General features: G+C 29.4%; 2 protein-coding genes across 3 annotated transcripts; one reads left to right on the top strand and one right to left on the bottom strand.

Annotated features, from left to right (window-relative positions):
• Positions 1-5114: 5114 nt before the first annotated feature.
• LOC124837948 (imidazoleglycerol-phosphate dehydratase, chloroplastic-like) lies at positions 5115-9219 on the top strand. 2 transcript variants are annotated; one of them, XM_047313441.2, is made up of 8 exons: positions 5115-5401; positions 5488-5612; positions 6148-6252; positions 6505-6597; positions 7925-7999; positions 8130-8192; positions 8358-8499; positions 8947-9219. In XM_047313441.2, the coding sequence occupies exons 1-8, from the start codon at positions 5170-5172 to the stop codon at positions 9030-9032; spliced, it is 921 nt and encodes a 306-aa protein (XP_047169397.1). In that variant the 5' UTR covers positions 5115-5169; the 3' UTR covers positions 9033-9219. The 2 variants fall into 2 exon arrangements, with proteins under 2 accessions (XP_047169397.1, XP_047169398.1); XM_047313442.2 differs by having other exon boundaries at positions 5119-5401; positions 8390-8499.
• Positions 9220-11492: 2273 nt separating this feature from the next.
• On the bottom strand, positions 11493-24477 carry LOC124837944 (RNA-binding (RRM/RBD/RNP motifs) family protein). The gene is made up of 10 exons (XM_047313436.2): positions 24353-24477; positions 20353-22055; positions 20124-20261; positions 15511-15582; positions 14978-15019; positions 14742-14828; positions 13869-13979; positions 13670-13759; positions 12860-12939; positions 11493-12761 (listed from the first exon to the last, which is right to left on the bottom strand). The coding sequence occupies exons 2-10, from the start codon at positions 21919-21921 to the stop codon at positions 12026-12028; spliced, it is 2925 nt and encodes a 974-aa protein (XP_047169392.1). The 5' UTR covers positions 21922-22055; positions 24353-24477; the 3' UTR covers positions 11493-12025.
• Between the last annotated feature and the right edge of the window lie 31275 nt (positions 24478-55752).

The following is a 55752-nucleotide window of genomic DNA, read 5'->3' as shown; positions in this document are numbered from 1 at the left end:
TTCAGATTGAAGCTCACAACTCAGAGAATGCTCCTACGGTTTCTAAATGTGAATCGGAGAAGAGAGTGGTGAGTTACAGTAGAGAGAAGATGGAAATGTTCTAGAGAGAAGAAGGAGAAAATGGAAGATAAGTTTTCAGGAGGAAGAAGGGTTCGTGCAGAGAGTGGGAATAAGTGTTTCAGAAAAAATCAGTTTTCTTCCCAAGGTCAAACGGTCACACCCTCTCATACGGACACCTGTCTTCCACTACTGATTTTCGAACCTTTCATTCTTGACACCTGGCGTCAGCGTGCAGAGTTTGGAAGTGCGTTTTTAATGCACCTGAGCAGGGTTTAGGGTGTAATAAATGAGATTTAACAGGTGGGGTTTGGGTTAATTTTCCAAGGTCTGACAACACTAATTAAGATAAATTATAATTATTTATTTCAATATCAATTGATGTGGTTCATATCAATTATAATAATGTTTTCTATTTTTGATTTTTTGATGTTCAAAACAAGATAAAGACAATTATTGTAGGTATTACATTTTTCACTATAGGAAGAAAATTATCATATATTGTAAAGAAAAAAAAATTCTAATAAATGTAAATTATTTTGATTGCATATATAATTCTTTTTTATAGAATTTTAACTGATTTATTTTATTTTATTTTTCTTTGATATAGTATTTTTTTTAATTACATATGACAATAAATAATATTTTGACAATCATATGATTAGTGTTTTTATCTCATTAATAAATGTTATTATATATTAGTATCTTATGCTGTATATTGCCTTAAATTGTAATTTTTACAAATTTCAACAACTAAAAAAATTAACATATTAAAGACGACGTTCTATTAACTATATCTTCCTACTTATTTTGTTTTGTTACTTTTTTTTATAAGGAAATGTATTTATTATAATAGAAAAATAATAATGATAATAGGAGTTTGATTTGTTATATCAGTATCAACAAGTTAAAAACTAAATTTGTATATTAAAAATATTTTATTAATTAATATTAAATTTAGTTTTTAAATATTTTTAATTGCTATTTCCAATTTTATCGAATGATTATTCCCTATTAAATTATGTTTCAATTTTAATTTATATTCATCTTAGTAAATATTAATTGAAGATATTTTAGTCATTTATTTTATTGCATAACTAATTTAACTTGTAACATATCAATCAAATTAACTTTTTCAATTATTTCTCTATTATCTTTATTAAGTTTATTTTTTTTTCTTAATTCATATATAATCTTAATTTTCAATTTATTTCGCTCTCCCCTCCACCCCAATTTATTTAAACATATTATTAGGGAATAAGGGATGAAAGAAAACAAAATTAAGATTAACTGTATAGCCACAAAATTTTCATAGTTGGAAAGATGCCGTTATAAATGACAAATAAAAACAAACAATGTTATAAAAAATAATTAATTACACTTTGTAATGTTATTTAAAGGATGAAACTTCACTTCTATAACCATTAATTTCCTTTGATAGTAAATACACGAAAACTTCACGTTATAAATTTTTAATTATACATTCCTAACAAATTACCATTTAACATAAATCAACTTCGAAATTAAAAGAAAAACCAATTAAAGAGTAATTTTGAAAGCAATAAAATGATTTAAACATTAATCAACGGAAAACGTAAATTTAGATTTTTGAGAACGGGAGAAAGAAAAATATTAGTAAAAGAAAGAAAAAAGAAGATAAAGTTAGAATGAAAAATAAAAAAAAAAAGTTAAGCTAAAATTCTCTTTTCTAGTAATTTTTTTAAGGGTTAAATATGTTTTTGGTCCCTTAACTTTCAGCGAAAATTGAAATTAGTCCCTCTTCAAAACTTTGGACTAATTTAGTCCCCAAACTTTAAAAATGTGTGAATTTAGTCCTTTTAACCAAATTTTGTTAACTTTATTTGATGTTTCAAGTGCGTTTCATGATAGCATTTGAGTTGTTTACACTGTTTGACACATTTTTGCTTCAACGTTCACTGATAAATGCGTTTGAAACATCAAATAAAGTTAACAAAATTTGGTTAAAAGGACTAAATTCACACATTTTTAGAGTTTGGGAACTAAATTAGTCCAAAGTTTTGAAGAGGGACTAATTCCAATTTTCGCTGAAAGTTAAGGGACCAAAAACATATTTAACCCTTTTTTTAATAATAGTCCACGTCTTTATCATGTTTTGCCCTGTCTTCTATATTTTCTTCAACCATAGAACGTTTATAGAGAATCTTCAATTTAACTCAGCCAATTTTGTCTGATACCTTCTTTAAGATGTTCTTTATGGATTGCTTCAAAAAGTCGAAAAATCCTATTTTTCTTTATCACTTTGATCAATTTTCTTTTTTCAAGTAATTATCACTTTTCACCATTATACATGAACGAAGTAAATACTTTTAGATTTAATCATTCTCGTAGTTTCTATGTTGGATTTTTTTAATTAGTTTTTTTTTTCAATTAAATCCTTAAAATGAAAAATTGAAGCAACTGAGTTCCTGTTATTAAATTAGGTTACCATAGTTAAATTTAAGGTGAATTGTCAATGTGAGCTAGAATAATTAGATTACGTAGCATATGCAAAGTCTCTTAGATGAAAAATTTGTAATTAAAAAATAAAAAAAAGTTTTTGAAATGTGAAATTAAACGTCAATTAAAAGCAAATTGGAAACGAGATTGGAAACTCAATAAATTACGAAAGAGAGAGTGTAGAATTGCCTGATGCTAGTTGCATTTAGACATCCACTTGGTGCATCACCAAAACCGCTTGACGGAGTAGCTCCATTGCCGCTGCCACCTCTAGAATGCCCAAGTAGAGGATTACCTGCATTATTGAACTTCACTTTGGGTGGGAACTTTGGGACATCACCTGATAGATTGTTATTAGACACATCCATAACCTCAACTAAGCCAAATTAGTCAAGCCTCCCGATATTGATCCCACAAATGATTGTCGTTGAGATACATGTTTCTCAAATCAGTTAAATTGGCAAATGTAGGTGAAATTGTTTCTATCAAAGTCTGCTTCGCCAAATTCACATTAACAATCTTCCTCGTAGCACACACAACGAAACTTCAATCCCCACAAGGATCATTCACGGACTAGGAATGCGTCAACTGAAGGGGATAGTCGAAAACCTGCAGCAAACTCAAACAAGCCATGAACAACCTGCATCTTATTTTCCCAAATCGCAAACTCCATGTAACCTGCAACCAAAAAAATCATGAACTCTAAATCGCACAGAAATCCCTAATCCCAAATCGCAGAAAACTAAAACACAGATTGAGCTCCTTCATGGCCATCACTATTGCAGCAACCCGCCAGCCACCAAAACAGCAACCCGCCAGCCTCCAAAATGCGAAACCCTAATTTTTGTCATAGTAGAAATCGCGCCTTCTTCGTCGTAGCAATAATCGTGATTTTCAATTTCAATTTTTATCAAAAATCCTAAAACAACAATACGATGAACCCTAATTTCCTCATTCCTAATTTCAATTTTTATCAAAAACCCTATTATTTAATTGCTTAATGTATCAACCAAACTTTAATCTCATTAATCCAATTTAACAGGAAAGACCTAATTGCACTGGTTTTTCACTTTTAGGGATCCCATGGAGATAAAAAAAGAGAGGAATCTATTTGAGAAAACTCAATGGACTATCAAAATGATTAAACCATATTTTTATTAAATAAGGCATAAGGGTATTTTAGTCAATGGAAAAACCATATGGGGTGCAAGAAGAAACTCTGAACATGTGTTGGGTAAGCCCAACATTCACGCCTAACTTTCTTCAGGAATTTTTTTAAGGGTGTTACTCCCTCCACCCCCACACGTCTCTTCTTCCACCTCCCCAATTTTCTAAAATGCCAATTATATCCTTCTAAAATGACAATTATATCCTCAAAAGTTAAAATTTTTTATTTTTATTATTTTAATATTTTAATTTATTTAAAACTTCTGATTTACTTCCCTCTGCACCTCTTCCTCTCTTCCATTTTCGTTTACCTTTCTCTCTTCCGTTAAGCTTCTTCTCCACCTATAACAAATTCATATTTTAACAAATTCATATTTTAACAAAATTATTACGTTTAAAAACTAACCATATATAACATTTAAAATTATAAATTTAAATATAAATTACTGTAAATAAAATAAACAAATAAAATAAAAACAAAACGTAAAAGGAACACTGCCTCTGGAGCGGATGACATCCTTCAACGGATGTCAACATCCGTTGAAGGCAAAACGGATGTCGACATCCGTTTTGCCTTAAACGGATGTTGACATCCGTTGAAGGATGTTATCCGTCCATAGGCAGTGTTCCTTTTACGTTTCGTTTTTATTTTACTACGTTTTGCGGCTCATGCAAGGATTATAGGCTTGGATATTAAAAGGATTATTGGAAGTATGGGAAGGATTTAGGGTTTAGGATTATTGGAAGGATTATGACTACGTACCTGGAGAGGAACCACGACAAGGACACTACACCATAAACGCACTGCACCACGTACTGCACCGAGAACAAGAAGAAGATTGTTTGATAATTCTTTTCACGATCACCAAGCTTTGTAGAAAAATATTTTACTCATACAAGAAACTACGTAGGTTATCAGTGAAATATGTTATAAATGAATAAAATTAAAAAACAACAATTTTAAAAATAAAATTTTACTGAGGGGTAAAATAGTAAAGGAAAGGTGGAGGAAGGGGTAAAATAGTAAAGGGGAGGTGGAGGAAGAGATGTGTGGGGGTGGAGGGAGCAACACCCTTTTTTTAACAACTACACACCTTCTTCGGCAACTCCAAATATATGGGAAAAGTCTAATTTGTGTATAAATCCGAAACAATGTAATCCTGATTACATAATTAGATATTTCAAAAATACATTTTATATTATATAATTTTTCATATTTTTTTCAAATTAGACAGTGTCAAAATGTATTTACATAATAAATTAGAAATCTAAAATATATTTCGAATAAAAAAATATATTTAAGACTGTTTGATGCAAAATATACAATATTTAGACTTTATAACACCTCCAGGAAAATGTTGGGTGCAAAAAGCAATTGTCAGTTTCTTTTTGGCACAAGTATTTTTGTGGACCAAAATCGCCCTAGAAGAAGATCTTCGCTGTGCTGCCATTGTTGTTTTACTCTCAATGGAGCTATCTTCACCTCCCTCTCTTCCAACATCTCCTTCATCCCTTCTTCTCAAATCTAGGGTTAGGGTTTTCCACTCAATACCCAACCTCACGCGTTCTCCTTTCCAAGCTTCAATCTTTTTACCCAATCAACGCAATCTCACTCCAATCCACCTTCCCAGAAACGTCTCTTCTGCTGTCGTGGTGGGAGACAATGCTTCAGCTATGACGACTTTGCCAATTGATTCAGGTCAATGCGAAGCTCATCATCTGTTCTTCACTGCCTGAAATTTTGGATTTTCCAATGCGTTTGAATGATTTTTCGATCATTTTCAGATCCTAGAGTTGGAGAGGTTAAAAGAGTCACCAAGGAGACCAACGTATCAGTCAAAATAAACTTGGATGGTTCCGGGGTTGCTGATAGTAATACTGGAATTCCCTTCCTCGATCACATGCTTGATGTTAGTAATTTCAACTCATTTTTTGTGCCTTTGTGTTGCTGATGCCTTATGTTTTTGTTTTTCATATGTTCTTTTTGCTTCCTTTACTTTTTATATTCCTTTATTGCTGTCGCCTTAAAATATAATATTAGATTTCAATAATTGTTCATATAAGTGGATATATCCGTGTACACAAAATAAGTGTTGTGGGAGCTAAAGTAATTAGTTAAAGAATTATTTAGTGAATACTCTTCTATATACTTGATATTAGCTTAGTCAAAGACATCCCAAATGAGAATGCATATTGTTCTACCAAATTTGTAGCTATAATAGAATAATGAGCTTGGCAATGTGAAATGAAAGAGGTAAAAACTTTGGTGTATGTGAGATGAACTTTGAACTTGTTTATAAAAGAATGTATCTCCTTAGAAGGACTTGCATTGTTAGAATCTGGTCTTGTACCTTGAAGACTAAACATTAAAGGCGTACTAAGGATGTTGAAATTATTTAATTGAGATAATAGTTATGGAAACTAAACTTGATTGTGATTTTTCAGCAACTGGCTTCACACGGGCTGTTTGATGTACACGTAAAAGCCACAGGTGATATACACATTGATGATCATCACACAAATGAAGACGTTGCCCTTGCTATCGGAACAGTATGCAAACCATTTCATGAGCTGGTTCTTTCATTTGTTTTTTTGTTTTCTATAATACAAATTACAAATTTTCCTTGAAACTAAAACGTGTTTCAGTATCCTGCATTAAAGATTTGTGTGCAAGTTATATCTTTATATAATTTAATATTTCACATTTTCCTTTCTATGCAATATGGCATTGAAGTAATTACTGGTGATTTCAACGTAAGTCTTTATGTTAAAACTAAGAGTTTTCTGTTACTACGTCTTCAGGCTTTGCTGCAGGCTCTTGGTGATAGGAAGGGTATTAACCGGTTTGGCAACTTCTCTGCTCCACTTGATGAAGCACTGATTCATGTTTCACTGGTAATTTGGGTACTGTTTGTAGAAATAGTGATTAATTGTTAGATAATATTAACATGTGTGTTGGGGGAAAGTGTAATCTTTCCTTGCTTATAAGCATGGTAAATGGATAAACGCACTTAAGAAAATGTTAGGACTTGTTATGTGTTAGCCTTCATAATTTTAGGGATTCATATTTGTAATGTGCATAAAGAAATTCAATTTATCTCCAGGTTGTGTTTGGATGAGGATCCCTAAAATTTCAAAAAAATTGAAATGTTTTAAATTTGAATTACTTTGATTTAAATTTTCCTCATCTTTTAAATGGTTCTTTTGGAGATCTATTCAAATTCTTAATTTAGACAGAGTAATTTAATTTCTACTATATGTACAAAATAAAAAATATATTTAAAAATTGAAATTTTACTATTAAATATTATGAAAATAAGCATGAGCTAATTTAAATATTGTATGATTAAAAAATAATATAAAATAAAATAATATTAATAATTCAAAAATACAGATATTGACACCTTTTTTATCAATATTGTTATAGAGAAGGTAGATGGAAGAGAGAGAAAGGAGGTAATGAAGAGAGGGAGAGAAAAATAAAACTGAAAAGAGGGGAAGAGAGAACAAAGAGACATGGGAGAGCAGAGAGGAGACATAAAGGCAAGAGAAGAGGGAACATGAAAAATTTTAAATTCATATTTTTTTTATATTCTTACCATTTTAAGTAATCAAATTTTTCTGATAAGTTTCTATAATTTCATTTTTTTTTCTATATTCTCTATCGAAAAACATATTTTACCAAAAACAATTCAAATTCTCAAAAAAAAAAAAAAGTGAATTACCTTTTTAGAATTCATCATCCAAACACTGGGTTAAAGTTTGTTTACTTTTCAGATATCGAAGTATCACACTACTGACTGAGCTTTTGTTTAGACTCATTCATTATCAGCTCTATAAGACTTGTACTCAATGCTTCGGAGTTGAAATTAGGAAGTTCTAGTGTCCAATCTGATCACTTTTATAAGCTTACTTTTCCACTATAAATAAATATGTTGTTTACTTGATTACTTTAGGATATCTTTTACCTCAGATTCCCCTATGTCAAACAGTTAGTTATATTAGAGCATCACATCATAGTTAATTATAGTAGATAGAGGGACAGATTTTTAGCTAGGTAGGAGAAGAAGGAATTGTAATCTAATTTTTTTACAATTGGGTAAATAGAACAATAGATAAGTTTTAAGGAGAAACTCTTAGAGGATAAATCTCTCACTTTTTGTTCATTTTCTCTCATTTCTTCTCAATTCCCCCATCATGTGTTTCTTGCACACTTTTCCAGGATTTGTCTGGTCGACCATATCTAGGTTATAATTTGGACATACCCACTCATAGGGTTGGAACATACGATACTCAGGTAGTGTAACATGTTAAGTTACTTCATTGAAGTTTGGAATTTTATCTATTGAGCTTATGATGTTTCCATAGTTATTTTTATATGAATCTTATTATTTACTAATGAATCCACTGGGTATCCTTATTTATAGTTGGTGGAGCATTTCTTCCAATCATTGGTGAACACGTCTGGTATGACACTTCACATTCGACAGGTATTAATACATAGGTTATAATCAATTATAGTCATAAATTAGCAAATATATTTGTACATATATCACTATGAAAGAAATATACTGAATGTTATTGATGTTTTACCAGGGCTTTTTGATGTTTCTAGTTGATGTTTTTCTATTCCTATTATGAAAACCTTGTAACAGAATGAACATGTATATGCATTCCTCTTACCCAGCTTGCTGGAAAAAATTCCCATCATATTATCGAGGCAACCTTTAAAGCTTTTGCTAGGGCTCTTCGACAAGCAACAGAGTATGATCCACGTCGCCGTGGAACCGTACCAAGGTATGTATATTACCAATGGCAAAGCCTTTATTTATTTATTTTTTCGCTACTCCTTTTTGTTCTCAATTTTGTTCTTAGTCTCTTGATGTTTTACAGTTTCTAAGTCTCATATCCTTAGTTAAATGCACTATCTGCCATATTTTCTTGTGTTGTAGGATGGATTAATAACTAAAGTGACAGATATTAAGCGAGTGTATTTTAGGCCAAATATACCAAATGCTTTTTTTAGCATTTTTGCAATAAAATTTAGGATTAGAGCAAGTGTATTGGTGGCTGCTAGTTTGAAAACCGTTTATATTTTGACATTTTTTCTCATAAGAAATGATATACTAATCAATTTTGTTTGTTTATATACATGCTTTGCATTTACATTTACTATGTGTGTATGAAAACTATGGGAATTTCCTTGAATGTTATTGTTATCTATCCATCATTTTCTTTGTGCAGTTCGAAAGGAGTTCTGTCTCGTAACTGATATCGTCTTCTGTTGGTGGGACTTGATGTTTCTATTGGCACAAGACTGGCCACTGTAGACAATATTGTATGTATATTCATTTTAGAAATAAAAATAATTTTGAAGTGTATTTCGCTGTACATTTTTAAATAATATTTTTACATAATTTTTAATCTCCAATCAATATTGTGATAGAAAAAAGTAATATATATTTGATCATTTGTGACTGAATAACAATATAAATTTCATTTTTGTGTTTTTTCTCATACTTTCATCCTTTTCTTCTGACGTTTTGAAGTCACCATAATTTATCACACGTCTGTATTTCTTTATTCACAAGTGTCAACCAAAATTTAGTCACGATGTATCTTTTGACATAAACCCAATCATGATTATCGTTTTCTCAAACAAATTTAAATTGAATTTTACTATCTATTATTGTAATGAAAGACTTGTAATAACATATAGTTAGAGTACGACACTATATAGTTAAGAAATAACAATTAAGGGTTCAAAAAAAGATAATTGATACAATCTACATTAATTTTCTTCTCAGTTATTAGAATGAATAGGGTGAAGTAGTCTCCATAATATGTTGAAAAGGAAACAATTTCAAGGTATCACAATCAATGTTTATGTATTTTACCCTATACATTATTAGAATAAGCATGAAAGTACCTCTTAGAAACATTGTTTTAGTGTTGAAAATCCATTTGGGCCTTTTACTTTTTCTCTTATTTTTTAATTTCTCTTTTGTATTGTCTCATTAGATTGATGTATTCCAAAATTACAGAGAAAGAAAATAGACCAAAAAAATTAAGGAAAAAAATATTATATCATAAAGTTTAATATAAATTTATTTAAATTCTTCATAACTTTACCAACGCTAAAAGGTTTTTTCAATGCTAATTATTGTCGTCAAATATTGCGCATCACAATTTTAGACAAACCAATATATCTTTCATCTACAAGTCAAAACACTAGTGAGAAATCAAACTCTGATCACATGTTTAAAAGATAATGGATGTATCAACATTGAAGGTAAGCTATACTTGAATAGTTCAAAAAGAAAAAATGAAGTGATATATATATATATATATATATATATATATATATATATATATATATATATATATATATATATATATATATATATATTTGTGCCCTCTTCATTATTTAAGAAAAATATTATTTAAATGAAAAAAGTTTTAAAAAAAACTAATCGTTTTAAAAGAGATGTCACTATGTTATTTTAACGAGTATTCTACACCATAAATGCTATCATTTGTTTTTAATTGAACTTTTTCATAAATATTATTACTTATAGATAATATATTTATTTCTATATTGCTAACTCCATTGTGTATCAAGTTCTAGTCTTTCTATGTACCTCAGCAGATGCGCAATTTTTTCTGTTTTAAGAAATTCAAACTAAAAATGTAGTGCATAAGATGTCTTTTCTCTTTGGCTACAGAACCATAAATATATGTTATCACTAAAGACATCATTATTGAGAAGGTTCTCTGGATTCTAGGTGGAATCAATCAAGTTGCAGAAAGCATAATTTATTGAACAGAACTCATTTGAGTGGGGAACTTTGAAAAACATTTTAATGCTTTCAAGACTAATAAGCAAATGTCATGCCTTATTCAATCTTTTGAGTGGAATTTGTATGAAATAAAATAGAATAGTGACAGAGACATTACCATTTCGCCAAACCAAAATGGCCAAAAACACGCCATAGTAATTAATAAAATAAAAGGAGGGTTCTAAAAAATAGTAAGAAAGTGTACCATAAAGATCTTTGGCCAATTCTTATTTGCTGAATTATTAAAATATAACATTTTCTGAACCTAACTCCAACTTCTGCTCCATACATCATTTCTAAGCATTAACTAACAATCCATGAATTTGAAAGCTATTCAACAATGTCAAATTGGCTTATGTCATGAAAACTACCAGCAAATTTGAAATTAAAATACACATAGATGCAAAGCTTGTGATACACTAAGATCCCACTAAAGGATTAGTGTTGACACATTGAAGTAAAGCATTTGGTAATAGTTACTTAAAAGTAAGAATACTAAATATATTTCTCAACACATTCCGCCAAATTTTGAATTTTCTAATAAATATCAATCAATAAAAGAAAAGATATGCATATACTTTTTCCACTTCCTTTTGGTGGAGCAATCGTGACTCTTAACGAAGAAGTTTGTCAGAAACATGACTTTGCCCTATTAGGAACTATCTTTTCTTTTCTTGTCATGAATTTTCCATAACTTAGCGACTTTGTAGATGTGAATCTAACAGATGTTTCGCTATGTGGATCATCCTACAAGTTTATAGTGTCTAATCACTGTTTTAAACTATTCAGTTATGAAATTTTGATAAACTATCAACCCTGTACCATGTGTTGCATCATTTAAAATACTATCTTCCATGAATTAAAAATATAAGCGGTTATTTCTATCAATGGAATCTTCTAACTTACAACAGTGTGCATCAATCTATCTGTAAGCATGTCACTCGCAAGAGATATCTTCCAAGATTCTGTGTACCGTAATTGTCAAGTAAATAGTTAGTGAAAGTTTGTATTTTGTTACGGTGACAGAAGGTTAATATGTGAAAGAAACAACACAAAAAAAAAGTATGGCCCTGTGACCAACATCTAAAATAACTACGATACAACAATCAGTTTGTAACGCAACATTAACCATGTACACAAAATATTGCCAAAAACCATGACATCACCATCTCCAAGGCTAACAGCATCTAAAACATTTGGCACGAAATGATAATTTTCATCATGTCTCGTTTGAAAAACAAATCTTTATCAGATGGTCTGCAGCTACAGACTTGATGTATACTAAACTGCATTTTCCTCAAATCCACATTGCTCAGTTAAGCATCAGCAGGGTAAATCAGAAATTTAAAAACTGTTTGCACATTTAACAGCAGGAAGCAGGATGGCATAACCGATCAGTTCAATTAATCCGTTCTTCCACAATCATGCAAAGACAATATTATGTTTCATCATATAACCAAGAGTTACCGTTCGCTTAGAAGTGCTCATTTTGTGAATCTTGCTCTGTATAGTCTCTCAGCAACATACTCCACTGTCACCATTCTGCCATCAAACAGTCGTCCATGCAAAGAATGTGCTGCTGAACAACATGCTTCGGCTCTTCTATACTCAACAAGAACAGAACCCGGTTCAAATACATGATCATTATCATCTTCCGTATCAGTTACCTTTTGGGGACCAACTAATTCGAAACGAGTAACACGTTCAGAAAAGCCTTCCTGAACTGCAGAAACCGTGCCTTTTGAATCCGTGTTTTCCCCCACAATCTTATTTTCAACATCCACACCTGTATCGTTAGCAACCATTTCATCATCCAATTTGGGTACGTCATCGGATGTATCCTGTTGATCAGGATATTCTTGTATGATACTAGAAGGTATGCTCTTACCGCCGACATTTTCAACTGCTGTATCATTCACAAGTTGTTCTTGACATGATTCATCATCAAAAACTTCAGCATTTTTATCAGTATTAACACCGGTACCACCATCAACTTTATATTCTTCCAATTCTTTCGCATCATCAAATTTAACCCAATTTGTTGCTAAAGATTTGGGGTCAGTAGCCCTGTCTGAAAAACTAGATTTTGTACTAACAGAGTTGGTGTCTTGAAAAACTTTAGATTCCACTTCATTTATGACTTCACATTCTTCTAATTTGGTTGCTAAATCCTTTTCACTGCTATGCCTGACTACATTAATTGATTTAATAGTCCCAAATCTGCAAGATAAAAGGGATTTCGAACAATAAGTGTTTATACTTTATAAACTTTTAAAATAAGAATAATTCCAGATCAAAAGCAAATACAGGGTTATGACCTTGCACATTCAAATCGTACATCATCTAAAATTTCTTCAATTGTCATGTCAGATAGAGACGAAATAGACTCCGCTGCGAACTATACATATAACACAAACATAAACCAAAAGTAATCATAACGATGTGTAATGTAACTAGAAATATAACTAAAAGGAGAAACATGTATTTGACCCAAAGCGAGCGAGACCCTAACAAATATTTGTACTCAGTCCAGAGCTCCCTTTCATATGAAAAAAGATTGGTGGGAAACGGATCAGCCACGGACCACAAGCTATAGACAGAATTAGGAATCTTTTTTGGTGAATTGCTCTCTCAACTTGGCTTTGAATCAGGATGATTTAGATTCAAATATGAAAAGTAACAGCTTTATTACACACAGAGCCTTCCGTCTCCTACCCAATCTTGTAACACAATAACAGACCCTTAACCCCTCTTCTCTGTTACTTATTTCCTCCCATTCAATTATTATCTCTCAACTGACTAATCATCAATTCTGTAAGAACTTTGGTCAATAGTAACAACTGTTCCCTAGTATAAATCCCTTGCCGCCCGCCCCCTCTCCCTTCCTTCTAACATAGACCTTCTGGATAGATGACCAAACAAAAACATTACATAGTGCAGTTTAAATTTTAATACTACAAGCATTTTAAAAATTAAATTCACACCATTCAAAATAATCCTTTCTGACCAGAATTACTTTATCTTTTACAGCTAACAGATACACTTAAAAAAATAGGAATGGAAAAAACCCAACTGAAATTGAATGAAAACATAATAACCTCATAAAAGTTAAGTAAAGGAATTTGTACCACATTTTTAATCTCTAGTACTGGTGTAGGCTTTCTGAGCAGTGGTTTTGCATGTTCTGGAATCCCATAAGACGGTTCACCAGCATTTTCCTGGAGTATTTTTATTTTATGTAAAAATGTGGTTATACTTCAAACAAACCAAGGAATCGTATCCAAGAATTAGAGTGAGACTATAGGGATCACTAGATGATGAGGTTACCAAAGGTGATGATGCATCAGGCATTGCCTGAACAACTGTAAGTACTTCCCCTCCCAGCTTCATACCATTCATACCAGCACAAGCTTTGATGGAAACAGAGTGATCCGAATACTGAACACAGTTTGATCAAATCAACGTTCAATAGAACATATGCAAAAGGAAAGAGAACTAAAGTATATAACAGTACACATTAGCTTTCAGATTTTGCTTCATCTTAGAAATGAAAAAGATACTGAAAAGAAGAAAAAAGTGACAGCTTTTGGCATAATGGGTTTTTATCTGCCAAAAAAGAAGCTGCATTTATAAAATTGTGTGCACCTATAATAAATCAACCCAAAGCCAGCAGTTTAATTAGGTTAGTTTAATTTGTCTGAATTACTATGAAAGATAAAAAATATTGATTTGAGGTTTTCAAAACCGTTCAATAGGCTCAGAAAAGGGATGCCTCAATTATCTTCTTAAAATGACAGTGAAGCTTTAAAAAAGAAGCTTCAAAAGGAAGAGAGAAATGACTGTCTCAATGGTTGAAGTCCCTTTTCCATGGTGACATCCCACCCTGCAGGGGAAAAAGTATTTCTTCGTTTCTTCACACTTGGGTTGAGACTGAATTTGTAAATATGTTGATGAAAGTACACAACAGATAGAGGATTTTAGAAAATAAAATATAAATAGACAAAGTTGAGAAAAGAAAATTACAAATGAAAAAACCAAATACCTATCACAATTCGTCATTCTAATTTCTAACAGATAAGTATTTATAAATGGACCCTTGAACCACTTGGGCTTCGCTCAGTAAGTGTAAATTATAATACTTCCATTGTACAGAAGGTAAAAAACTATTAAAAGATCAATACGGAAGAAATGCAGCATTACCTCCAGAAAAGCACATGATGCATTGCTGGCGTTGGTTTCAAAGTGGTAAGCCTTCAAAGATCCAAACGCACTAGCAATCTCCATAAGCTGAAAAGAAATTAAAGAAATAAATAGGCCTTAGTCATCAAACGAAAGATAAAGAAAGGACATTTAGTAAATAGATGGAGTTCCAAAAAACTCAGGTCGCCAAGTTAAATTTTGAAAAAGGATTTTTCGTTTCATTTCTTAATTATTACCATCTCAGAAGAAAGAAGGTTTGAAATTCCACCAATGAAGATCTGCCACAACATAAAGGATACAATCATTATACAAACAATTAATTGTGCTATAAAGTAGAAAAAAGGAAAGCATGCATATAGTTCAATTAGAGTACCAGAGTCGAAAAATTAAAAACTTGGATGGGACACTGTGAGCCATTAAAAGAGTCAAAACCAGAATACACTTAAAGCTATTAAGTCAGGAAACGATAACTGAGCAGACAACATAACAGGCTAAGAAGATCCTTCAAATAAAAAAACCAATCCCCAACAAATAGTACCAAGTTATTTTGTCGACATGACAGTTACAAGTTTGATGAAAGCACTAGTTACACAAGTTAGACCAAAAGAAAACAAGATATAATAAATAAGCTCATTAACACTAAAATGTAAGAACAAATTAATTTATACTAAAACAGTTAGATTAAGAATTATATAGGGTGCTAAGCAAAAAATAACATCCAGATTGACACTTACACATGAAAGTAAAAATTATTGATTTACATGCATACCTTGTGAGGTGAATCAATTACAACATCACTTATTGTGACAGTAGCATCCATTGATCTCTCTGGTTCACCAGTCTGCATGAAAATAGCAATTGTCTGAAAACCTGCTACATGGATGATAACCACAATATACCTTAGAATTGTAAGGCTAACACAAAGGCATTAGTTTGTAATAATATCTTGAGTGATAGAGAAAAACGAAATTAAGATCTGTTGACATTAATCATACTTTTAAGATGACTGTAAGCAACATAATTAACGTAACCAAAAATATAAACATAAAAGATCATCCAACTACTCAAAATACTGCTCAGACCTTCTCAGATCAGAAATTAGCCAAATAAATTAGTACCTGACACCTAAGCAACCAAAATATTGTACATTTAATTTATATTATTCGTTAGAGAAGTTGTTCCACATACATTACAATAAATATCCAATGCAGCACATAAAATGATTCTTCTTTCAGAGGTTAGAATCATCATAAGAGGATCCCAGAGATCAAAAGATGTCAAATAACATGATATTTCTTTTGTTTTTCCAGGTGATTGAGGTAAAATTCAAGATGATTTTTCCTTACAAATACTGCCTTAAAAAGTACCAATTAATCAGCATTTCCACATTTCAGATCATTCATACCACCCATAGTAACTTCAAATAGCATACCAAGAAGAAAAAAACATGTTCCAAACACTTGAATATTTTATTCTTTTAATGCAGTTCAGAAGCAAAGACCACCTTCACAGTATCAAAGGGTCATCTATGAAAGAAATTAAGACAAAACTGAGGCCTCAATCTACCAGAACCAAAACATTATAATTTTTTGTCATGCATTTATGTGGCATGGGGAAATACCCTGCAAAACAGCATACTTGATTTGCCATAAAATCAAATGATCTTGGGATCATAACAAAATTAACAGAGTTACTATCAAAGCACCCTCCAGCAATGAAGTTACACAAGTATATTCAACCTCCAAAAGGATGCCATATAAGGATGGAATACCAGAGGACTGCTTAAAAGTTAGAACATTCTTCATTCCTTTAAGCTTAAGTAATAGATACATGGCATTGATGTATTAAAATTGACAACAGTGAGAAAAGAACCATTTAGATTAATATGTAGACACTCTGAATCAATAAAGGTTCTTCTTTAAGCTATGTATGTGCTGTGTCAAGTGATAAAAACTAATGCACATAAAATATTATGTGAAAGGGGAGAAAATACTGAGTAAAGAATAGATGATGTTTTTACAAAGCAACATAAACCAAATTTTCGAGCCTTGGGATATTCAGTATGATGATAAATCAGGATCCCACGGAAAAGAACAAAGCAGGCACTGGAACCGCGAGTGACATAAGAAAGTCAGAAATAACTTGCAACCCATAGCACTTACATGCTGAACACGATAGAACAAACAAAGCATGAGATCATAAATAGCATTGTCAGAGCAGCCTAGAACAATAACCCTGAAACATTGGCCAGCTAAATCCTGGTAACGCATCAAACTTGCCAATACACCTGGAAGTCTTCTTAATTAGGAGTCAGCTTCATCACCATCGAGAATGTGTATTACGAAATACCCCATATAAACATCCTATTTAAAAGATTCCAATACTAGGGTCAGAAGATTTCTCATAAAATGGAACAAGCAGATCACTCCATGTGAATTATAAAGCTCTTGAAGCTACAGAAGCAGTTTCTAGCATTTGGTTATGAACAATATGAATTTATTGTCCAAATGTCCAAGAAACCTATCACTAAAAATGTCATGAAACACAATACTAGATTAATAAAGTACACCCTCCCAGCAGTACCCAGAGGACTGGAATTGTGTCTCAGGCAAAGTTGAGATTTAAGCCTTCAAGGCTGAGGACAAGACAGCCTCTAAAGGTTAGCACCTACTGACACAAGATTCTTCAGTGACAACAAAATTAAACTAGGAGGTTCTTTTCTTATGATTATAATTTTTATCATTTTTTTATATATGGAAAAATTAGGATCTAGTACTCGTTATATTTCACACACAAGAAAATTAATTTGCAACCAATACAATATTGCCCACCTCTAATCAGAATAATATTCGTTGAATTCCTGGCAAGCACTGGATATGTCCTTCAACTCTAAGCACCATTTTATCATCTGCTATAAAAATTAGGAAAATTGGGTGTTCAAAATTTTGTGCCATGGTGCTGTTTATGCAGTCATTCGGAGCATTAGATTGGAGTAGAATTCTCAAATTACTGAGAATTTTTTTTTCTCAAAACTTGCCTTGGAATTGGATTAGGTATCATTGGTATTCAGCACACAGCTATTCCAAGGAAACTGATCTTTCTGGCATAGAGATCGATTGGGTAGATTTACTTGTTTATTTATAAGTTTTTTCTATCACAATTAATTCTCCCCTAAACTATTTATTCTGCTACAGAATAGACGTATTAAAAAAACCTTACGTCCAAAAATAATATAGCTTGAGATGGGATATATGGAACAATGGCTTAGCTAAGAGAAAGAATGTAACAAAATTTACCTTTAGAAAGGCAAGCCAATTTGACATAGTTTGCAGGATAGATAAACTAAAACGCAAAATTCTCATGTTTCAGTTTATCTTAAAAGATCTTCATATCCAAGACACAAGAAAAATCAAACAGCTGAAAGGAAAAACTATTTGGGTCCACATTTTAAGCTAAAGAAAATAGAAATAACTTGATAGCTCAAATTAGTTGCATTTCCATAACATAATCCTGAGAAAACATACATTATAATGATTGACTCGTTACTTTTAGATATATATACAAAACATTCAACATAAATTTAGAGCACAAAAACGATAAGATGCAATGAAAGTTTATACATGCCCAGCCCAGGTATCTGTTGCTTTGTGGAGAGAAACTAGAATATAAAAACAGGACTGTCTGACTAGTCTAACAGTGTTTCAATTAGAAAATATTAAAATGTTCAGTAACTATGTGCATATTAAACGAGTGGACAGCCTTAGCAGATGCACAATAACTTGAACCATCCCTACATTCAGTTATGATAGGAAGGTCATTAGAGGGAATAAAAATTATGTTACCTAGGAAGTAATTTGTAGTTGAAAGTGGAAAAGATCAATTACATATTACACGTAGCACATAATCTTCATCAAGGAGATATATCTAGACCTTTCTAAACAAGAAAAGTTTACATAATCTCAAATCATAAAAGTAAATCCTTCTCTAAGAAAACCAAACCATTAATCTGGGTCCATTAAACTACTTCTGGGAACCAATGATGAAAACTGTCTATCAAATTATAAAGCCTGCATAGGTCTCTGTCAGTATGACAACATACAATCCAATGATTCATTGATTAAGACAACCTATAACACAAAATATCTAATAGACCCTTCAGTACTAGGGCATATATGAAACAGTTCCTAAGGGATGGGAAGTAGAGAATCAGCTTATATGGAGAAAGGAGAACAGAGTAGTGAATATTCAATTGTAGCATAACAGGATGCCTATCTAGCAGTGACAGCGACAAATGAGTAGGGAAGAGGGATGAAATAAATGAGAGCAGACACAGGAAGCACTTAGGCAAGTAATTTTGTAATAGTTTAGGTAGAGATGTAGGCAAACCCTCAAAAAATCAGTATATGCTTCTATATTTTCTTTCTTTGGTGTTACCAGGTCAGTTTTCCCTATTATAAGGAGCTACACTCCATTGTTTCTCATAAAACATCAGGTCCTATCAATATCAATTTCTGGAGTGGATTCTTCACAGTTTGAAATAGAAAGGCAGAGCCTTTGCAAGAAATTCATGCTGCAAGTCTGGGTCCTCTGAAGATTAATTGAGTGGAAAATGCAGTTTGGTAACAATTGGAAATTTACAAAATTGATTACCATGAAATTACAGAAAACACAATCATATATTTATATTTTATTCAGAAATGCACATACACCTAGGTTTTAATTTTCCGTCATCATACAGACAAACTACCAGTATACCAGATGTCTATAAAAGCAAGTCCAATTAATGTAACATTAATTTGAAATATGGGAAAGAGATAGTGCTGCCTATATTTCATTTCCCTTCTATTGGCAATAGCTTCTAAATATTAAAAACAACCATATATTATTCAGAAAATTACACAAGTTCATTCATTAAAGGATAAATTGTCCAAATACACCCAAAATTGATCATGTCATAAAATTCAAGAAACCTATAGATATAAACAAAAAGTATGGAAGAATGCACAAGCATAATAAATTGAATCTTTTCAAATTGAAACAGCGCTATCATCACAGCATCAATAAGCAAACCAAAATCAAAGGAAAAAGATACAACTCGATTAAAAGCAGGTATAGGTAAGCAAAGAAAGTGGTGGTAAGACCAATTCCATGGTTTGATCCAATAGTTATCTATAAATGGTTGCATAATTTTTTTAAGTAAACTAAGAACATTTTGGTAGAGTAAACATTAAAATGTAATATCTACAATCTACAATGAAGCATATAATAAAAAAATCAATCCAAGAGAAAAATATCAAACACATCAACAGCTATTATATTAACAGTCTTAGTTCTATTATATAAATGAAAGAATAGATGAATGGATAAGGTTTTCAATCTTACTGCAACTTCAACATAGTCTTTGGGTCGTCTAATTTTCACAATGGAGCCAAATAGTGTATTGCCATCAAAAGAAAGAGCAGATGATGCATCCTCAGCGGTAAGGAATTCTACAAGAGCTTGGCCCCTATCTTTATGCAACTGCACAAAAGAAATACAAGAACAAATTCAGACGCATTTTTTCATAAGAAAATGGAAAACTAAATTTTCATATTTTACACTACAGACTCACAACGCAGCTGATGCAAGGTTGAGCTTGCTGGATAGGATTTACCCGACCAGAGAGTAAGAGGTTATTGAAGCAATCCATCACAGCTTTCTCAGAGGCAGAAGCAGGTAGATTCTCAAGATAAAGTCTTCTAATAGGCCGGGTAGCTTGTGTCAATTGAACAGAATCAATGTTGGAATTTTTCCCTATTATTACATCATTTGGAAAAGATATTGGTCGACGCTTCACAAGGGCTAGATCAAGAGAATTGGTTGAGACCACTCCATGCATGTTGGACAACACAGCACCATTTGATAATAGAAAACTTGAAGAAACAACAGTGGGAGAAGGATTATTTGCTCCTACAGGGGGTAGATCCCATCCAGCACGTTTCTTCTCAAGAGAGTGCTTAGATGGGGAAGGAGTCTTAACAGCAGCTTCACTTTTCCTCTTCCTCGGAGAATAGCCACCAAGTCCACTTGTAGAGCCACCATGACGATGATGGTGACTACTTGAACCATTAGTTGATACTTTACTTTTATCAGTATCAGGGTGCTTTTTTCTAGAACTATCTTTCAAAGAATGCATAGATGACTCTTTTCGCTCTCCATCTTGATAAGTACGTTTTTGCTGCCTTGGTGGAAAAGAAGGTGAACTATCCTCACGCTCTCGACTTCTTGAACGTCTCCTCTTTGCTATTAATTCTTCATAATGTGACTTGACCTTAGCCCGCCTCTCCTTCCTCTCATAACTGTGCATCTTATGATGTTTCACAGCATCATGTTTCCTCGGTGTACTCCTGTCTTGAGTTTCATCATCTCCATTTTGGTATTTTCTCTTGGTTTCCCTTGCATATTTTTCCCTACCACCTGCATGCTTATCCTTATCTGATTCTCTATAATGCTTCTTTTCAGGCACTTCTTCAGAGTTATTGCCTAACCACCTTTTCAATCTCCAGCTATTATCTCTATCATTATCATGCCTCTTTTCGATAACATACTCATTAGGATTCTCATCCTCTCCAACATGGTTTTTTTTCTTTACTTTCCTTTCAGATTTTGGTCTATTTTCTTCCACATAACTCTCCCTATCTCTTGAATGCTTATTTCCAGCTTTATACTCAGAACTTTCATGAATTTTCTCATTTTTTCTATGACCAAACATCTCTTTCTCAGTCTTTTCTTTGGTCATCTTGCCTTTATTATTTAATCCAGCACTTGATTTAGTTTCCAAATTATGGTTAGCCCTACCTTTCACTTCAATTAAATCATCTTCCTTTACATATGTATTTTGAACCTTCTTTCTAGAACTTACTTTCACATATTCCTCAGAAGCATGTTTCTCCCTGCCAAAGAATGAGCTTTTGTCATGTTTATGGATCCTGGCAGACTCAAAATGATCATCAATTTTCTCTAGAGAACATCCAAGTGCGGGGTCTTTAACATTTTCAAGCAGTTCTTTGTTTCTTCTTCTAAGCATAATCTCTTCAAAACTAAATGGCCTTGTACGGGCTGCACTCCCTTCATCACAATTATCCCCAGAAAGCTTATCACTTTTTCCATGCTTATCCTTTGCACGATTAGATTTGCTCATGTTGTATGATGCAAACCAAATATTACAAAAGACATTAATCACATCCCATCTAAGAGATTAGTAAGGAGAGCGCCAGTGAAGGAGAGTATTGAAAACTTGGAATTAAAACCATCAAATGATAGATTATACTATTCCTGAAGAAGCCAAAAAAGGAAAGACAATGACATCACAACCACAAACATGAAACTATATGTAATAATTCATTCAACTGAATGGAAAACAGAAAGTCCAGTTCAAGCATTAATATGTTCACCAATTCTGTCCAATAATGTTATGAAGGAATGATTGACTACAAAATGAATATATTATAAATCAGCCTCCTCTAAAGTGAGCAAGTCACATTTGAGAGCAAAATGGGTAATCGCAGTTGTCGATAAGAAAAATAAGAGTTGACGTTCCGTATACATGCATTACATATAAACCAAACATGTGTAACTGAAACTCCTCACTTTACCCTTACTCATTTTAGAGGACCAAGTTAGAATAGTCTATAGGCTTGTTCCTTAAATTGATCCAGTCACTAGAGGATATGTTTGTTTGTCAGTAATGCATGGTGCATAATAAATAACAAACTGAAGCTAACTGTAGCAGAATAAAACCATATAAAAGATATACATAATTCACCAGAGTGCAAACTTTTGTAGGTCCTAGGACACAAAAAGCTTAATTTAGTAAATAGCATAAAAGCTTGTTAGGTTTAAAGTTTAATAGAACTGTTTTTTATCAAATGAATTTTGAACCATGAATGGAATTGGGATGTGTGCCCAAATTAATCTCATAGCCAGTGTTGTCAATAGCATATAACAGAAAACTGCAAAAAACTTAAATCCACTATATCATATGGCAGATAGCGACATGGGCAAATAGCAGAAACCAAATAGCCGGCAAATTTTTAGTGTATAAGTGACAATGAGAAAAATAAAAAATAAGAAAAATAATTCAAATTTGGAAGAAGTTGAGGTTAAAGAAAAGATAAAGGGGAAAGAAGGAGGAGAGGATTAAAGGAGAAAGGGAAAGATTTAAGAAAAGAGCGAACAAAAATCACAAAACAAATAATGTTACCTGTAAAAACAGAGGAATAAAAACAGAGGCGTTTCTGGACTGGAGGAGAATTTGAAGTGTTTAGAGTTTTAGAGGAGATAATAGAAATTTTAGTGAGAGAATGACACTCAAAGGTTGTAAGGCCTGGAAATAAAAAAGGATAACGTGGGGGCTTATTTTAGAAGTAAGAAAACCCAAGACAATCAGTAAAAAGTTAACAAATGAATATAATAAAAGAAGAACGAAACCAATAAACAAAAGCACTAAGACTCTTATGTTTAAAAAAGCCAAGTGTGTCTTCGTATTGAGTGCTACCCAAATAAGCACAAAGAAGATGCAACAACATAGCCCAAAGCTTTTCCCCACACAAGATTTAAATCCTTTTAATGGTGTCACTGAGAATTTTCTTGATCTTGTGTAGCAAGTCTTGCAATACAAATTCTTTTACCTTAAGAGACATCTTTTCACAAATACACAGAAATCATTCCTTTATTTCATCCAAGATACCTAAATAGTGTGATGAGTAGATGGTCGCCAATTTTCATCTACAAAACAATGCTAGTACATTTCTTGTTGAACTTGCATTTCATATACTCTATTTTATTTCTTACCCTTAATTCACGGTACATAAGGAATGGTTGTGATTAGCATTAAAATAAACAACCGCAAAAGCCTTATCTTATCCCACTAAAAACATCCGATACATAAAATGTACGACACCATTGGACTCAACAAAATAGCTTGGCATTCTAACAAATAAAACTTACTACATTTCTTTGGAATTGTAACAATTAACAAAATCAAGACAAATGTGTGTGATTGACATAGCACTAGTACTACTTTCTTTTTTCATTTAACCTTTTAAAATCAACTTCTCACATTCTCAGGAACCTCAAGTTCCTGCTCTGGAACACCTTGAAATTACCTATTCATACATACTCATAAGAAGGGGAAGTCCTATCACAGCGGTAAACTTACGCCTTCCCAAATCCATAAACAGTCTCTTCGCATATGCAACGCTTACAATTACCCTCCCACCGTAATAGCCTCGCTTTTCTAATACATACTCAGCAATCACTAGAATTTATTTTCTCACTTGGAAATTGAAGTTAAACCCATACAAGCATTTTCGTTTTTCTCTTCAATAACCTAATCTATGACCTTAATATGCTGGATTACGATTGCATTCCTCCTCAATCCCATAAACTAGAGTTTGTGCTTCCCTCTAAAACACGCGGTACCTTGCGAATCCCGTAACCTAAATAAAAGGTGCTATTGCGAATCCTGTAACTTGCTAAACTTCACCAGCAACGTATAACGGTATAACCAAAACCTAATATTGAAAATTCGAAAAATGCTATGGCGCAAAGAGAGGGAGAAGAGAGAGAACCTGGATAGAGGAGAGTGAAGGCGCCGCTGTCTACGACGGAATAGCGGCGGCGTGGAGAGTGAAAACGAAATGTAAGAGCAGTGGGTTATCTGAAATCACGAAATAGTATTTCCTCGTCTCATCTTCTCCTCTTATTTCGAGAAGTAAAAAAATAAAATAAAATAAAAAATATTATATTATATTATATTTACATATAAATATAAAGAAAATTTACTTCGTATATAAACTTATTAAGAGAGTAATGTTATTATATATCATAATTTTTGTAAAGTTCATCTTTGATTAAAAGTTTTCATTACATATATTACATTTGCCAAATTTTATATCAATTTAGATTTATATTACATCCTTTATGTGATGTGTATTTTAAAAATATACTAAAATAAAAGTTATTTGATCAATTCACTATTATAATACGACTTTTAATAAAATTTAACATAAATAATTATGATGATGTAAAAATTATGTAAAAAACGAATAAATACGTGTAAATAGAGTAAATATATATGTAGTTCTTATAAACGAGTAAATATTTAATTTGGCTCCTTTTTTTTTGTTTTTTCTTAAATATTATTCATAATATCATATAACCCCATTCAGCAAAATATACTTTATGACTGTTGTCGAAAAAGTTATAAAAATTTATAAAACAAATATTATTATCTATTATTTATTATAATATTTACTTTATTATTTATTTTTATTTTATTGAAAAGTGTTTAAAATATTATTTTTTAGTTATTTGATTTTATTAATTTATCTTTTTATTTCTTTTTATGTCAAATGTAATATATTTTTTTATTTATAACTTACATTTAAAGTATTAATGTTTTTATATTATTTTTTATGATTTTTAATCACGTGATCATATAATAAAATTAAATATAAAAATATATATTTTTGTTTTATTTTAAAAATTAATATATAAAAAATTATATTTGATAATATAAATTATTTATAATGTTATTTAATAATTTTACCTTAAAAAAGTATCAATAAAATATTATAATTAATTTTTTATTAAATTATGATATTTTTTAATATATATGTAAAAATTAAATTAAAATCTATTATCTATTAAAATAATAGGGAATTTATTTTATTTTCCGTGTTTGTTTTGTTGAGAACATTAATGTTTTAGTCATTTGACATTATTAATTTTATGTTTTTATTTATTTTAACGTCACATGTTTATGAATATTTAATTTATTTATAACTTATATCTAAAGTATTAATTTTTTTTATATTTTTTATGATTTTTAATTATATAGTCATTTAATAAAATTAAATTTAAAAAAATATATTATAATTTTATTTTAAAAAATAATATATATGTATTTATAATACAAATTAGAATATAAATAATTTTATTATTGAGTAATATACATTTATAAGTAAAATATTGTATTTAATACATCATTTTAAAAATTTAAAATATATATTTATTGTAACAAAAAATTCACAATTTTTAATATTATAAATTTTATTTTATATTCTTAAAATTTATTGTTTAATGGTTTTAGCGGCACAATACAAAAACTTATGATTATAGTAAGACCAAAACAAAAAATAAAAAGGTTTAATTATTGAGATAGTCTTTATTTTCAGTTATTTTTCTTAAATAGGTTTCTTATTTTTTTTTCTTAATTGGTCATTATTTTTGAAAAATTGTAGTAATTAGGTCATTGTTGTTAATTTCGTACTAACATTATTAAAGAGGTGACACTGTGAGCTCGTGGTTTTTTTGAATTTTTTAAATATTTTGAAATTTTTTTGAAATTTTTTTGAGAAATAAAAAAAATTGTCATATGCCAAGCTGACATTGTGCCACGTGATAATGACATTGTGACGTGGCACTAACAGTGTCATGTGTCACTATCAGGCTACGTGTCATTGCATTTGTCTCAATTTGTCCCTTATTTTTATTTTGTTTCAATTTGGTCCCTGTATTTTTATTTTGTTTCAATTTTGTTTCCTGCATTTAATGATTAAAAGAATAAATTAAATATAATTTTTTGCTCGAGAGGGGTTTGAGAAAGTTGACGCACGAATAATTTTAGAATATTTAACTAAATGAAATAATGGTATGTATGTTTTCCAAATTCTTGTCTTTGAATTTGTTTCTCTTAAGTGAATTTTTAGCTATAATGTATTTCAAGTCTTAATGTTTAACTCCATAAACTTTTTATGAATTGTTGAGGAAGTACTGAGCACAAAAATATTTGTTATTGAGATAAAATAAAAATACAAGGACCAAATTGAGACAAAGTAAAAATATAGGGATCAAATTGAGATAAATATAATGACATGCGGCCTGACACTGTGGCACTGTTAGTGTCATGTCAACTGTCATTGCCACGTGACACAATATCAGTTTGACACGTGACGAATTTTTTATTTTAAAAGAAATTAAAAATAAAAATAAATCAAAATATATTTACAAAATTCAAAAAATAGGGACCCAATTTTGAGACAAAAAAAGTGAGGGACGTAATTAAGAAAAGTCACCGAAAATAACGACTATCTGAATGATTAAAACTTTATATATTCTAAATTGATTTTATCTTTATTCGATTTTAAGTTTTATAACAATATTTAAGTAAATACAAATATCATTGCAAGCTGATTATTTCAAGTTAAATTAAGCTTTAAACTACAACTTTCATGTTATATTAAGAAATATAACATCAACTAGAGATTAAAGAAATTTACATGAAAGATATATTAGAGATCCCATGTAAACTAGTACTAGTGCTAAAAATGGCTTTGACGTCGGTGATTTTTTGCCTTTAACGTCCAAAAAAAACATCGACATCATAGCGGGAGATGTTAGTTGACGTCGGAAAATGACAATTTTCAACATCAACCCACGTATTTTTTTGCCATTTTCTGATGTCAATCAACCCTTTTGTATTTTTTTTTTAAATTTAATCATTCACGAGATTCCTTTTTGGGGTGAGAATCATAAATAGATTGTTTTTTTTTTTCGTCTCAATTGGGTCCTTATTTTTCAATTAGACCATTGCCGTTAAATTGGACTAACAGAGTTAGACAAACGTTAACGTGACACATGCCGTTAGCCCAATTTAACGACAAGGGTATAATTGGATCAATTATAATAAAACAAATGGATTTATTTGAGATTCTCACTCTAAAGAGAGACTTCACGAATGATTAAACATATTTTTAATAAATAGTGATTCATTTTTACAACTTTACGAGACCTAAAAAACAGAAAACCAACAAATTTAGTCATGTTTTGACATTTTATATATGCAGAATTGAAGTATGAAGTATGAACTATAAACAAAATCTATCACAAGTGAATGGTGTTATAGTGAATAGTAGTGTATATTGACTATTAACTAGTGTTTTTTGGTTGAGATAGCTATAAGTATTATTTTTTTAAAAAAAAAATTTACCACTCGTTAAAACCTTAATTTAAGGGGAAAACCTCATAAACCCTTACTTTGAGACTTTGTGAAGTATAGAAATTATTTGGAAAGTCAATTGTGACAACTCTTAAAACGACCATAACATTTGTTATAGGTTGTCGATTTGGCAGTATTATATATCGATTTCGGCTAGAAAAAATTTCCAATCACGTGGCATCTAGCATAGATAGATATTCCTTCTAAATTTTCAAAAAAAAATGTCGTTTTCTAATTTTCATCATTTTCTTTTTTGTTTTTTTCATACTTTAATATTTCACATACTTAGACTTTGAATTTTGATCTAAATTTTTTTGTAGGAGTTTCGCATGATATTTTAGCGCTTTGAGCAAATTTTTAGATTATTTGGAGTTGTTTTGAATATTCTATCAGTTTTATCCTAAATTTTAATATATACAGTGCATGAACAGTAAACAAGTTCAACAATACCTATATCAACAATACCAACAGGTTCAACCAATTTATAGCCCATAAAAAACGAAAACAAAAATTAAACTAACCTTTTTTAAGGTGAGTTCGCCAAAATAAAGTGTTGCCGCTAGTGAGGGAGAAAGGACAATGCGTTTATGCTCGAAAGAGTACCTTTGCACGAAACCAATAGAACAAAACAAAAGAAAAACATACCTAAAGTAATTAAACATGTATTTGTATAAAATGAAAGAAAGATTACATGTGTTGGTTGTCGAAAGCTTCGTTCGAACCGTCAAAGCTTTTTTTTAGTAGTATATATATAAACAAATTTAATATATTGATTTATCCATTTTCATAACCACTTAAAGCAAAAACATACAATTAAACACTTTTATGAGTTAAATTAGTTAACAAAATTTTTGATCGAATTGAGAATATGTGGTAAAGGTAATCCATAAAGTCTGATGTGAAAAATGACGTGATGGTGGCGTCAAGATCCCGTTGATGGTGGCTTTATAACCTAATATATGATAATGAAACTCCCACATAACATGTCACTACAAATGAATGAATGAGGAAGAAGCCGACCATAGAACTTGTTTGTAGTTGGATATACAGAACAATAACTGTTTATATTCTTTCAAAGCTCTCCATTCCACTCTTCTCCAATTATATGCATAGTTGACCTTTCTCCTAAATTAATTCATAGTCAAATTCAATAATTGCAACTTCAACAAGAGTTTTACTTACTATCTTTTAATCACACTTTTGCAACTAATCTCAGACTTTTTTAACAGAGGTTTGGTTTGATAGATAGGGTTGTGTGTATAAAACATCGTTCTTATATATGTTCTTCTTAATATATATTTTCTTAAGTTGGGTATCTTGTTCGAAAATTGTAAGAATATCAATCTCTCAAAAGACTCACGCTCATTCAAAAGATTAACACCTTTTAGTGTATATAATTTTTTTGTAAATAATGATTAAATAATAAGATTATTACCTCTCTCAATAATTTCATTATTGATGTCATAATTTTGAATGCTCTCACTGTGAACCCTTTAGTGGGACTTAGTGTATCCCATGCTTTACATCAATTTGCCAACAAAAATATAATATATTAATAGTTTTCATGACTTAAGCCAATTTCACATCAAATTATTGGACAAACTTTCCAATTCATGAGGTGTTTGAGATAACACACACACACATATATATATATATATATATATATATATATATATATATATATATATATATATATATATATATATATATATATATATGGAATTGGAGTTAGGTTGGGGTTAGATTTTAATGATTGAACAAATAAGAATTGGGGAAAGATGTGTATGGTAGATTTTCTTACTATTTTTTAGCATCTCTTTTTATTTTATGTTATTACTTAGTATGGCATGTTTTGGCCATTTTGGTGTGGCCAAATGGCAATGTCTCTATCACAATTTTATTTTATTTCATACAAATTCCACTCAAAAGATAGAATAAGCATGACATTTGCTTATTGGTGTTGAAAACATTAAAATCAATTTCAAAGTTCTCCACTCAAATGATCCCTTCAATAAATTATGCATTCTGCAACTTGATTCATTCCACCCAGAAGAACTTTCTCAATGATGATGTCTTCAGTCACAACATATATTTATGGTTTTGTGGCCAAAGAAAAATAAGAACTAGAAAAAAAAAAAGACATCTTATGCACCATATTTTTAGTTTGAATTTTTTAAACCGAAAAGAAAATAATAATTGTGCATCTGCATGAAAACTTTTATAAACATGAGACTACTATATATATATATATATATATATATATATATATATATATATATATATATATATATATATATATATATATATATATATATAATTATTTTATTAAATTTAGTTATTATATTATTTAAACTAACTAAAATATCTATGTAATATATAAATTAAAAACAAAAGAGTTAAACAAACATATGAAAATAACCTAGTGATATATATATATATATATATATATATAAGGATTATAATTTTTTTTTCTTTTTGAATCAAACAATTGTTTTCTTAAGTGATGAGAGATGACGAAATAAAATATACGTATATAATGGATATGTTTTTCTATTTTGGGCAAGTCAAGGTTTTCTTATTGTGTACTTTTGTATAGCCTACCTTTCTAATATATTAATTACGATTTATCAAAGAATTATAAGCATGTGTACAATGCGATGCACGGATATTAATATAGTATTAACTAAACTTTTCAACTCTTTCATTTCAATAACAAAGAGTAAAAATTGGTTTTAAATTTGCTGCAGAAAAAGATACATCTTAATTTTGATAGCAAAAATAAAATTGTCAGAAAAAAGATAAATAAAATGTGGAAAGCTAAATAAGAAATTTTGATAGCTTAATTGGTAGAAAATTGTGGTAATTTCAAGAACATAGGTTCAAACTCTTTTCTACCTTTTTGTTAAAAAAGATAATAAAAAAATAATAATAAAAAAAAAATTAAAATATTGATAGTGGATAAAGCATTCCATGTTTTAAGGCATTATTGAGGAATCCAATAGGTAAGTGGTGATTAAAATATTAATATAATAAAATAATATTAAAAAAATAAATAATATTAAAAAATTGGTGAATAGTAAAAAATTTGCACTATAAATAGCCATGAGAGGGGAGGCTATTATGCACAAAGAGAGGAAGAATCAAGTAAGAGCTTGAGAGATAGAGAAGAAAGAGTTAGGAAGAAATTTTTAGTTGCAAGAAGAGCAGAGGCTCTGGAGGGTTTTCAGGGAAACAAATTCTGAGCAAGAGATTAAGTCTGGAATAGAGGTAGAGGAGCTAACCTTTCTAAGCTTTTATATTATGATTTAGTATTGTTTTATTACTATTTATGTCTTGAAATTCTGTGTGAATACTGTTAATGAAAAACATAGGTGCTTGTTATATATCTATCTATATTGAATTTCTGTGTTAATATTATATGTGGTTGTTTTGAATCTGTAAATAAGAAATTTGTTAAAACTAGTTGAGGAACACTTTGGCTAAGGAAAGACTTGGTACTTAAGTTGTCCATTGTGACGCACCTCTCTTTCCTAGAAGTCTACTCGACAAGTTTTTAACTTAAATCTTGTTGAATAGATTATGTACAGTTAAATTATTGTGCAATATATCTCGTTGGAATGACAATGTCTGATGAATTCATTTTATTGTGGTAGATATGGAATTATGAATTATAATTGTGATGGTAGGATAGAGGAATCTTAAAAATCGGAGTTGGTACATCCCTGATCATAGAACAGCCCTGGTCAAATCCAGTAAGTTGTGACTAGTCATATGTACTGGCGTTTATGGTGAGTTTGATTCGTCAAACATTTGATTCTTCTCCGGTGACCAATTATGGTGATATTTTAGTATTGTTAATTTATTGCGTGATATATTCGTTTTGTATGATTTCTGTGATGATTGTAATTTATTATATTGGATTTGAATTTATGCATCTGAACATGATATGAGTATTATGGGGAGATTTCGTAATGGTATAATATGAGTTGAGGAATGTGAGCATGGTATGAGTCTCGTGGAGAGATTTTGTAATGATATGATATTTGTGTATATGTTGATGTTGAGGGTCCTAATGTTGGAGGTTATCCTGATACTCTAATAATCATCCAGTCTCAAGAAGAGAAGGATGAATTATGTGGTGAGAGGGGCAGGAGGTCCTGGTCTATGTGCCGGTTTTGGACATAGTGTTGAGGACTAACCTTGTGGATGGTATGGAGGGCAGGAGGTCCTGGTCTATGTGTCGGTTTTGGACATAGTGTTGAGGACTAACCTTGTGGATGGTATGGAGTATTTTGGAAGTGTATTTGTAAGAAGAAGTAGGTCATCACAAGTGCATAACCTCCCGTGACCACTCATCAACATATCACTGGAATAAGTGTCTATTGGGTATTGTGGAAATGAGTGTCTATTGGGTATTGTGGGATGAGTGTCTATTAGTAATTGTGATATTGTGGTATGAGTATCTATGATGCGATTGTTGTATGATGGTATGAGTATCTATGATGCGATTGGTGTATGATGGTATGAGGGTGTCTGACATAATTATTATTTGAGGTTTGTTGAGTGTATCAAAGTAATGGATGAATATATATTATGTGATTGTTGTATGTGTGTACGAGGGTGTCTGACATAATTATTATATGAGGTTTGTTGAGTGTATCAAAGTAATTATGCATGTTTTATAAATGATTGGTTGCATGTTAGCTCACCCTACTTGTTTGTGTTTGTGTATGTGCGATGATCGTATAATTTGTTATATGGGAGCAGATGGAGGAATGTCGTCTGATTCGGTGCCAATGAAAAAAGAGATAGAAAAATAAATTAGAAGAATTCGAGTTATATTTATGAGTTTATAGTTGAAATCTGTGTTTAAAACATATATATATATATATATATATATATATATATATATATATATATATCAACTATGAATTATCAAGCATAAGATTAAGAGATGTTACCTTAAATGTAATGCTACAATATATCAATTATGAATTATCAAGTGTGAGATTTTGGAATGTTACACTACCAGGCAGTAACTATAAGAGCATTTGTTTAGACTCTGTTTATTCGAAAAAAATATATATTCTTTCAATTAGTTTAACTTTTAATTGAAGTCTTGTAATATTTTATCACATAGATTTCTAGGATTTTGAACTTTTTTTACTAATTACTTGGAGTGGAAGTAACTACTAAGTAAGGAAGGCTGTCTTATGTTGTATTTGATTTACTTGCCTAAATGTAACTAATTGTGGTTGGGAATGAGTTAATGAATTTATTTGTGCCATTAAATTTGATGAGTTTGGACAGTTATATCAGTTTTGAACTTAATCACGACTTTAAAAAACCAAATTGAATGTTTATTGCTAAACCAGACAACTTGTGTTTCAATCAAGTTAAAAGGTATTTTTTTTATCAACAAAAATAAATATAATTAAATGACATAATTGGATTTCCCAACCCATATATAAAAACTGTAAAAAATAAAATAAAATTCCCTTACTATATAATATGTAAAAGTTTAAACAACAGAGAATCTTAAAATTGAACAAAAACACATTTTTCCAAAAAAATCATTAATCGAGCATATAAATCCTCGAGACATTCATTATTTCTTTTAATAAATTTGTTATCGTGAGAGAGTGAATGTGAATGATATGTTTGTTTCCTCCATAAAAACTTATGGGTATATGAGAAAGAATATTTGAGAAAGGAGGAAATTCTCTCTCATAAGTTCAAGTAATTTGAAGCGATGAAAACTGCAATTATCAAATTATTTTTTTCTCAATTTTACAACCCTTTTTATTTATGATAACTAATATTTATAATAATAATAATAATAATAAGCTTAAATATATTGATAGCAAAAAATAATAATACAACGTTTAAATAAAATACTAATAAAAGTTATAATAACAAATAATTAATTAATAATAATATTAATATTTTATAACTCAATATTCAATTAAAATTACTTTTAATCAATTACATTATATTTTAAATTAATTACATATATTAACTTTTTTTTTGTAAAAAGGTCATCCAGAATTTATTTTAAATTAATTTTAACTAATTATATTTTATTTTCTATTAATGTTAATTATAAAATAAATATATAATTTTATCACTTAATATATTAATATTTCTTGTTACACTCGTCAAAATATTCTTACATTTTTACATATTTTCACTTTCAAATATTTCAACTTTCAGTCAAAATATTTTAAAATAAACAACACTAATTTGTCTTTTTGTTACCTTAAATTCATTCCTCAATCTTCTTATAAACTTTAATCTAAACCCTAAAGAAATACAATTTAATAGATGCTATTATATAACATACATAAATACAAGTTTAGTTTAAAATTATAAACTTGAGATTATGGGAATTATCCTTTGAAACGAAGTGTCTATCAAAGATTTATGACTTCATTTCACTGAGTATCTAAAGGATGTAAAAATTCAAATATAGGTAGTGAAAGTTAAGAAAAATTTCATTATGCACTTGGAACACCGTGTATTTGAATATTGAATGTTTTAAATATATCCTGATTTATGGAGCCATGATGACTAATGTTCTTGAGTTACATTTCAAAGAATATATTTAATATAAATTTTCCGAAAGACATCCATTAATTAAGGAGAAAAAGACTTAAAAAGTAGACGAGGAATTATAGATTATTTATGAAATTGATTTATTATAACGATCTTATATTCAGTGGTTATGCTTTATATTATATTTTTTTTATAGTTATCAAGAATGGTCATGTATTCTGATTGATTAAACTTAATTTACGATTAATCAAACATCATAAAGGTTTTATTCACACAAAGATATTATAAAATATCTTCAACATAATTTTTAGTAGTTTTATAGTAATTTAAAATTGTTTTTACATAAAAATTAAATTACTATGTATACATTTGTGCATTTTTCATGTTGCATAATTATTCCATACAAAATAATTGCACACAAGCTTCTATTTCAATATTTTATAAAATGACTAACTCAACAAAATATACTTATTAGAAAAATTTTGTGGGTTGGTGAGTCAACCGAACTCACTAAGGATTCAATCCAGATGAGTCAGATTCTTAGTAAGTTAGATGTAAAATGAGTCCGTATCAAAATTTTAATTTTTTTTTCAACTCAACTCAATCCAAACTCGTGATGGGTTTTGGTTCACGTATTAATAATAATTAAAACTTAGAAAAAAATATGTAATGCATAATCTATATATATATATATAATATAAATACTGGTAATTTTGTAAATCCTTCTTTGAATTATAATATTGCGGAAACTATAGTTTCATGAGCGTGACATTAAGCATTTGATAAAAAAAAAAACTTCTTTTTGTTTCTTTGACAATTTGAGGCTAAGAAAGTACGTTCCTTAGGTTAGGTTTACCTTACACACACACACATATATATATATATATATATATATATATATATATATATATATATATATATATATATATATATATATGGGGTTTGCTAACGCGCGTACGCCTGTTTTTCAGTTGGTACATTTTAGCAATGTGTACTGGATTTTAGTAGATAAAAATATCCTTATATATTATGGATTCTAAGTTTTAAGGTTAAGGGTATTTTAATAATTTTTATTCTCAAAACTTAAAAACAGAAACCCCCAAACCCTTACTCATCTCTCTCATTCCTCTCAATTCTTTCTCTTTCATCTCTCTCACTCCAACCTTTTCTCTGTCATCCCTACTGTAGTCCCAATTGAAAAAATCAGAAACACTTGCCTTTAAACAATTTGTCTTTCTAAAGAGTTAAGTTGAGTCATAGACATATTCACCTTGAGGCAAAGGTTCATTCAAGATCTCTTCAATTTCACCATCTTCACTAATTTCTCTAATTTCATCATCTGCATATGTTGAATCATCATCTCTAAAAAAACCCTCCAGGCCAATTACCAATTCTTTCGGATGTCATTATGCTTGTGAAAATTAGATAAAATTAGATAAGACAAAAATTATAAAATAAAAACTCATTATAAAATCATTTTTTGTAAGAAATTGTTTAACAAGAAGTATTTCTGATTTTTTTCCAAGTCAATTACCAATTCCTTTATGCTTGTGAAAATTGGATAAAATTAGATAAGACAAAAATTATAAGATCAAAACTTCATTATAAAATATTTTTTTGTAAGATTGTTTAACAGCAAGTGTTTCTGATTTTTTCAATTGGGGCTACAGTAGGGTGTTTCTGATTTTTTCAATTGGGGCTACAGTAGGGATGACAAAGAAAAGATTGGAGTGAGAAAGATGAAAGAGAAAGGGTTAACAGGAATGAGAGAGGTGAGTAAGGGTTTGGGGGTTTCTTTTTTTTTTTTTAGTTTTGAGAATGAAAATTATTAAAATACCCTTAACCTTAAAACTTAGAATCCATGGTATATAAGGATATTTTTGTCTACTAAAACCCGGTATACATTGCTAAAATGTACCAACTGAAAAACAAGCGTACGCGCGTTAGCAAACCCCTATATATATATATATATGGGTTTGCTAACGCGTGTACGCCTGTTTTTCAGTTGGTACATTTTAGCAATCGGTCAATTGGTATATTTTAGCAATGTGTACCAGGTTTTAGTAGACAAAAAGAACCTTATATATTATGGATTTTAAGTTTTAAGGTTAAGGGTATTTTAATAATTTTCATTCTCAAAACTAAAAAATAATAAAAAAACCCCAAACCCTTACTCACCTCTCTCATTCCTCTCAACCATTTCTCTTTCATCTCTCTCTCACTCCAACCTTTTCTCTGTCATCCTTACTGTAGCCCCAATTGAGAAACATTTGTCGTTAAACAATTTGCCTTTGTAAAGAGTTGAGTCATTCACATATTCACCTTCAGGCAAAGGTTCATTCAAGATCTCTTCAATTTCACTATCTTCAGTTACCTCTCTAATTTCATCATCTGCATATGTTGAATCATTATCTCTAAAAAAATCCTTCAGGCCAATTACCGACAAAAATTATAAAATGAATCATTTTTTGTAAGAAATTGTTTAACAACGAGTGTTTCTGGGCCAATTACCAATTCCTTTGATGTCATTATGCTTGTAAAAATTAGATAAAATTAGATAAGACAAATTATAAAATCATTTTTTGTAAGAAATTGTTTAACAGTGAATATTTCTGATTTTTTGAATTGTTGGGACTACAGTAGGGATGACAGAGAAAATGTTGGAGTGAGAGAGATGAAAAAGAAAGGGTTGAGAAGAATGAGAGAGATGAGTAAGGGTTTGGGTTTTTTTTTTTTAGTTTTGAGAATGAAAATTATTAAAATACCCTTAATCTTAAAACTTAGAATCCATGATATATAAGGGTATTTTTGTCTACTAAAACCCGATACACATTGCTAAAATGTACCAACTGAGAAAAACAGACGCGCAAACCCCATATATATATATATATATATATATATATATATATATATATATATAACATGTTTTCAAGAAACAATATTTGTCAATTATTCTAAAAAACATAAAGGTCAAAATCTTAAATTTCTCAAAGTCTTACTAATTGGTTATGTTATTTCTATAAAATAATTTAATATAACAATTAATTAAAATTTTAAGTAAAAATAGTACACCATTATTTTGTTTCAATAAAAATTATATAAATATTTCTAATAATATTTTATACCAATGAAGTATAATTTATTTATTTTTTATTATCATAGTTACAAATTTTAAGAATTAGTATTTAGAAACTAATTTTTTGGTAATTAAAACTTAATTAGCTATTGTTAGAGATGAATTTATTTAATTCACAAATTAATTATAATTTTTTAATTTATTTAATGTAATCATTCTTCTTTTGGGACTTGATTACGCTCATCTCTCTACTTTCTTGTATTATTTCATCACTTCTTCTTACTTTTGCCTGTTTGACATGTATATTCCATTATTTCATATCTATTAACACCATTTTGATGTAATTTTTTTTTTAAATTATTAAAATTGTCAGTCTAACAAAAAATTATAAAAATGAACAAAGTCGTATCAAGGTGACAATTTCATTATGAATAAATTGTGTCAAGATAAGATGATTTCAATGTTAAATATTATTAAAATTGAAGTCACGTACACAATTTTAATTCAAAACATTTTAAACTGAAATTTAGAGATTAACATGATTTTTATTAAAACTGAACTAAAATCGTGTTATTTAAACACGATTTCAATTTAAAATATAGAACTAAAGTCATATTACAATGATTTATTTTCAACTTAAAAATATTTTATATTAAGATTGTGCTATCCTAATATGATCCCTTTATAAAAAAATCGTACCAAACTAATACGAACACGGCTGGTCTATTTTTGTAACTTTTTTTTCAAAACATCCTTTTTTTAAAAAAAAAAGTTTCACCATTTTAATGCTGGTCTAATTTTCTCACAAGCTTCACTCAAAAGAACATCGCAAAACTAAATATTTTGAAAACTTTACAGACTTCATTTTTCTATAAATTTTTCTTCATATCATATTCACTATAGTTGACCAAAAAAATAGAGAAAAGAAAATGAGATGTTGTCTATGAGCTACAGTGCCCATCACTATTTTCCTTATAAAAAAATGTTGATTTGGATTTTTCATAGTGGTAAAACTCCTAAGAATATTTAATATAACTTCATATCTAAAACTTAAAATCACTTTTTTTTTGTTATAAAGAAACATATGTCATTTTATAATATAATATTGCAAAAGTTTTGGATGGTCACCGGCGGAAGCCATCGGGGAAGAATTTTTTTGAGCTTGGACTTCAAGCCTGCCTCCAACGTTTGATTTGGAGATATTTTTTCTAAAAGCACGCTCTCAATGTTTATATTTGATTGCACGTTACTTTTATTAATAAAAATAGAAGTTTTCTCTTGTAGATATTTTAGGTTATGGATCTGATCCACGAACTCTATAAACAAAAAAGCACTTCATTCACTCTAAAATCATTATCAGAAATCATATTTCTCTCATTCTCTCTTCTCTTGGTTTCATACTTTCTCTTTTCTTCTTTTCTTGAAAAATATTCTGGGTTTATTTTATTCTCTTTTTAGAGATCCTTGCTAGTTCTGAGATCCTCATAAATTCTTAGAAGTTCCTGTTGTATCCTGGAGACTTGCGCAATACACCGCAGATAAGTCCTTAAGGACAGTGATCTACACGCCTTAGGAAATCCTTTGTTCGTGATCTTTATTCTTTTATTGTCTGTCAACTTTTACAATAATCTTAAGGACTTATGGTTGACATCAACAACATGCCTTCGGAGAGCCAAACCATTGCTTCCGGAACTCAGACGGTCCTTCACAAAATCACTTTCGCACGTGTCAAAAGTTGAGGTCTTCTTTAGATAGAACTTTTGGAGGCTGGCAAGGTGCTCGCAGCAAGGTGGCTTTTGATCGCATTTGTAGGGATCGCGAATGAGGATGAAGAAGAGGGAGACAAGGAGACAACTTGGAGTTCGTTGGAGTTAGGATGATGCATCCTAATTTTCATATGTCGTGCCTTTGTAATGTTTGAGGAAAGGTGGAGAAGATTTCTCTCTAGAGAAAGAAAAAGAAATAAGATGAGGCTAGGTACTCGAGTAATTTTTCGTATACTTTACCTACAAATGAGAGAAGCACAATCAGGTATTTTCTCGTTTACCAATCTTAAATATTTTAAAATTGTGGAGGTATAGGTAATTTTACTTAATTACTTGAAAAAAAAATTGGCTTTCCACCTAATGATATTGATAATATTCTAAATTTGAAAGTAGATATTGTGTCATTATATGTTTGTATGTGAATGACGTGTTAATTTTTGGTACATGCAATGAAATTGTTGCTAGAACTAAAATCTTTCTAGGATCAAACTTTGAAATGAAAGATATGGGTGAAGCCAATGTAATTTTAGGTGTTAGAATCGTAAGGAAGGGAGATAGTGTATTACTATCCCAAGAACATACATTGAGAAACTTCTTAAGAAGTTTGGGTATTATGATTTCAAACCCGTGAGTACCCCTTATGATGCTAACTCTAAATTAATGAAAAATAGAGGAGAATCGTTATCTCAGCCTCAGTATGCCCAGCTAATTGGGAGCTTACTGCACTTGATGAGATTTTCTAGACTTGATATTGCGTATGCAGTAGATAGACTGAGTAGGTACACTCAATGTCCAAATCAAGAACATTGGGATGCACTTTCCAGGCTTATGAGATACTTAAGAGGTTCAATGGATTATGCCATTGAATATAGTGGATTTCCCTGTACTAGAAGGGTATAATGATGCCAACTGGATCTTTGATTCAGATGAGACAGAATCCACTAGTGGTTATGTATTCACACTGTGCGATTACATGGAGATCAGTCAGGCTAACAATTATTGCAAGATCAATAATGGAATCTGAGTTTGTCGCTCTTGAAATGACTGGTAGTGAGGCTGAGTGGTTGAAAAACTTCTTAGCAAACATTCCACTAAGAATGAAACCAACCTCATCGGTGTCGATACATTGTGATTGCCAATCGACAATAGCTATAACTAAAAACAAGAATTATAATGGAAAGAATAGACATATCCAATTGAGACACAATTTGGTGAAGCAGCTGCTAAAGAGTGGAACTATTTCCATTGACTATGTGAAGTTAGAATGGAATCTAGCAGATCCTCTGACAAAACTCTTGGGAAGAAATATGATCTTAGAAACATCGAGGAGAATGGGACTTAAGCCACTGACAAACAAGTGATGGTAACCCAACCTTTGTGATTAGAGATCCCATGAATAAGATTCATATGAGTAAAAACAAGTTACTTGTTAGTTTTGATAGCATTAATTTGATTTTAAATCAAATATGTCCATTCCTATATATGGTGTGTGTGAAAGTACTATAGACTGCATTATTGAGAGGTTAAACTTTGTAATAAAACAAAGTTTTTAATGGTCTTCATATCCCTTATGGATGATGTATGATTTGCAACATACACTTGATGAAATCACCTATATGAGTGTCAAGTGGGGCCGCTTGCATGGGATCTTGGCATGATCTCTAGAGCACTCATGAATACCGGGAACGCGCATGGCCTAGTAAGCGCATCACAACTATTACAGTAAGGATTGTGGGGGTGTACTGTGATTGATAAACCTCTAATACACTCAAGTATCTTTGATTCATATAGCTTGCTATATAAACTATACTGTGTGTTAAGTTTATTGATCTAGGATTTGTTCATATAGCTTGCTATACCAATTCTGATGCATTACATCTTATAAAACCCATGATTTTTTCTTCTTTTTTCTTTTCTTTCTTTCAATCTTTGTTTCTTATCTTTTGCAATATATGGGGATTGTTATTTTATAATATAATATTACAAAAGTTTTGGATGGTCAGTTACGGAAGCCATCAAATACGGAAGAATTTTTCTGAGCTTGGACCGCAAGCCTCTTGCCTCCAACGTTTGGTTTGGAGATATTTTCCCTAAAGGCACGCTCCCAACGTTCATATTTGATTGCACGTTACTTTTATTAATAAAAAAAGAGGTTTTCTCTTGTAGATATTTTAGGTCATGGGTCTGATCCATGAACTCTATAAATAGAGCACTTCATTCACTCCAAAATCATTATTAGAAATCATTCTTCTCTCATTCTCTCTTCTCTTGGTTTTCTTACTTTCTCTTTTCTTCTTTTACTGAAAAATATTCTGGGTTTATTTTATTCTCTTTTTAGAGATCCTTGCTAGTTCTGAGATCTCAGAAATTCTGAGAAGTTTTTGTTGTATCCTGGAAGACTTGCACAATACACCGCGGATAAGTCCTTAAGGATAATGATCTACACGCCTCAAGAAATCCTTTGTTCGTTATCTTTATTCTTTTATTGTCAGCTTTTACAACAACATCTTCGTACTAGTACGTCCACATTCATATATGCACAATGATATTACATTTTGCACATAACACATCGATGATTTTGATTTGAATATAATTATCCATCTAAATAAGAGGGATCATACTCATATTACACTAACAAGTACGTGATATTCTGTCATTTACGTATAACACACTCTAATGTAGAATAGAAGAATTTGAGAAGAATAAGCAGCCACACACTTTAACAACTAAGGCACTTTTATTTAAGGGAAAATAAAAGGGTTATTTAACACCATTTGACTATTATTTGGTAATTTTTATAAAGATAAAATGGTTTTAATAAAAGTTAACTTTTGTATTTTGAAAAGAAAAAAAAAGAGTGAAAGCTAATTAGCAATAACATCAAACGGGTGTAAAAGAGATTATCGTGTTAAAGTATCATTGTTCAAGAGAAATCATGGATGACTCTATTTTTTCCGCATGCAAATGCAATAAAACGGGTCAAACTTCACTCTGATTAAGCGTCATCTCATGATTATGCATAGCTGCTATATATGTTTCTACATGAGTGTCTAATTTCAAGAAACTTTGTTCAAACTTTAGCAGTAACGTTTCACACAAATATACGTTAACTGCATTATTATATTGCATGCGTGCAAGTTTACAGAAAACGTGATTTTAATATTTTGTGATGCCACCAGTTTTTCTTATTTCGCCAGGTCAAAGACTAATCTACGTGTAATATATTCTTCTGATTCCATGAGTTTTCGTAGTAGACAGAGATTGAATATGAATTTTCTATTCTGATTTTATCGTTTGAAAAAGGAGAGAGAAAAGGGCATGCGTATTTTATATATTATAAATGGATAAACATGCTATTTTATCTAACCCACTTTCTACTGTGCAATGGGGTATTATCCTATTGCTTGCTAACATTTAGATTTTCTACCCAATCAAATAATGTATACACAGTTTATAATACTAAATTGTGGGTTGAAAAGTGTTCATCATGGTAAAAGAGAATATATATAAAAAAAGAGGACTAGCAAATAGAATTTAAATAGGTTTTTAATTTGAAGAAGGGAATTTCATAGTGGATATTGCATCATGTTGCTTTGATTATTAATAAAGTACAATAATTTTTATATGTGGTGATCCTATAGAGAGGACCTGTTATTGGTATACAGATTGACAATGATCTGCTATATAGCACCACTCTTGAAAGTGAGCACTAAGAATTAGAGTAGTTATACTTTTATGTATGTATATGTGTATTTAAGGATTTAAAGTAAACACATGATCGACTTGTAAATTAGGCAAGACATCTTATAGTCGTTCCGTGACTCTTCTGAAAGGTTAGAGTCATCATGGCTGAGGCTATGTATGATAGAGGACTATTTATGGATGCTATATTGCAAAAACTTGAAAAATTATTGAAATTTAAATGATTTATGACAACAACAAATATTTGAAATAACAAATTTCTTTAGGATTTGTAATATTTTATAAAGCTTGAAACTTAGATGGAATAAAGATAATGGGTTTAGTGCATTTATATAAAAAAATATAAGCAATTAAAACTTTTATAATTTATTTAATAAGCAATTCGAATTTTATAAGTTTGTTGGGCAAGAAAGAAATTTTATTTGACAAGACGTTTCTTTGGGTAAATAATTTGTTTTTGTTTTTCAATTTTCTAATATTTTTTAGGAGTTTTTAAGTTGCTTAAACATTTGTATCTATATATATATAGATACTAAATATACATGGAAACACTTTTGATGATTATTATATGAAAATGAGGTTTTATTGAGAGATGATTTTCTTAATTTTTGAATTTTTTATAATACATTTTCTTTTACTTATAAATTTGTTAGATGGTGATGTTTTCAACGTTTGTTCTTATCAAATATTGATATTATGATGACAAATCTTTCTTGGAGATAATATTAATAAAATCAAATCACATCTTTGGAATTCAAAGCTTTATTTTTTTAAAAAAACGTTTTAGAAGGTTGAAGAAGAAAAATATATTTAAATTTTGTTTACATTTATATATATAAAGAAAAGGACCAAGTATTAAATAATAATATAAACAAAAATAAATTTATTACATAAATGCCTATTTTGGGGAACTTATCCTAGTGCCTCTTACCCTTTTCCCATACCGAAAACACTTATTTAAGATGGACCAAAACGAAAAATAAGATTTCCTAAAAATCTGTGTAAAAAGATTCTTAACTTTCTGAACTCCAAACCCCAGTGTTCATTACAACATTGACTTAGGAATATTCATTAATACTGATAAGGTGTATGGAGGGAAACTAAGTAACATTCCTTATCAAGATATTAGAAATATTAAGTAATATTCTTGCTGCTAGTTTAGTTATAAAGTGTGTGGATGAGATAATAAGATTCTGCATGTGTACCCTCCTCAAGATTATTGGCCAATCTAACCTTAAACTGTGTTAGTTTAAAACATAAATTTAACATTAATAGTATAACTATGTTATTTTATATACAATAGGAAAAATATATGTTTACAGTGCTAAAACTGATTAACATTCATGTACTTTGCTAAACCAGAGACATTACTTCCACAAGAACATTAGTACACACTCAAATGTTCTTAACATGAAGTTTTTTGAAAAAGAATTTAATTCAAATATATTTAATAAGATAAAATTCGGACCAACTAAATAAATTCAACAAATCTCATTAAATCAAAATTCTGATATTATTTTAAAAAATAAGATTTAAATTTAACTTAATACTACAAAATTAACTTATAAAATAATAGTTATATTTATATGTACGAGCTAGCAGCCACCCACTAAACTTTTGTTCAATGCATTGAAATTTTGGTCTTCATGAAATCAATTAATCAAAACTTGGCATTCACCAAGGGTCATTCCTATGCAATCCCAATAACTTAAAGCAATGTATATTTTATATAAGAGATATTGTGTTGTGTATTAGTGGGAGCAACATAATAACAATCATGGGCACCTCCATGTACCAACGTCATGATCCACATTAAAATGATAATTATTGTGTAAATTGGCTGTGGTGCCACTAAAAAAAAAAAACCCTAGTTCTTTGTCAGAAACACTGTAGTGAACAACTATGCAATAGTCGAAGCAAGATCCTATGTGGGGTGTAGATAAGCCATGTTTCTGTTTGCATTTAGAAAGTAGGTCATGTTCGTAGATTCTGGTGGAAGGGAATCTCAACACGTTGTTTTAGGAAGCAAAACCTCCCCATTACTAATGGTGCCTCTGCTGTGTCATCAGACAATGATTTCTTAAACAATTTTCAATGTACCATTGTTCACATACATAAGTGTTGGAAATCTCACTCACAGCTCATGCCATCAACTTCAAATATATATATATATATATATATATATATATATATATATATATATATATATATATATATATATATACACACACACATAAATACAACTTTAATCTTTTAAAATGGAATTATAAGATTGAGGTTGAGTTAACCTTAATGCATCACTTTAAAATTATTTTAATTATTGTTATTAAGGTTATCAAGTACTTTATTGTTGATTATGTTATCGTGTCATTTATAGATATTTGGAATATTAACTTTATTATTATAATCTAATGATCTTATTAAATTTTCACATTAATTTTTTTTTATTAAGTTAATGTAGATTTCAATTTCTTTATTTACCTTATAGTTACTTTTGATTTTAATAGTGTTAGGATAAGAGACCCTATAAAATATATGGTCATAAATCCATAATAGAGTCTGATATTGAGAAAAATTATAAAAAAAATTAAGAAACTTCTTTTTAGTAAACTCTCTGTCTTTCCTCGAATCCAAGATATCGAGATGATATTCTTCTTAATAAGTGACATACTTTACAACAAAATAATCTTATTGAAATACTAATGTGAATCATGCTTGACCAAGTATTATGATATTCTAAATTTATCTAAATTAGGTCAAGTTTAAACAACCAAAACTCATTTAAGTAGGAATAAAAAAGAAATTACATGCAATATATCTACAGTAAAATCTCTGATGGGTTAAATAAATATTTTTAAGAATAATCATAGATAATAAGTAGTGGTATTTAATTACTCACTTGTTAATATGGTGGTGATACATGTATTATGATATCCGACTTACATGTGCAAATATTTAATTTCATAAAAAAGAGTAAAAATTGTAAGACCCGTGAAAAATATTTATAATTTTATTAATAGTAGAAATAAAGTTCTTTGTGAATGGAAAATATAATAAGTTTATGTAAAAAAATAAAATGTGGAAAGTTAAATAAGAAATTTTGGTAGCTTAATTGGTAGAAAATTGTGGTGATGGGTTCAAACTCTTTTCTACCTTTTTGTTTAAAAAAACGAAAAAAAAAATTTAAAATGTTAATAGTGGATAAAGCACTCAGATTTTAAGGCATTATTGAGGGATCAAATAGGCCAAGTGGTGATTAAAATATTAATATAATAAGATAATATTAAAATAATAAATAATATTAAAAAATTGTTAAATAGTAAAATTTTTGGACTATAAATAGCCATGAGAGGAGAGATTATTCTGCACAAAGAGAGGAAGAATCAAGTAAGAGCTTGAGAAATAGAGAAGAAAGAGTTAGGAAGAAATTTTTAGTTCAAGAAGAGTAGAGGTTCTAAAAGGTTTTTGGGGAAAAAAATTCGGAGCAAGAGAAGTCTGGAATAGAGGTAGGAGAGCTAACCTTTCTAAGCTTTTATATTATGATTTAGTATTGTTTTATTACTATTCATGTCTTGAAATTCTGTGTGAATACTGTTAATGCTTACTGTATATGTATCTATATTGAATTTCTGTGTTAATATTATATGCTGTTGTTTTGAATCTGTAAATAAGAAATTTGTTAAAACTAGTTGAGAAACACTTTGCTTTGGCTAAGGAAAGACTTGGTACTTAAGTTGTCCATTGTGACGCACCTCTCTTTCCTGGAAGTCTACTCAACAAGTTTTAACTTAAATCTTGTTGAACAGATTATGTACTATTAAACTATTGTGCAATATATCTCGTTGGAATGAAAATGTCTGATGAATTCATGTTATTGTGGTAGATATGGAATTATGAATTATAATTGTGATGGTAGGATAGAGAAATCTTAAAAACCGGAGTTGGTACATCCCTGATCATAGAGCAGCCCAGGTCAAATCCAGTAAGTTGTGACTAGTCATATGTACTGGCGTTTATGGTGAGTTTGATTCGTTAAACATTTGATTCTTCTCCGGTGACCATTTATAGTGATATTTTAGTATTGTTAATTTATTTATATATTCATTTTGTATGATTTCTGTGATGATTGTATTTTATTATATTGGATTTGAATTTATGCATCCGAACATGATATGAGTATTATGGGGAGATTTTGTAATGGTATAATGTGAGTTGAGGAATATGAGCATGGTATGAGTCTCGTGGAGAGATTCAGTAATGATATGGTATTTGTGTATATGTTGATGTTAAGGGTCCTGTAGTTGGAGGTTATCTTGATACTCTAATAATCATCCAATCTCAAGTAGAGAAGGATGAATTATGTGGTGAGAGGAGCAGGAGGTCCTGGTCTATGTGCCGGTTTTGGACATAGTGTTAAGAATTAACCTTGTGGATGATATGTAGTATTTTTGAAGTGTATTTGTAAGAAGAAGTAGAAGTCATCACAAGTGCATAACCTCCCGTGACCGCTCATCAACGTATCATCGGGATGAGTGTCTATTATGGTATTGTGGGATGAGTATCTATGATGCGATTGTTGTATGATGGTATGAGGGTGTCTAACATAATTATACGAGGTTTGTTGAGTGTATCAAAGTAATTATGCATGTTTTATAAATGATTGGTTGCATGTCAGCTCACCCTACTTGTTTGTATTTGTGTATGTGCGATGATCGTATAATTCGTTATACGGGAGCAGATGAAGGAATGTCGTCTGATTCAGTGCTAATGAAGAGAGAGATAGAAGAATAAAGTAGAAGAATTCTAAGTTATATTTATGATTTTGTAGTTGAAATCTGAGTTTAAAACATATATAGATATATATCAACTATGAATTTTCAAGTGTGAGATTATGAGATGTTACGTTAATGTAATGTTACAATATATAAATTATGAGACTATGGGATGTTAAAAAATAGCAATTTATATAGCTAATTAAGTAATTAATAGTAATTTATAAATAAAAGGTTTAATAGCCAATTTAGTCCCCACTTTGGTTGAAAAATCTCAATTTAGTCCCTCGTTATAAAAGTGTTTTACATTAGTCCTAAGTTTTAAAATAGTGGGTCAGATTGGTCCCTTTCGTTAAATATAAGTTAACGAAATTAATGGATGATGATGTGACACAGCTTAAAGCTGATGTGTTAGATTGGTCCCTCGTTAGCTTTAAGTTGTGTCACATCATCATCCATTAATTTTGTTAACTTATATTTAACAGAAAGGACCAATCTGACCCACTATTTTAAAAGTTAGGACTAATTCAAAACACTTTTATAACGAGGGACTAAATTGAGATTTTTCAACCAAAGTGAGGACTAAATTGGCTATTAAACCTAAATAAAAACATAGCACTTTACAATTTATTTTGATATAGGCAAATATATATTTTATTTAATTGTTTTAGTCAATTAGGATTTATAGATTATTCAAATATTCATAATGTACAATTGTATATTTTAATCTAATTGTTAATGTTTTTTAAATATAATACTATTTCAAAAATTATTTTTTATTCATACCAATAATTCATAATTAGATGACGGTGATGCAGTTTTTTACACAAATAATATATTTTAATTAATGTAATGCTTGAGATATTTTGAATAGTTGAATCAAGTAGTATAATGATGACTAAGAGATAAGATAAAGTCATGGTGATAAATTACAACACTAAAAGTTTATAGACCTAAACAAAAGGATAATTCTTGTGTAGAGGAAAAAGTATATATATATATATATATATTATGAAAGCCAATCCCTAGCCGTAGATGTGTCAGCTTCAGCACTTTACAAATTCATCATATGCATATTATTATTATTATTAAATATTATACATTTGTCGGTATTATATATTATATAGAGATGTGGATTGTGCTTAAGCGTTTGCTAGCCAATATATAAAGCAATAAGTGTTATTATTGTTCATTATTAATTAGGTAGCCAATAATTTGAAAGCACTTTTCAAGAAGCTTGAATAAATTTGGAGAGATATATGATGAATGCTTATCCATGATTCAAAGGAATAATATAATCAATCCAACTTAGGTATAACTACATCATTTAACATCAAGATAGGGAATTAATGGACACACATTTTAATATTTTTACAATATAAATGCAAGAAGGGTGTCGGTTTTACAGAGTGTAATGAAAATGTTCTATTTTTTGTTATATTTTCAGCATTTATGAGATATATATTCAATTGAAATATTATTGTGAAATTATTTAAACTTCGTCCTTTCCTAATATCAATTAAAAAAAAACTTTTTTTTAAATATAATAACTTATCTTCATAGTAATCTAAATGGAAATTTTCCAATTTAACTCAAAATTGATACACATTATGGAACACAAAGAACAAAAGTTAGTCATTATATTATATTTAACTCCCATTTTTTCTATTTTTACCTTTTGCATTCCTTCTTAACTCACAAAGTAAAAGGTCAATCCAAGGTCAACCCTATTGTTATCTTTCTTAATTCTATGCTGAATTCCAAAAATAATTTAAATAATTTAAATAAAATTATTTATTAAAAAATAAATATTAAATACAATTAGTTTTAATAATTTAATAAATAGTTTTACATAAAAATTCAAAATATAAATTTTAATCAAAGAGTCTCTCTTTCTTAATTTGTTTTAAGCCTCTAAACCCTTATATATATATATATATATATATATATATATATATATATATTTATTTATTTCGTGTATATGTATGCATGTGTTGCCAATTAATTAGTGTTAAGATACGTATGAAAGTCGCCATTGAATTACAAAATCAAAAGCATTTTGTAAACCTGTTTGGCATTAATAAAGCATCGAAAGAACTCTATATATCATCAATAGTTGTGGAAAACAAATATGTTTAGTAATTTACTAATTATTCTATCTTTTAATTCTCTGAAAAATTGCATAAGGGGTTTTTCAATTGTTCACTCCTAAGCAAAAAAATAAAAAAATAAAAAACTGTCAGTCCGTATGATTAATTATGGATTTGTGGAAGATGAGGTAGCATATGCAGAAGCAATAATTGGGGGTCTTACACTTAGTTCCACAACTTACTAATCTTGCAGATTATGATGCAAGAGTTTTTCCCAACCTCAATTAAGTTGCATTAATCAATTTTTTGAATTGGGAATATTCTGAGTAGATTCCTCTTTCACATTAAAAAAAGTATAGACCCTTTTTAAGTCTCCACTATTAAGGAAAATAATGCAAGTAAAATGTTGAGGAATAAAACTTTTTAGAGTGCATTTTGATGATATCTTGACAAAAGTTATATAAAACCTTCCACATTTGGATCTTGACCAAATGCTTATATACAAGATGGAAGTTTTATTTCTTCATCCATTTTTCATTTGTTCAACAAATTTGTCAAATTATCTTAATAATTATTCCTATATTCATTAGGAGTTTAAGTATATAAGTTTAACTAATGCATCAAATAGAAACTTGAGGAACATATATAAGAACAGAAAGATTCATAAATTCATTCTTATAACTTTAGGGTAAAAATCGCATTTAACTACGCATAATATGTCATGGTTTTCAGAAATATGGTAACATTTTTGCAAGACAAAATATAAGATACAATTAAGATAAAGCGTATGTAAGAAAAACTTGTGCAAATATATAATACAAATGTAATGTAGTTTTAATAGGTAATCTATAGAATATTTTGTACTTTAAGTAGAATACTTTTTGTAAATAAAGTTCTTGCTTTAATATAGAATTATTATCTATTCTAGTTTTTGGTTTGTTGTTATATAAGTAGAAACCTAATATATATATATATATATATATATAAAAGAAAAAAAAGTCATTATATACATAAAAGTACTAAAAATAATAATATAGTATAACAGTGAGTTAAAGTATGACATGATCAATATTTTTGGTCAAACTATAAATGTGTTTAAGGCTTATCTCACCAAATAAATTTTTGAAATTGGCACAGACACTCAGAGCCTGGAAATTTTAAAATTCATTAGTTGTTACATGAACAGTAGAGGAACACTATGAATAGTTTGTCTTCCTTCAAGTTTTCGTCCTACAACTACTATGTGCGGGGATAAAATCAGCTAACACATATACAAAGAAATCTAACATCATAAATTTTATAAAATTTTGATAGCATTTCACATTGGTCTTCAAAATACATCAAATGAAAGTGATTATTCATGACCACAATTACGTATGTCTCCAAAGAACAATACAAAATTATCTCAACCAAAATTTTATTAAATTTATGCATAAACTTTAATGTACACGTTATAACATATTATAAAAAAAATTATTTTTCCAAACCGATAGGACAATTCTAGATTTAAAACAAATAATTAAAATTTTAATCATTTGTACTAAATTTCAAACGAAAATTACGATTCATTCAGTGTTTAACTATCATTATAATAAATTTTAATACAATTAAATTATTTAAACATACGACATCTAATTATAAATATAAATTCCATAATAAAAATATTTTAAAAATATAAAAAAATGCCAAAAAAACACACTAAAAAATTGTCTAAAATGAAAACAATAATGATGAAGACAAAATATAACCATGTCACATTCAAAAAACAACAGACAAAGTGCAATGAGAACTAAAAATACAATTTAATCAAATCCAATTCCTAAAAAGTTTGAATAATTATATGCAAACCATGGTATCCAAAAATTTGGCAAAGAAAAATACCAAAATCACATCTAACAACCAATCAAAAGACAATGTGTAATAGATTGGAAACTAAAATCTGAAAACTAATCGTGTATATTGGAGGATGGTGTCGTCGCCACAATAGAGGAGTCATCACCGGTGAAAAAGAAAAGATAACTCGATGCTATTTAAAATAGTATCCATGGATGAAAGCAATCGGTCAAAACGAATTAAAATCATACCTAAATCATCCATGTAGCATGCATTTGTATTAAATGAAGAAAAAAGTTACCTTTGGTGGTTGTCGCGTTTGTTGTCGAAACTGTTTTAAGACCTGAGAAGAGAGAGTGAAAAAAAAAATAGAAAGGATATGCTCTCATGCTGTTTTTCTTAATTCATAAAACAACATATGACGTGTGACGCCCTAGGAGGCTAACATCGTGTCACATTAGCTATCAGATAAGTAAGGGGCTGACTTCTAATGGGTACAAAAAAATGACTTCCGCGTTGCATTTTTTTATTGATTTAAGCAATAATAAATACAATCTTCTTAATTGTATGGCATTATAAGAGTATAAATAATCTTTTGAGAAAGATTCTTTTAATAATTTAAAAAATTATTAAACATCAGCCTTTTAATTGTCCGAAATCTAATGTGTTATAACGTCAATGTTTTTAATTTTCAACTTCGTGAACATTCATTTCCAATAAGATATTTTAAATCTTTACAAAAAACTAGAGGCATAATATCATGTTTGGTCCATATTTTTGTAAACTTTGTTCGATGTGAGACTCATTTTTTTAGAATTTTCAATGTAGTCCCTAATTTCGTAATTTATATTCAATTTGGTCCTTTATGCTAACGAACGTTTAAATCTTTAACGACAAAATGTCCACAGCACCAATTAATGAATTACATGGTAGTTATTAGCTGACGTGGCTAGGACCATAGTTGACTAAGGATGGTCGCGCCAATGAGGGCTTGACATGTGACAACCTCTTTCTTCACCCAAAAATTAGGGTTTCAAATTTGCATTTGTAGATTGGGGAAAAGCTTGCTCCAGTGTTGTCACGCGAGATTTATGGTTTGAAGGAGATTTCTGGTTCTCTGGGTTTTGATCTTCTATGTTTCAGGTTAATGATGGTTGGTGGAGAATGAAGAAGCTTCACGACAACGTTGCTCAAAGGCACAAGGAACTCGCAATTTGGTTTTGCGATGCTTGTGACATAGCATTTGGAACAGCGACGCAGCCAGCCAGTATGTGATATGTTCGCGAAAGGTTTCTGGTTAAGGTTTCGAAATCTCTGATGATGGAGGTGCGAAGATGGTGGTTGGTCATGAGTGTGGTAGCAACACGTTTCATCGCGATTGAGATTGCTTCTCTGAAATTCTCCTTGCAGGTTGGCGTGGAGAAGGTTGGGTGAGATACTAGCATTTATGCGGCGGAGGATGTTCTGGTGGCCGTGGTGGCACAAGACTAGTGGTGGTCCAATGAGTCCTTCGCGTGACGACGACAGCTAGGGTTAGGTGGTGGCTAGAGTTTCTGTGTTGGGGGAAATTAGGATTTCTGGAGATAGGAGATGATGATGACGTGTCAAGGATGATGTGTCTAGTCAGCTAATGACGGTCATGTAATTCACTGATTGATGCTGTAGACATTTTGCCGTTAACGATTTAAACATCGTTAGCAAATAAGACTAAATTGAACATAAATTACGAAATTAAGAACTACATTGAACATTCGAAAAAAATGAATCCCACATCAAACAAAATTGACAAAAATAAGGACCAAAGCAAAAAATTAGACGCTGATTTTTAACCAAATATTATATATATATATATATATATATATATATATATATATATATATATATATATATATATATATGTGTGTGTGTGTGTGTGAATGAGTAGTTCGACTTCTAATTATTCATTTTATTTAAAAAAAATAATATTAGTTATTTTTTACGGTAATTTTTTTTTAAGACCGACGTTAAATACTAAATGTTAATAGTCCATTTTATACTGTCTAATACTCACGTAATCTAATCAATACTTTTGAGTCTTAAAACAATTCTAATATATTTATATAAGTTAACATAAATCCATAAATAAATAAATAAACGATATACAATAAATTATAGTGCATTACATGATCTTAACCTTTATTGATTCAAGCTTACACAATCTTTGTTTGATGAATGTAATTTCCATGTAATTTATTTTTGTTTTTAAATCATCTTCTTTTAAAAATAATTGAAGGTATATATTTGCTTTAATTATGTATTTTTAACTCATGTGATCTTTGCTTAATGTTTTAATTATAACTTTTTCTATAAATATTATTTTCAATTCTAGTTGCATTGAATTTTATATTTTTTGAAACTTCAAAATGGACATATAATTTGTAACATTGATTCTCATAACTTCAGTTTTTTTTATTACATGACAAATTAAATTAAAACATGATTAGATCAATTGATTGTCAAGAAAAAAATGGTAATAAAAAATGCAATTAAATTAAAGTACATTGAACTGCATTTAAGCGAACTTTAATAATTTTACAATTGGTCGACCACTCAATAATCTATGTGATTTCAATTTTGATTTTATTTTTTCTTTTATCTTTGTGATTTTTCATATACTAATTTCATTCTTTTGTCTCTCTTTACTTTATTCTATTTTAGAGTTTCTTTTTAGGTTTAGGATTCTAACTGAGAAAAACAATAACTTTTTTTAATTATTTTTATTAATGATTGACATCAAAATAAAATTTGCAAGTTTATGAAAAAATTGAGACTTGAGAAAAATAAAGAAATCGAATAATACAAGTTTATGTTCGAGTTTACTTTCTTGACTACTAGAACCATATTTTGTTGTTTTAACTCATTTTCTTTTTATATATACTTACTTTTAGTAGTGTTTTATGTATTATAATTTTTTATATATATACAAATAAACATATATATGAACTATAATATTTGAATTAGGCTATTAAAAAATTCAGAAGAAGAGAAAAGTTAAGGCTTTAATTGCATAAAAAAAAAGCTATGAATAAATTTATAAAAAGAAATAAAAAAAAATGAGTTAGAAAATATGAGTGTTCGTTGAGTGAACAAAATAATATATATATATATATATATATATATATATATATATATATATATATATATATATATATATAGGTAAAAGCAATAATATTAATTTTTAGTTTTTATTTAACATTAAAAAAATTAAAGTCACTAGTAAAGTTTTGAAAAACATAATACCGAAATCTTAAAAACTCTTTAAAATATGATAATTTGTTGAATCTTGATGAATTTGATTTATTTTCGTAATTAAATATCTTAAGGGAAATTATAAATTTGGAAAACGATAAATCTATTAACATTCTTAATTATATAGAAGAATAGATCCTTTTACAAATACTTATAGAATAATACTAACAGTTCTAATAATAGTTGCTTTGGTCGAGGAAAAGTTTCTCAAAGTTAAAGATTAAAAAACTTATTTAAAATCATCAATTATTCAATAAATATTAAACATATTAGCCTTAATATTTATTAAAAGTAAATATTAAATAAAATTAATTTTAATAATTTAATAAATAGTTTTACATAAAAAATTAAAAATATAAATTTTAAATAAAAGTCTCATTCTTATATATCTATCTATCTATATATATATATATATATATATATATATATATATATATATATATATATATATATATATATATATATATATATATATATATAATATTATACAATGCTAATCATATATTTAAGTATTCGATATCATAATATAAACAAGTTGATGCGAAACAATTTTAGTAAGCATTCGACCATCAAACTTATCATTACATTAATTTAAGGTAAGATAAGATGAAGGCACCATTCAGAAATATGAAAATTTAGTCTCTAAATATTTGTTAACTATCCAACCTTTGAATATTTAAAATATTAAGATAGAGGAAACAGCGCAACTCAATTTCGTTTAAGTTATTTTACAATCCTTGCAAGAACAAACTTCATTTTAAATATATTTAGACAATTTTCTTCTTTAATTTTAAAGAAGAAAAAAAAAAGCAATTAGTTTCTCTATAACTTAAATAAAATAATATTTAGTTTATGCATAAATTAATTTGTAAAATTCTCTCATCAAA

The sequence above is a fragment of the Vigna umbellata genome, chromosome 8, assembly GCF_029865625.1.
Source record: "Vigna umbellata cultivar VRB3 chromosome 8, Vumbellata_1.0, whole genome shotgun sequence".
Taxonomy (NCBI): domain Eukaryota; kingdom Viridiplantae; phylum Streptophyta; class Magnoliopsida; order Fabales; family Fabaceae; genus Vigna; species Vigna umbellata.
Note: the sequence above shows the minus strand (reverse complement) of the source record. Positions and strands in the feature narration are given on the sequence as shown.

Bases quoted from the DNA above. Each gene is read 5' to 3' on its own strand.
- LOC124837948 (XM_047313441.2), top strand. From the start codon at position 5,170: ATGGAGCTATCTTCACCTCCCTCTCTTCCAACATCTCCTTCATCCCTT. The intron at 8,193-8,357 runs GTATTAATACAT...ACCTTGTAACAG, and splicing joins TGACACTTCACATTCGACAG to AATGAACATGTATATGCATT. The intron at 8,500-8,946 runs GTATGTATATTA...TTCTTTGTGCAG, and splicing joins CGCCGTGGAACCGTACCAAG to TTCGAAAGGAGTTCTGTCTC.
- LOC124837944 (XM_047313436.2), bottom strand. From the start codon at position 21,921: ATGAGCAAATCTAATCGTGCAAAGGATAAGCATGGAAAAAGTGATAAG. The intron at 15,583-20,123 runs GTAAGATTGAAA...ATTTTCATGCAG, and splicing joins AAGACTATGTTGAAGTTGCA to ACTGGTGAACCAGAGAGATC. The intron at 14,829-14,977 runs GTAATAATTAAG...ATTTCTTTTCAG, and splicing joins ACCTTCTTTCTTCTGAGATG to CTTATGGAGATTGCTAGTGC.